This window comes from Amblyomma mixtum, chromosome 3 (genome assembly GCF_055824585.1).
Source record: "Amblyomma mixtum isolate Tamu chromosome 3, ASM5582458v1, whole genome shotgun sequence".
Classification (NCBI taxonomy): domain Eukaryota; kingdom Metazoa; phylum Arthropoda; class Arachnida; order Ixodida; family Ixodidae; genus Amblyomma; species Amblyomma mixtum.
The window spans coordinates 88,501,977-88,574,065 of NC_143014.1; the positions used below are offsets into that span (position 1 = coordinate 88,501,977).

The 72,089-nt window shown below is 49.6% G+C and overlaps 1 pseudogene; it reads left to right on the forward strand.

Moving 5' to 3' along the window:
• The first annotated feature begins 43,179 nt into the window (after window positions 1–43,179).
• On the forward strand, window positions 43,180–45,912 carry LOC149350859 (uncharacterized; annotated as a pseudogene).
• The last annotated feature ends 26,177 nt before the right edge of the window (window positions 45,913–72,089 follow it).

The following is a 72,089-nucleotide window of genomic DNA, read 5'->3' on the forward strand; positions in this document are numbered from 1 at the left end:
CGGCGTCAGTGCACGTTAAAGATCTCAAGGTGATAGAAATTTTTCTGGAGCCCTCCACCACGCCACCTCTTTGTCTTTCTCCTTTCACTGCCTCCTTCCTCCCTTCCCTCACGATGCGGTTGAGGCGTCCACCGAGAAGTGAGACAGTTATTATGCCTTCCACTTCCTCAGACACAATTTCTTCGCCGCTGCTGACTGCTTCTGCCGAGGCAGGGGCGAGAAGGTCACGTGGCACGCGCGGCGCAGAGTGGCGTTCACTGGCGGACGTCGCTTTGTGCGCAACGCGGGCGCGCGACTTTCGAACTCCGAGAGAAATAGACAATTTTTTTTTGAGCTACAGCGCCAAGGGTAATCGTATTTTAGAAATTATAACAACACATATCGCTATTACTAACGGGCTTCTACAAATCTCTTAACTGCAGCCAGGTGCCTACTATCTCTAATAGTTAAAAAGTTAACTATTAGAATTTAGTCAACCGGCTTACTAGTTAACGTGATTCACGTGTTTTCTGACATCCGCCAACACTGGTAGCCAAAAAGCCATCTTTTTACCTCCAAAAGCCCCTGCTTGAAAATTAGTGCCGAGGTTCCGTGAAATACACCTGGCATGACGATATGTTATTGAGCTCTGGTGGTTTGCGTAAGCTGAACATTCTAAAAGAACGTGTTACACACTATCAACCGAACCACACTTGTCGCAGGGTGGACTGATCGTTTGGCCTAAGCGCGGAATTCAGTCCAAGACGATGCTAGACAGATTCCAGGTGGCGAGGCAATCTTTGCGTCAGTCTAGTTTTTGAAGTATGGACCAAGGGAATGAAGACATGCATAAGGAGCATCACATAGAGCCTCTAGTGGAAGTTACAGTAACAAATAACCGTGTTTTAGGCCCCTCTCCCTGACCTGCGCAGCAGCGCCATGTCTTGAAATTATTTCGCTTCTTTGATGCACATTGGACAAATTGACTAGCTTTGAAACCTTTTTGCGCACCCCTTGGTGCACATTTGCCGTACGTTGAATTTTTATTCTAACTACCGGCAGGACGTTGAACTTGCTCTATAAATCTAAAACTGTCTGTCTGTCTCTATGCTGTAGTGGTTTACTCATTCTCCGGCTGGCTGGTGGTTGTATTATCGCTACCCATATAGGGTGTATAAAAAGCACTTACAGTCGAGCCTACTTATAACGGCAGGAGCTATAGGGAATGCTCGCTCATTACGAACCAGGTTGCTGCTACCACCAAATTGTGGGATCGGCAGCGGCGGTAGCATAGTGCTCTCGTGTAGTGGCTAGCGAAGCTGATCTGTTCGCGCCGACTCGGGTTCGAAGCCCACTCCCGGCAATATTTATTCTATTTCTGCCGGTATCTGAGAGGCTTCAGGCAAGCCTCGCCTTTTTCAGGATTGCTAGTGAAACAAAGCTTTCGCGCTAAAAAAAAAAAAAAAAATGGTGTTACGCCTAAATCGCTACATGAACGTCATATCACAGTGCAGAATTCTCAAAGCCAAATGCGAGTGGAATTAATTTTGAGAGAAGTGTTCAGTGCCGGAGACATGCTTAGAGAAAAAGAAGAAAAAAAAAACACTCCTGTATTACCATAGTTCTGTTGTCATCGGCGGATGCAACGTTATAGTGGAATGCCGGACTAAGAGCATCTTACGTATATTCGTGTGCGAGGAGATATTGAAACGTAAGTCTTCGAGTCAAAGTTCTACGAAAGATTTTTTGCACTTAGCCCGCTGAACTGAGTTTCCAAGAGGACGGAAGTTCCTCCCTGTGCTTCAGCGTAGTTTTCTTCAGATCTTCGCCACCAAGTAAGCGAACAAATCGCCGCGCATGGTGCGCGAAGCCCAAATGTCAGACACAGGTCTCGCTGCGTGCGCCTGCGCCCGGCAGCAGTAGCAAGACCCCCGGGTAGCAGCGCGCCGCTGATGGAGGCTCCCGGGGCGGATCCGGAGAGCGCGCCGAGCAGCTGCCGCGTCCCTCGCGAGGTAGACAAATTCCCGAAACGGCTCGGCGGCAGGCGCTGAGCCCACGCATCGCCGGGTGACACATGCGCCCGGGCTTGCGCGATAATACGGGACGAGTTGACTGGGCGCTCCTGCAAAATGCAATCGGTCCCGGAACGTGCGCTGCAGCGGCGTCGCGAACGGCTTCTCCTCCCTCCCACTTCGCTCGGGGAGGCGTCGCATATGCGCGCATCATGGAAATCGGCGTCTTCGGCGGCGCTCCCCAATATGCCCGGGGCGCGTGCATCCGTCTAAATAAAAACAAATGCGCAGCGTGCCTACGCGGGCCCAGACATAAAGCCCGCCCGATAGCGTTTCTTTCGCTCGTCGCTGTTTGCATGACCATTTTGCCTCTGTTGCCGGCTCGACTTGTTGTTGCGTCTCCTCCGCTCTCGGCGTCCCACCCCTCGGCAAAAGAGGCACGCCTGGCAACGCCGTGCGCCGGCTATGGATTGCGCTCCCCCGAGAAACAACGCGGCGGCGAAACACGGGCACTGCCGAGGCCCGCCTGAGAGCTCAGCTTTTATGCATGCACCGTAACGTGAGATTGATGCCGCGAGACGCACATCCCGGCAAATGGGAGCCCCCCCCCCCCACCGACCACTTCGACGGCGGAGGCGATGCGTGCCAGCCTAACGCGCTCTTCATGGCTGGCGGAGGAGGGAAGGACGTGCGCTGGGACCGCTTCGCCGTCGGAATAGGCAAGCAGCCCACGATGACCAAGATTGTGCCGAAAGGAGTTGAAATGCAGCCACTGGCGACCCAAATGATGCGTGAGCGGAGCATGGAAGAGAATCACGCTGAGCTCGACCGCCTGGCGTCGCTCGGCGCCGCGAGTGACCGGCTCCATCGTTTCGCGCTCCAACGCAACTACGCCGCCAGCGAGAGCTCTCGAATAACCAGGCGCTCTCGGCCATACAGCCTGCGCCACGCGCTCAGCCTTCGCGCCAGCTGCTCGCCACAGAGAAGAGCGCGAAGCGAGGGTTCGTTGTCGTTTGAGGGCGGACTTTGCGTGATGTTCAGCCGAAGCAGAGTGCCACCACTTCACGGTCGAGCAACGAACCATCCATTCGTTGCATTGACGTGTGCACGTGACGTACACGACAGTTAAGGTCATCCAGTGGCTCGGTGGTCATGGCGTTCGGCTGCTGCGCACACGAGCTCATGCGTTCGAGCCCGGTCGAGGCGTTGGCGTTGTGATACAGGCAAAATATGAATACAGCCCTGCAATGCCAATATTTAGATAAGAAACCCCAAAATTAAACAGACGACAGACAACAGTGGATACCCCCATTTGTGTGCGTGTGTATGTCATGAAAAACTTTATGGGACACGAGCTCCGCATCCCGGGGTACTTCTTGCGTATCACTTCGCAGACACGGATACTTTTCTGTCTTTCACAAACGCATAAGCTTAGCCTACCCTTAAGGGTACAATTTGATAGTATTAGAGATATCTGTCGCGCAACCATCTTTCTCTGTCGCTTAGGTTCTGCCTTCATGTGCATATATGCGGAATTGGTCAGTCTCTACTTTATTTTTATGGATCGCTGGGAATCCACATGCCATTACTGGCGCAGTGGTGCAGCGATTAAGCGATGCGCCGCTGCCCCGACAAACACAGCTATCGGTGGGGCTTGTGAGGTCGAGGCTGCTTTTCCCGAGCAACTTCTCGATTCCAATCATTAATTTAACTGCCGCCTGCCACGGTTTGCAGTTAATTCACAATTCAGTGGGAAGGTTGTCATCTGCCATGGTTTGCAGGTTGTGATGACGTAACAAGGTCACGTGACCTAGCTGGCAGGTTCGCCACCTTCTTTTCCGCTCACAAGGCCGACGATGACGCCACCGACGACGCCGTTTTTTTTTCTCTAGCAGAACGGGAGCCTTAAAGCTATCGCGTTAATAGGTGGCGAAACATTCTTTGAGGCCATTCGAAGCGCTGATATCTACTCGCGTTCGGTCACACACGAGTGAATGGCGCGTGCAGATAGATGGGTAATCGAAAATTTTACCTTGAGAGCCAGTGCTCTTAAACCGTATCTTTAGCATCGTTTAAACAATAAAGAGACAAAAACTTTCTTCTTTATTCATGAGTTCAATAATGTGCACTCATGGTGTCACAGCAATGTTGAAGTATGGTATAGAAATCCTGAAAAGCGGAGTTCTTGCCTGCACGTTCAAAATTGAAACTTTCTGCCATTTCTTTTCCGCTCAATGGTTCGTCCCTTCAATAATTCCTAGATTGTTCGCAGAAAATAATCTTACTTGGGGCTTGTACGTGGCGCAGGTTGTGTGTATTTTATGTATGCATATAAATTGCGCCCTTCGCTTTACATGCACTTCCGCACTGCGCCTCTCCACGCCGCTGCTCCTCCGTTGCGCAGGACTCAGAAATTGGCGCACATTGTAATAGTTAAGCACCGCGAAACATCGAGAAGCTTGGGCCCCTGGGGACATGGGGCAAGTTCGACAATGAGCACGCGACACCGGATACGCCAGGGCTTCTCTTTCGACGGCGTGTCCAGCAGCAGAGAGCTTGCAACCCCGAGCGGCCGTCCCCACCCCGCAGGCGCGCCGTTCTCCCTTAAGAGCGGCGCTAATCAAATAGCAGCCCCGAATATGGGCCGCAGTAATTCAGAGAAAACTACGCAGACTCAGAGTGTGACGAGAGCATCGTGCACCCCTCGAGTGTATACAGGCTGCAACAAAAGCGCTCCGTGTCAAAATTAAATGTGGACGGCTATGCTCCGCGACAGCGCCTGAATGGCCATCTCTCCCCCGGCGTGCCAGCGTCGCACGCTGCGTGGGCGCCAAATATAATTACCAGAGCGCGGACGAGCTCGGCACCCCCGGTCGCAGGTCACAAATCAAGGACGGCTGTTTTGAGCCGCTGGGGAATAGCGCGGCGTTCCGCGCCAGTGGCCGGGGAGGGCCGGCGTTAAACGGGCGCGCTCTTAAAGGGCCGAGATCTATTGAATTCCCATTGAATAAAGTGAATTAACGACGTTTTCCCCTGATTGTGAGTCTCTCCAGGAGCGCCATGCTTCGTTACGTCGTTACGGCGTGACGTTTGCGAGACAGTTACTGCAATTTGTGACGGTTTTACAGCATCCGATCATAAAGGATGCTTCATCCGTCTTGTCAAGGGCACTGTGCTCGCTGTAAAGTTTCTGTCAGTTTAGCGCGATAGCCGAGTGACCCTACTCCTCACAGAACCACTCTAAAGAAACTCGAGTGTCACGCATCACTACACGCGCAGTTAACGCAATCGTAAGTGTCTGTATAAGCGGATAGATGGAGGCATCACAGTCGTCGATATAAGGGATGTGGAGATCGCGCGGTGGGTCTGTGCCGCCATGCATTGCAGTGCGCCATTTGATGTTTTGATTCTAATATGGTCTAGAGTATAAGATTTCAAACTTAAAACATGACCGCAGCCGCTGTAACCAACGCCATGCGCCTTATACGCTACGAATAGGCCCTAGGCCCGTTTTAAGTGATGATTTTAAACTTCTTTTAACGCTTGTTATGCAAGACGCAGCTTAATTTGAGCATAAGTTCGAAAAGCATGTTTTAGAAGCGAGAGGCCAAAACACTGGTGGTAGTCCCCCAGCAAAATGTAACCAAACTTTTAAAAAAGACAGAGTGCCCTAGTCCAGTGAAACCAACTGAGGATTTTTAAGAGTAGCGTGGCCTAGTCTGCCCTACTTTTTCGTTCGTCACAGTTAATTAATTAGTAAAGTTTAAATAACTAACTTTTGTATATGTATTATTAGACTCATTGCATTAGCGCTGCCAGCACTGTTGGCATGCTGTTCAGCTCTTGTGTGTTTAAAATGGTCGCTGTGATGCCGAATGAATGTTTTCCCGGCCTACAAACAAAGGTAGGCAGGTCTCTCACAGGTGCGAAAGGCCTTCAGATGATTATGTACACGACGGAACAATAGCAATAAATGTGGCAGAAAAAAAGGAAATTCTGATTTGGTAAACAGTATTTTAGTGCATCCTGTAACTTCCATATTGTTTATGAAAAAAATAAGAAAAAACATTTTATATCCCGCGCAAACTCAATTGCTTAGATTAAATTGTCATTTGCTGCAAAAAATACCCCCCAAACCACCACCACCCGACTTATGTAACTTTTTCCTGAATAACCCGACTTATACCTCAATTTAAGTTAAAAAACTAAAGCCCGATGAAAACCCAAAAAAGAACCTACCTACGCATAGCCCGTCAAATACAGAGCATGCAGTTGTGTATAAAGCGGTAGCGGGTCGCTAAAGCGATTGACTGCATAGCTCATACAAAACAATACACACCATATAGGAGCAGCTATAGGACGAAAGCGCTCTATCGTAGCGAAGCGTACCCGTAACGGAATTGCTGGACGGAGAAGTTGGTATATTGCTCTAGACCCTTTTGTGAAAGGGAGTACCCTAGATGGCAGCTTACTCCTCTTTGCACCTTTCTGTTTACATTGGGATCCACGGTGAAACACTGAGTGTAACACAAAGGACGCATACAGGGGAGTACGCAGACGCAATTTGCTCCCCTGCGCGTAACCGTTTTGTTGTGCGCAGCATTTCACTACTTCATGGAAGCGTACCGGCATTTCTTTTTCGCAGTGCGATTTTTCAGCAACGGTTTTAGGAATTAACCCGCGAAAGGCGCATTTGAAGCGCGTGAATTTTCAGACACTTTACAGTAAAGGATAACGGACAAAGTTTTGCGCTAAAAATTACACTGCATGTTCATCTGCATGTGCCACAAGGGCAAACATTTCAACAAGTATGTATTATTACTTAGCGCTCCTCACTAAAGTGGGCATTTCGTTCTTTCATCGGAGTGAAGGTGGAGGGCGTTTGATTTAATTAAGTGGCGCTTTATTCAGGGCTTTGCTTCTGGGCAATGTTGCATGGCGCGCTTGCAATTACCTCGAAGGTGAGAGGAACCATGGCCCTCACCCCAACAAAAGTTTGGACTTCCACAGATGTTACAAGAGCCTCATTAGACGGCTTATAAGCAGACCCCTTGAGCTCTTTACTTTTTAAAAAGAGTGTACAGTAATTTTGTTTCAGAGTAATTAATAAATTCACGGCACAACATTTTACACAGTCGAATTAGATGGTGCAGTGGAACGAAAACCAGGACCAATAGCTGATTTTCAATTGGTCGCCGAGGAAGGGGGGAAAACATCGCGCTATCATGCCATAAACTATTCCAATCACTCACTGTAAAAGGGATAACGCACTGCACAAGTGTTGCGATTTGGGCTTGTTGATTACCGATCATATTCGGAAGAGCGCAAGGACGGGATGCAGCAAGGAGATACCACGAGCGCTGTCACAAGCAGCTTAGTACACAGTGTTGGGCTGTTCACTACCCTGCATTGTGCACTACGCTGCTTTGCTTGTGTCAGCTCTCGTCTCCTTACTGTGTCCCATCCTTGCGCTGTGCCAAATATGATCGCTAAGGCCCTGGCACATACTAGAGCACATAGGATTGAGTTTTTTTTAGGGATCGATAACATTTGTACAACAAAAATACGTGGTCGAGCTTTTACGCGGGTTGCACATTCGTGGACAGACTAAAATGAACAGCACTTCGGCGGTCGAGCTCTTCTCACGCGTTAGCTAGAGAAAATTTATGGGTGTTTGATACCGAAGCAAGTAAATGCCACTTGTGCGATTACGCATAAAGGCGCATAAAGGCAGCAAAACCTTTCTATTTCGGTCACTCAACGCGACGGAAGAGATTGGAAGACCGAAGCGTGGCCTGTTATTCAAATGTTAAATTAAAAGCGCAATTCAATATGCCAAGAAAAAACCGTTACGACGATGCAACAGTCACCTCCGCGTTCTCCGCGTTGCCTCAAGAACGTTCAAGAGCGAAGCAATGGTTGTCAATCTCAGCACGCGCACGGTGTTTGCTGCTGGTCTAATGGGGCGTTCAGCGTATCCGGTCAAAGGCGCGAGCAACGCCGATGGACTGGCGCAGCGCAGCCGCGCGGAAGCCGAGGCAGTTGGCAGGGTCGGCCTCAGACACGTGTCGGGTACGCGCTACGGCCGTTTAAAAAACGATCTCGCCCACCGCGGTCCCTGTCAGCGGCGGCACGTGGCACAACGACCAGAACGCCCCGCCGGACGGGCGCAACTCGAGCCGAAATAAAGAACTGATCGGAAAAGATAGAAGAGTGGGGTGTCAGAGGGGAAACGAAACGCCGCAGGGCGTCGTCGCAAAGTAGAGGGAGGACGCGTAAGCCCGCTGCTCGAAATCGCATTACGGGGCCTCGATAATCCTAGGGTGCCCTCCCCGCAGCGCCGCCCAGCAGGATCCAGCTGAGCGGCCGCAGATCTACGGGACTTCCGTTGCAGCGCTGCCATCCACTCCTCGATTTGGCTAATCTCGGCCGACTGACGACGCGCAGATCTCGCCCGGTGATACGGGCGCCGTCCCGCTTACAGGGCCGCCGCTCTCGTGGCTGTCGCGCTATGCTAATTCCTTTTCTTTGTTCCCCGGCAGCAACACTCCAGCGCTGAAGGGGAAGGCCTCGCTTGCCTTGGCTTTTGTGGAGCGCACCGCGGAGCTGCCCCGTCTGTGCAGAAAGTCTGGGCTGAGTCGAGTTTGCACACAGCGCTGCTGTCTTCATCCAGCGCGTGTTGAGGGCGCCACATTTAAGTCCCTGACGGACAGCCATTTGTTATTGTCGAACGAGCACTAGCAGAAGCTTGACACATGCCATTCTAATAAGCTCGGTCCTATATGATGTCAGTTGAAGGCTTCGCCTTAGTGGCAGCAGCTGTAGTGACAGGCGCTTAAATGACAGTGGTGCCACTCGAACCATCTTGGGAACCCCGAACCGCAACAAGCACGTAAACAAAGTAAAAAGGTCCCCGTCAGTTTTTTTTCAGCAACGCTGAGTGCACACCTCTACGAGGAAGGAGTATTACAAGTTGCGTTGTAATATTCCGGTTCAGAAAGAGAAAGATTGAAGTGAACTGTGAATACGGCCAACGTGGCAAGTTTTCAATCTTTTTTTTCTTCATGGCAATTCTCTGTAGAAAGTAGGAGGGTAGGTGTAATTGATTGAATATCTCTAAATCGCGTACTCAACCGACTTCATTTGCAAACTCCCAAGGGCCACGTCACAGCAGCGCTGGAGCTTGACGGCGGGAAACGCTCTACTCGCTGACGGTGCTCCGCTTGATCGTCTTTCCATGGCCAGAAAAGGCGCCCAATCAGACCGTCTGGCCCTAAATCAGCGCCTTGGTAGCGCTAGCGCGCGCAGAATCCGAGCCCAGGCCACGCGCGGAGAGGATGAAAAGGGAGAGGAGGGCGGAGAGCGAACAAGAGCGAAAACAACGCGCATCGGCTGGGAGTCATCTCGTAAGATCAATGGTACCTACATGTAGGAACTCCATCGCTTATAAGTCGCACTTTATACCGGGAGAGGAGGCGTGCAGCTCGCCTAAGAGAGGCGAACCAAGACAAATTGGGCCCCGGCGAATGGAACGCGAGAGGTCTGCCCCGCACAGCGAGCGTGCGGTTTTCCCCAAATGAAGACAAACAGAGCCCTGCCCAGACAATGCAATATGGGCCGAGCAGTATCGAAAAAGCAATCCAGGGCCCACGCGGAACCGCAAGGCGGCGCCCCTATTTGGACTGCGGCCCGCTTGGGCGAGGGACGCGCGCAACTGCGAGACGCTTAATCAGGAGCCCCAAAAAGTGCTCGGCTGGCTCTTAGGCGCCCATCACGGGACGCAATAATTATTCACTGCCGCCAGAGCTGCTGCGCTGTGCGCGTCGATCGATGGCGCGCGCTACTCTAACCCCTCGTTTTCGCAACGATTTCAAGCTCGCCCAATCAGTGCAGTCATCTTCTGCCCGGTAGCTCTCCTGCGCGTGGGCGACAAAATGAAAAAGCGGAGGCCATTTCAGCGGCGGTTAGTCGGCTGCGAACGAGGGCTCCTACCTCATGCGGCCAGCTGCTGACGCTGGACGGAGACAAAGTTTACAGGACTATGATGCAACTAATTGCCGGTGGTCCGTACGCGCTCTTAGCGTTGGCATGGGGGTGGCCAGACGCGCTCTGGTTCGTAGAATTTTTCAGATTTTTGAAATCTGGAACCAACATCTACTTTAGAAAACAAAAAAAGCGCTGTTATTCACTAAAAGCAGAAACAGAGTAATCTATCAAAGTTTTTAGTCAGCCACTGTGGGCCAATATAGAACCGAAGCGGGAGCGGGATACGCATACAAATGACCTGCGTTACAGAATGCGAACGAAAGTAAACTACAGCCGTACACAATGGGAGAGAAGTAAAAGCATGCACAGCAGGAAAGCAAAAAAAAAAAAATGTCAGAGAAAGCCGTTATATATTAAAAGAAATGTTTAGTTATTGGAAACACTTTTTCAGCCTCAAATACCGTATTTACTTTCGTAATGAACACGCCCGCATAATGAATGCAGCCCCTACTTTGGCTGTCAAAATGTGCTGCCAGCGTGAAATGAAATGCGAGCAACAGAATTGAAGCGCAAACTGCAAAACTGGTAGATATTACACTAGGGAGGCAGAATATTATTTATTTATTTATTTATTTATTTATTTATTTATTTATTTATTCCTTCATTCAAATACCTCACGGGCTCCGACTGAAGTATTATGTGAGGGCGGTAACATAACTGGGGGGCAAAACAGAAGGAAATAGAAGATGGTTATTTTAACGTCGTTATACAATAGTAAGCAACCAACCAGAAAATAGAACTAAATTGAAAAACACATTTCAGAACACACTTAAGAAAAAAACACACTTCAGAACAAAATGCTGCTTATATTTGCTTTGAAAATGACATTCTGAGATGTGAACAATGTTGTCAGGAAGACTATTCCAATAAATGATTGCACGAGGCAGGGCTGATGAGTTGAATGCGGTGGTCCTTCCCGAAAGGCGTTTAAAACTGAGGTGATTATGCAATCGGTGAGATGTGTGGGCCGGTTTTGTAAGAGGTAGTGTGAAGGAATGATGGCTGAAAGCAATTTTATGGAAGCGGCAGATAAGTGCTATTATTCTGCGAGATTTCAAGGATGGACGGGACAACGATGCCTTAATGTTAGTTATGCTGGAAAGTCCGCAATAGTTGCGAGGAATAAAGCGAGCGGCGCGATTTTGTACGCGCTGTAGGGAATGAATTAAGTATTGTTGTTGGGGTGACCAAATGGAAGATGCGTATTCAAGTCGAGGGCGGACAAAATGTTCGATATGCGAGCTGCCGCTTGGAAGAAGGTGCACCAGTGAGGTTACGTTTTAAATAACCTAATGTACGGTTAGCTTTGGCAGTAATTTTTTCTATGTGGGTTTTCGATGAGAGATTAGGTAAAAAATGGACGCCAAGGTACTTGTATGATGACGCAAGAGTGACTGGTCAGTGATTAAGCGAGTAAGTGAAAAGGTAATTAAACCGTTTACGGCTAAATGTCATTAATTGGCATTTATCAGTGTTAAGAGACATTTGCCATGATGCGAACCAGTTATTAACGCGGTGTAGGTCTTCTTGAAGAGCGATGTGCTCATTAACAGAGCGGATTTTGCGATAAATAACGCAATCGTCAGCAAACAATCTGAGTGGCGAGGTAATGCCTAACGGTAGGTCATTGACGTAAATCAGAAACAGTAACGGACCGATTACACTACCTTGGGGTACGCCTGATGTTGCATCAATGAAGGGGGATGAATGGTTCTCAATAAAAGTGAATTGTTTACTAAATGATAAAAAGTTTTTTTTGTCCAAGAAATTGTTGAAGAATCGAGGCGCAAGGATGAGAGCTTTGCTATTAAATGACAGTTTGGAACGCGGTTGAAGGCTTTAGATTAGTCGAGGAATTTACACTCGATTTGAAGATTTTCGTCAGAACCGTGAAGCAGCTCATTAGTAAACTCTAGTAGTTGTGTTTTACATGACAACTTTTTTCTGAACCCGTGTTGTTTTGAAAAGAAGAAACCGCTGTCTTCTAAATGTAGTGCCGTGTTAGATGCAATGTTGCGTTCGAGAAGTTTTCAAGATATACATGTCAGCGGTACTTGGCGATAGTTAGCAACGTCAGTTCGGTCCCCGGATTTGAAAATTGGAATAACTTTTCCAATTTTCCACTCGTATGGTATCTGTCCTGTTGAAAGTGATTGCGACATGAGTGATTGCGATATGAGTGAGTATGACGCTGGAATGAGCCACGGTATGTTTCAAAGTTTTGAATTAATCCCATCAACACCATATGAAGTAGTTAAATCTAGATTATTAATCAAGGACGCGACGCCATCAACAGTAACGTCTATTGGACTCATGTAGTCATAGTCATAATCTGGCGCCGATGGAATATTAGAATAGTCTTCCTTCGTGAACATATTGGTGAAAAAGCTATTGAAAGTCTGAGGGCGTTCGTCTTGAGCAATGGGATCTCCAGCCTCACCAGTCAACGTAAAATCCGAAGAAGTTTCGGAAGGTGATAATGTTTACCAAAATTTTTTTTTTGATTCTGCTTAAGGAGGGATTGCAGTATATGCCTAACTTTACGTATGGCCGCACAGTGTTCTTTATCAGCGTTTTATGTTTTTCCCGCGATACGGGTGTTCTAAGTCGTTTATTTGTTTTAAAAGTCTTTTTTTTTGTTCATCAGCGTAAGAAGGTTCCTGTGGTACCAAGGTTTAGATGAGTTAGCACGGAAAGATACGCAGGGTATACGTGGGTTCATTAACTGCGTTAATTTATCTTTGAACAGAACCCAGTTTTCGGTAACAGATCAGTTAGGAAAGGATTGCAGAAAGAAATCGCAGAAGGTTTGTAAGCCGAGGTTAATGGCATCGTAGTTTGCTCTGTTATAATAAAAGATGTATTTCCGAGGTGGGCTGCGTTGACGTGACGTCATTTTCAGAGTGAAATGGAGAAGTTGGTTATCACTGAAACCATCCGTGCGGGATACCGGGCTTACATTGTCTGGAGCCGATGTGAGAACAAGGTCTAATATATTAAGGCCGCACGTAGGTTGACAAACTAGTTGAGTGAAAGAAAAGTCTAACGTTAGTTCAACGAAATTAACCGAATCCTGTGCCGTTGCAGTTAAGGTACTCCAGGTGATATTCGGATAATTAAAATCATCGAATAAATAAATGTCGGCCTCTGGGAAGTTGCTTCTGATATCTGAGAGGTTGGCATGCAAATTTGTTACGAAAGTGTCTGAACTATCTGGTGGTCGGTAACATATACCAAGAGGAGACTTAAGAGATGAGGAGGACGTGATCTGGTGGTCGGTAACATATACCACGAAGAGACTTAAGAGATGAGGAGGACGTGATGCAAACCCATAAGATTTCTAGAGGGGACAAAGTGTTGACACTAAAGGAACGAGTGTATTTTGATTTTCGAGGGGTTGATTGTCGAGAGTGGTTGATTTTCGTAACGAAGGCGTAAAGATCGCTTTGTGGAGGAGTTAATAGGCCACGCGGCCGCCGCGGTAGCTCAGGGGTTATGGCGCTCGGCTGCTGAACCGTAAGACGCGGGTTCGATCCCGGCCGCGGCGGTTGAATTTCGGTGGAGGCGAAATTGTAGAGGGCCGTGTACTGCGCGATGTCGGTGCACGTTAAAAAACCCCAGGTGGTCGAAATTTCTGGGGCCTTAACTACGGCGTCCCTCATAGCTTGAGTCGCTTTGGGACGTTAAACCATCATAAACTAAACTAAATTAAGCATTTATTTCCTCTTCACGTAATAAACGCCACGCTTTATTTTGGAGGGCGGTCTGTTGGTAATGATATTGAAAGATAGCAGGCGCTTTTTTTTTTAACGCCGAAACGACTACGTCACGGTGCACTACGCGTGCTATAAGGTACCATCTGTCGGATGCCAACGCTAGTATCTCCCTACGGGACGAAGAGCTAATAAGAATGTTTTGCGAGGAATCCGAGAAACTATAGAAATTCTGCCTGGTCATAAAGGGTGTCTCAGTGCGATCTGTCATATTAAGGACTGCAGCAACTTGATGTGGTTGGGCTTCCCGCTTTATGCTGTGAGTTGGGTCTTAGTGAGCTCTAGCTGGGATCTCTTCGGACAGCATTATGGGTCGCTACGTGAGTTGGACGTGCGGGTTTAAGATCAAGGAGGAGAAGGAGAAGAAGGAAAGACGGAGAGGTTGACCAGAAGAATAAATCGGTTTGCTACGCTGCGCAGGGGGAAAGGGCTGAGGGGAATAAGCTTAAGGAGAGAACAGAATAGCAGGAAAATGAAGTCAGTACGCAAAGCCAGCAAGCGTTCGGTAAAGTCACAGCCTATCGTGCAGGCCAGAAGTTTTCAAGAAGCGAAGCAGTGCCTTGGAGGTCTTCACCGCCGACGATCGCCACGGCCAGTAGCCGAGAATCTTCATTTCCGTCAGTGGGCGTTGATCTAGACGTTCTAGCGCACGGAAGAGAGGCTGCCCTTCGGCAAAGTAGGCAGGACGTTCACAAAGAATGTGGGATATAGTCTCGTCGGACTTGCGGATGGCACATGTAAGCTTATTAACCATGCTGATAACAAAGGAGTAATGGTTCATGAAAGCTACACCAAGCCACAGGCGACATATAGCAAAGTTGCTTCACGTCGTGGTAGGCTGCAGGAGGAAGCCGGAGCTTCAGATCAGGGGCCAGTGATTTTTTAAACATGAATTCTAAACTTGGCCAGAATTCCACGCGGGAAGCTTGATTGCCCGCGCAAGTGCGCGAAGCTTGCCCGATGCATCTGCTCTCGAAATGGCGATCGACACACAGTCTCCGTCGTGGTGAGCAGTTCGCGCGGCCTCGTCCGCGCGGTGATTGCCTACTATGCTTGGTTGTTGTTTGTTGACTACGCTCTCGAGCACGGAAACCGTGCTTAAGAGGGCATTGGGTTTATTTATAAGGCGAGTCGTATCGGATGTTTTTCACTAGTTCAGCTGGATAAATAAGCCGCTACTAGTGATTATAAAACAAACTGCAAGTCTTTGTCGTTCAAGTTTCTTAATATCTTTCTTAGTAAAACAATACCAAACTTCGCGAGCTTTTCCCAAAACAGATCTGATTAGTGCGTTACAAGCCGACAGTATAACGACAGAAGGAGAGGACTTGAGTCTCGTGCCTTATTAGACCGAGCTTTGTTTGCCCGATGCAGATATTTTTTCAACCTGGGTCGACCATCTCAAGTGGTTAGTGGTTGTTACGCCAAAGTATGGGTGTCTGTCTGAGATATCGGGCAGTGCTTACAGTGTACTGATCGGGAAAGGGAGTTTTTATTATTATTTATGTGCATAAGGACAGTTTTATAATGAATACTTTCACGTCTTACAGATTCAAAACAGCATCAAGGCTCTCATTAAGTGCGCTTGGTCATCGGTACAGAGTTATGGTATGGTATGGTATGGTATGGTATGGTATGGTATGGTATGGTATGGTATGGTATGGTATGGTATTGGTATGCGGGACTTAGCGTCCCGAAGTGATATGGGCCATGAGGGACGCTGTAGTGGAAGGCTGCGGGATAATTTCGGCCACCTGAGATTCTGTAACGTTCACTGACATCGCACAGTACACTTACCTTACATTTTGCCTCCATCGAAACGCAGCCGTCGCGGCCGGGGTCGAACCCGCGTCCTTGGGCTCAGCAGTCCAGCGCCGTAACCCCTGAGCCACCACAGCAGAACTGGTACAGAATGAATGCCCTTGAACAGATTGTAGTCGTTTCCACATAAGCATATACTGACATTTTCATCAATACAGGTGTTTAGATCACTAATATAATAAAAGGACCAAACATTATAGAGCGTTCTTTGTGCGGCAGCGAAAATGAAATGACGGCCGTCTAAACCAACTAACTGGTGACGCATGTGCAAATATGGCATACAGCTGAATATACTATGCGAGGAATGTTTGTGTGGTGTTATACGAACAGTAAAACAATGTGAGACCATTTCAAATGCCTTGCTGAAATTTAGAAAGATTACATCTATTACACCAGAGTTATCCAGGGCTGAAGAAAAGCGATGAAATGAAGAGGTTAACGACAAAATACCGATGATTGGGGGCGAGTTGGTACGACATCTTGAATTACACAGCGCTAAAGAGAAAATTTTTGGGACGAAGGGCACAGAACAAACAGGACGAGTTGCCTCTGCGAAAACTGGGCTGAAATGGTGAAACAATACTATGCCTATTTGTGAAATGAGATATGGGTATAGGTAGAAATAATATGTTCAGTTTACTCCTATGAGGTGCTATACTGATATGAATGACATATATCAATGCCGAACGATCACCTTTTTGTTATACAGGAGCACAACACATATAGGCTTTCCAACCAGTCATAGGGTATACAATGCCGCTTGAAAACGATAAATGAGGTATCACACGAAAAAAAAGGAAGAAACGCGCAAGAGGTGATTCGGTGTAACGACGAGGAAAACTGTTTCGAATGTTATAATGACTGCAGGATCATTTGGTCTTGGAAGTGAGTTGTATAAAAAAAAAAAAAACACGTTGGTGCATAAGCTATGAAATCTGGGGACCTCGGTAGCTCTGCCTCAGTAGCTCTGTTGTACAAAGTCTGATTTTCTTCCTTACGTAACGGATGATGTGAACGCACTTTTTTTGAATGTTCAGAGCTATGCGGCTCATGGTGGCAGCCAAAGGAGCCAGAAGCGCTTGTCACCTAATTCCTCGTAATGAGTGACAAAAGATACCGAAAACGGCGCAATCTTCGTTGCTGCATACCGTGTATGTGTTTTCCGCGTTGTGAACAAAGCCGGCGAGAATCTATCTATGTTCGAGAGCACAGATTTCAATAATTTCATATCGGGTCTCGCAGCACTTTGGACTCAATTTTTGTGCAGCTGCAGTGGTTATCAGCCGCTGAAGCAGCCGTAGTCTCGTCTCCCGCCTGGTTTTGTATCGTTCCTCCACGCGTCTCACACGTTTAGAATTGCCACGCGCGTGGAAGGCATTTTCACGCGCGAAAAAGCATTGTAACGTTGCGTATTGAACAATGTTACAATGCTTTGTCATCAACTGCAACGGTAGATATTGCGCGTGACTGCAGTTGGTGTTTTTTTTTTTTTTTTCACCCAACTGTAGTCTAAGGCGGGCTTGTGTCAGTGTTGTCGGCGAGTGAATGGCGTACGTTATTTCATGTTGCGACAGCGTCTAGATTCGACAGCCTCAGGCGCACTTCTTAACATATGGCAAGTTCTAACATAACTTCAGCACACATCCGGGACACCAGCACTACCAAGCCTGCGGTGGATTCCCAGGAAACTGAATACGCGTATCTGGTAGTTTCCTGCAGTGCCACCGAATCCCCTCACTTTCACTTGAATACCTTACCCATATCTCAATACATGGCGGAATTGGAGCAGTTCGCAAAACCTCGCTGGGGCTCTTTCTTCCTGGATGCATCCATGTAATCTCACATACTCCGTGACTGCGTCGCAAAGGAAACCATTGACGTCGAATACGCTGAAGACGCGTACGCGACTCGCATATGAGCCGCAAAAATAAAAGTTTTCTCTTCCTCTCCACACCCTTTACGTTGTGCACACATGCAGGTTGCAATTGTGCAGTTTGAAGCGCGGTCTGAAAAATCAGGTAAATTAATGAGCTTTTCCTTATATATACTCACCAGGAAGACAAAGAATGATGCGACGCAGGAGCTCCAGATGGAAAGCTGCGTCTGTTCAGATTATTAGCAAATGAGTTTCGTTGAGGCCACTTATTTATATCACCCCATGCATCACCGGTGAACAGCACTGCACTTTGTCCGGTTCACGATAGTATAGAGAGGAAGAAAGATGGTTTTTATAAAGCGCAGAGAATTGAACACGGGGAGCGAGCAATGCCTAGAATTCCGCTTAACAAAGTTTCGACAAAATGAGTTATCTTTGTCTCGAACCAGACGAAGTGATTTTATTCAAAGCATTGTTAAACGGACTGAGGCTTCCCTCGTTCCTCTTGCTCAAGTTGGCGCGCGTTGGCAGAGTAAAGTAATGCGCACGCATTGCACGCCCGCCTTTGGCAACAGGGATTCTGTAGTGCGGCAAAAGTGAGTGTTCGCAAGTTTTCCCATGATTTTGCTGCAACTTTTATTGAGCGATTACAGCTGTCATATGATATAGCACAGAGTCAAAACGACGTGACGCACAGTCGAGTATACGAGGCCGTACAACATAGAGGGATGCTTCTAGCCCGCACGTACCTTACGCAGGTGGTTTGTGAATACAGGCGTCTTTATTTTGGCTCACCAAAGAAGGTGGTTATGACAGATGAAAAAGTGTGTACCGTCCGTTGCACCAAGTTTACTATCAATATCAGAATTCCACTTTTAAAAAATGCGTGTCAACAAACTAGTTGCTCTTGTGTTTCCCCTCGCCCCACCACCCCTCTATTTTTTTGTTTATTTCTTCAACATCGCGTCCTGCCTCAAATTATGTAGGGAAGTCGGCATAACGTGTCGAAACCACCAGCACCAGCTGTACGACCAAAGAGGTTATAGAGGTAACGTCACAACCGTTTCGCAGATTCGCAGATCTCTTGGCGTCCAGCTATATGCTGCCGGCGTCCGACTGCAGGTGGTGACCTCTCCGGTGGCCATTTCGCGCAGTTTAACGACCTTGCATGCGGGTGCAAGCGGTGCTCCAAGCCCGGTGTGCCTGTCAAGAGAGCCGCCGCCACCGGAGCGCACGCGCGATGTAAAGCTAGCCGCTCGTTTGCCGCTCTGTCAGCTGGGTCCCGGGAGGCCCCAGAGCGGCGCTCAGCTGCAGCAGCGCTAAAGCAGCGCGGGGGCACCGTCCCTGTGCCTCCGCAGCGGCCGGCCCTCGCCTCGGGATTTTCCGTTATAATATGGCTGCCCGGGCGTATAATAATAAGGGAGCGTATAATTCATTAGGCGCCGTCTAGGCCTGCAGAGTGTTAACTTTTAGATTAACCTTCGCGCCGGAGCGTTTTAATCTTCATAAGCAGAAGTAAATATGCGACGGCTGACTGAGCCGCTGGCAAAACTTTGCGGCGCGCTGCTCTCGCGAAGCAGCCGGACTGGGAGAAGACGGGAGGGGGCGCTGCGAAACGACCTCCCTGGAGGCAACAGCGCGCACGCACTCGCCGCCGACCATGGGGCTTGCGAATCGCGTTTCTTTTAAAGCCGGGCGCAAGAAGGGGAATTTAATTGCATTCGCTCACTCAGGGCTTTGTTTTGAAGAGGCTCGTCCGCTGTCCGCGGGCCGAGAGGAGCCAAGGGAAAGCGGCGGGCCAGGAGGCATAATTAACGGATGAGCTCGCGCTCTAAGGTTATTCGGGGATCTCGGGAGCGGGCCGGATATTGCCCGCGAATAATGCCGCATGGAACAAAGTTTCAACCTTACGCTAATTCTCTTGCTTCGCCATTTCAGCGGCGCTGTGCGGGCAACATTCTGGGCTGCGTCGCTATAGCGCAGTGGACGTGAAGGGCGTTATATTGGCTCCACATATACACCGCAAACGCGATATGTACACCATCATGACAGCGGAGCGCACTGTACGTGTAAAATGCAAAGCGAGAAAAGCTAAGGGCTGCCGGGCATACCCTCTGTACCTTCGTGAACTGATTGGCGCTGCCCGACTTCTCCGCCAGGGGCTGCGGCCAAGGTGTAATGTTGGATGGCTGAGCCCGTGCTGATGTCTCAGCGCCGGTTCGCACGAGGCACCAAGAGGCACCAAGAGGCACCAAAGACAGCGATATTTTCGCCTCATGGCTTCTGTGCTTTGTGCAATCGAATAGTGCTTGTATATTCCTTCGCGATTATTTTATGTAATTATTTCCTTAGTACTGCTTCTCTGCTCATTGCACATAGCGTTTTAACGAACACGATGTGCGCGTAATGGTAGTTCGTTCTCAGTATGCCTGCGGGAACGCGTCTCGAACTGGCATGCTTGTCTTCCTTTCCTTTAAATCGCTCTCACTAGTTCGCCCACGCACTACCAAGCTATCGCTGCAAGAATACGCACGCACAGCATGAGCCTGTGCACACGCCAGCAACGTCCCCCCCCCCCCCCCCCCCCCCCTTCCTTTCGAATATTCCGCAACAAAGACCTTAGTTACCATTTCCGATTATTCCTTGAGTAGTGATCAAGAGATCAATGTCGTTCCCAAAATACCGAGCTGTGGGAAGATACGTTGGCTAAGCATTTAGTTCGGCCGGCAACGGGACAAAAGGCGGAGAGGCAGGCAGCGGCGAGAAGCCGTGTCCAAGTAGACGCAGCTCCCCCCCACCCCAACATCAATGTGCGCCTTCTCAGAGAGCCTTGGCTGCAGGGAGAAGAACGGAGAAGTGTACCGCGATGGCGCGTGCGCGTGAGTCATTCAAAGGGGTCCCATAAACTGCGGGGCCGAGCCCCAGGGCGGAAACTGAATGCGACCATTCGGCTAACAGCTCCGACGAGAAGAGATCGGCCGGCCTCCTCCCCGCGTGGGAAGGGGGGAGCTGCCCACGAAACGCTCCTCCTCCGCGTGGAGGGCCGCGGGAAGGCGGCGACCGTGCATTAGAGAGATTATTTGAAGCTCGAGGCCCCGTAATTTGATCACCATGCAACGAAACATACGACGTCCGCGGGTTTCCGCGCTTAGCCGCTGCCCACGAGAGCCTCGGACCGGCCGGCTCATTCTTTCCTATTGCATCTAATTTATTCGCTCTCCAGCGTAGTCGGCGGACGGCGCCAACAGCGGGCTGTGTGGTAACTACGCCGAGTTCACTGGCAATTCGACCGCGCTCTCCCCTCTTCTCGTGCTGTTTTCTTTTTGTGTTTGTTGTTCTTGTGCGCCTCACGGGGGAGCCAAAAGTTGCCCTGTTGCGAAAGAATGAATGCGTCCCCGCCGTCCTATCCTCATCATTTCCCCACCCACTCGTTGGTACGTCGCTTTAAAGCGCGGCGTCTTTCGACACAGTAGTAGTAATTGTGCGCTAATTCACTCGTTCTCCAGTTGCGTCATATTGATACTTTTCGTTCCCTGGCTGTTTGCAACTCAGTTCAACCCTTGAACGCTGCTGCCCGCGGTCCCGAAAGAGATCGTCACCGGAAGGAAATGTTAAAAAGAGGAAGAGTTGCTTTGTACCCCGTCCTTTTGTTTAATTTCAAGGTTTTGTATACTCGTCTTGACGTTGAAACAAAGAGGCCTCTTGCTCAATCATCATATGCTTCGTAATGAGTTCCGTACTTTCTTTGTGTTTCTATATTCTGGCTTCACATATATGCTAATGTGGAACGATATGATAATTTCTGCGTGGTTGCTTCTGAGGGCGAGTCATACTGGTTCAGTGTGCCATCGAAGATTCGTTGCCAGTAAATATATGATGCAGGCTTTGCCATACATGATGACCATCATTAACTGATAGCTTTTAAACGACCATGAATCTACGCCTTGCTTGCAATTTTCGTATACTTTTAGACACAACTGCAGAGCTGTTTAACTGTATTGGTAGTTTATATTTAAATCTTCCACACGTGTTAAACAGGAATGAAAAACCGTAAGAAGTGTCCCATGTTGCTTGGTGTGTACACTCCCTCCTGTCGTCACGACACTTGCATAAGAACATCAATTAATGTTAACGTAGCCGCTGACGACAACCACTTTTTTTTCCACTGAAAAACAGTTTGTTTTTTCGAATATCATAGTCTGAAAAAAAAAAAGAGGAAAAATGCAGCCTTATATATCAAGGTCTCCAAGCTGCTGGGCACTGCACCCGATGCGACACGAAAGAGTTGGGAATAAGTTGCTGTTTCCGTGACACGAGCTCTTCAAAGAGGTGGCGGTGCAGCACCAGAAAATATAAGAGAATCAAACGCGATAGCAGAGCGGCCCGGTGACGCTATTATTTTAAAGCAGCATCTTCGTACGTTCAAACGCCAAAATGAACATCGGGACAGAGAGCACGCTCAGCCCGCTGACCAATGTTTCGACAGGAGGACTTGCGTTCATATTCCTCCGCTCTTCTACTTCGCTACATATGTTATAGACTGATAAGAATTTTTGTGCGCGAGAAACCACAAATTGGGTTTTATTTTTATTATTCACACCCGCTCCCTCGACAGTTATGGGTCATCAAAGAAGCAAGTAGAGGGTAAAGTGTTATAGAAGCTAAGAAGAAAAAAAATCAAAAGATCAGAGCTGCGTGCCTCTAAAGAATTAGAGGAGAAGCTCGAGTGCAAAGCAAACAACAAGAAAAAACGCTCGCGGTAAGTAAAAACAGAAGAGTGGAGGATCCCTCCAGAGAGTCTTTAATTAAAACTCTTAACAAGATGCAAAACGTTATATGAAAGCGTCTTCATTGTTGCCTGTGTTCGGTTTAATTAGTGGCGCAGCAGTTACCGATTATACGGGCGATCGTTAATGCTCTGCCTATGAACAATAATTCACCCCACGCCGCGATCGGTGGTGCGTTCAATACCGGCTGGCTTCTGTGCGGAAAAGGCTCGTGGCAGCCTGACCCAACCGCCTCCCTCCCTTTCCACCCCCTCTCTTTACAGGTTGCAGCGAATATTTCAAAGGCCGGTGCTCTTCGTGGAAAAACGCAGCCCTGTCTCGCTATAGCGTGCGCGTGTTTGATTTCTGATGCACGAGAATCAGCTTGCTTTTTCCGAGCAATTTCCCACTCGATATGCTCCCTTTCATTCGCTCTTCTTTTTTTTCCAAGATTTTTTGCATGGCGCGCTGCTTATTGCTGTTGTGCGTCTGAGGCCGTACTCGCAATGCTCATGTCAAGTGAGAGAGCGTGGTTTGTATGGTCTGCGCATCAGACACTGAACGATCGCGAGAAGCATTTCGAGACAACGGCCCAATCACGATGACCAGCGATCAAACTGCTGGCCACTCACGAATATATCTTAGGTGAGAAGAAAAGTTTTGCAAATCTAGTCCCTACTCTTTCGGCACAAATACGAGCGTGGATTTACGCCAAGTAGTGCCGATATTACATGCACGCAAATGCGTCGAAATAGTGTTCGGGTGTCGAATAACACGGTTAGGCTGCTGCCCTCAACCAGGGTTGCCGTTGGACACACTTAAGCAGCTTTAACATTTACTCATTAAACATTACACATTGGAACACCAATTGAACAGCTTCGCTGGTTTTGCTGCTGAAGCTTTGACAGGGACCACAGTGTTGTGCAAAAATTTGAAAGTGTCCGCGAGCGAAATTTTTCAGAAACACCTTTTCGTTACACTCGACATAATCAGGTATAGTCGGACGACTATGAGAATGTAAAAATTTACCTTTCTCCAGAGTGATTCTTACTGATCAATGCTTTCTCCAGGAAAACATTCACGGAATAAGATTATATAGCAGCTTTGAGCTTTGATGGAAGCTTGTTTCAACATTTTTGTTTTATTTAAGTGAAAGACATATAGATCGCGCTTTTCTTTAAAATAAATTGGCGCCACTTTTAAATGACTTCTGATGCGCACCTCAGTATTCTACATGGGAGAGACATTTTCCAAGAATGGTGACATATTTTGGCATTCAAATTGGAAAATGTAATTTTTGGTCGATTTTACTCTCCATCCCTTCTTAAAGAGGGGAACTTTTAAACCCGGTTTTCAAGATGGTAGGTAAGTCCTCTGCCGACTCTTTTCCGTGCTGTTTTAGCGGGTATATTATTTCTCAAAGATCAGGTTAGAAAGCTGATAGAGGACGCTACTCTATCCGTCAACCTTCTTGTGCGTCCAAGCTGTGCGCGGCGATCGCATCTGGTATCGACGGGACGGCGGCGTAAGCTTATCAGAACTTGTTCTAGCGTTTCTTTGTTCTAAAGGTTCAAACCTTTATTTAAAGCGCGTGAAGAGACAAAAACGATCATTTACAGATGTGTCAATGGAGGACTCAGCCACGTCACCCGAGTGCCTCGCATGCCACTCGTATGCCTTGATCATGCAGTGGCAGAGTGACTGCAGATATATATGATACACAAGTCAGCACAATCCCCGAAACAGCACTGGAGAACGGAGTGCCAGACAGGATAACCTTCCATAACCTTCCCGGTCGTCAGCGAGTGAAACACGATAATGCATGCGCGTAGCCTTCAATAAATTACGCGCATTGGTAAAACGCACATGCTTCTTGTGACATTCATAAAAGCGCGTGAAGCATGATCACTCTCGCAGCTTCAAAAATAAAGCCTTTTTTTCAATGCAAACCTTCGTTGCAGGTGTCACAGTGGCAAACACTTATAGTCCAGCGCTCGCACCAATGCAATTTACCATTTGAAGACCACGCAACAATGAAAGAAACATGTTGCATCATGAGCCTAAACTGGAAGAAAGAAAAAGGAACGCAGAGAGGGACATGTAGAAAACTGGCTCAACTATGGACACCACCATAATCGAAGCGCGACGCCGCTGCAGGCTATAGCACGCGCGCCCCCTCGCTCGCCGCGATGTGTTTCGTTGCTTGTGCTTCGAATGCGACCGTGATAATGATTCAGTTTTGCTTACCTGACATTTTGCCGCTGCTGTCTTCGTCATTCATAACTTCCCAGTGACGAACAACGTAGAAGCAAACGCGAAACTACTCGGCGAGGCGAAAGGATCCGAAGCGTTCCGCTCGGTGGTCCTTACCGTCACATCACGCCGGCTGACCACGAGAGGGCGCTACTCATATTTCTCATAGCTAATAGAGGCACAGGAATGCCGGGAAGATAACGTTTCGTATGTGGCTTGGCTATTGTTAGGCATGGAATCTGAATTCAGCCATAACAATACGTCTCTTCGCACGGTAAACCTCCAAGAAATGCTGTGAAAGTTTCCACACCAGCTTAATACTTGGATTAAAGTTATCAGAAAGCTTTGTCTTCCCGTAATTCCCGAGGTGGCTTAAGAGCTCTTAAAGAAAATCGCATAGACGGGGGTGCCAGCTTTCCCTCTAGATAATATTTTGAAATTCTATGGCTTTGAGCGTGTTAGAAATCGCAGGAGGAGAAGGAAAAGTGCGAAGAGGGCAATAGCTCAGCTCCCCCAAAAAATGGATTGGAAAAAATCTTGCTGATGGACATTCAAGAAGCAGTGTCAGTGAACATGGAATGCATAGCGCGACCTTCTTTTTTTAATATCTTTTATGGTCTCTCAGGCCGCCGCCAAAAATAAGGCCTACATTTCCACCCATCACATAGAAAACTAAGTTCTCCAGAAAAGCAAGGAACTCACTAAAAGGACAAATAAAATCGTGAAAGTAATACAAAAGTATGCTTACGTTGGGAAATGTTTGCTGCGCGCAGCGTATATATGATGCATTCGCAAGCAACATTTTCCTTTCTTGTGTGTGATAAATCGCCTCGTCAGTTATCTTGGCTTCATGCTTAAAATTCTTATTTAGACAGCTGAAATTTACTCGCTATCTCCGTTTGCATATACTTACCAAGTTTCAGTACGCGTTATCAGCCCAAGAGACGAAATGGAAGTCCGCAGTTCAGTAAAATCAGTCTTAAAGGGGCTGCGAAACACTGCTTGGGGAGATACCGGCTATACTTCAGGTGGGTTCTTTATGTCACACAGATGCTGACATAAAAAGAATTACAGGAATCGGTGCAGAGGAACGGGAGTTATTCAATGAAGAAATTTCAAAATACAAGCAAGCAAAACGCTGCCCTCAACTCGATTTTGGCGGGGCTTCTCCATAGAGTTTCTTACTATTACCTAGAGGGAAAGCTGGCGGCGCTGCACTTCAGCCACCATGGACGCTCAAAGCATCATGGGGCGGTGAGCTACTTGTTGCGAGGCAGTCGTAGTTTTTCGGGAACACGGAGTGGCACTACTCAGACGTTTCATTCTGAAAACGCTGTTCGTGTGTGCGCAGACGACTTTCGCGCGAATGCAGTGTCTAAAAACCATAGTGGTGAAACCGCAACGACACACAACGCCAATAAAAGGTTTCACTTTTCCAAAACGCTATTAAAAAACCTTTTGAAGTACTTAAGCAACTAAATTTTTTTTGAAAACATATTTCCTTTTAAAAGCGCGCCTGTTGAGCACGAAATATTAGTTTTTATGATGTTCAATACTTGGCCAATAGGAGAGCGAGTCGTCTCTTATTTTGGGCAAACTTTGCACTTAAAGGCTTTTCTGCTCGTTTGTTGCAGTTTACAGACAGGATATTGAATGTTAGTACATTCGTATTTATCGAACAGCTTTATTTTAGCATTATTTTTTGGCCAAATGTTGTAGTTCTGCAGTCGGTAGCTCACCGCCCCATGATGCTTTGAGCGCCCATGGTGGCTGAAGTGGTCACGAGGGGCCTCTATGCAAACTCCCATAGACGGCTCGCCAGCTTTCCCTCTAGGTAATAGTAAGAAACTGTATGGGCTTCTCACTCCTATTTCGCTCTCCCAATGACGGCACCTGGCGCAACCAATCAAAACAGCCTGCCAGAGCACGTCGCGGAAGTTTGCACTCCATGGTTGCCTGCTCTCCGTAACTCGTTCTTGCTGAGACTGGCAGCATCGTTTCCATGCCAGAGCGCCCCTGGTGGTGTATTTTTATTTTACTTGCTTTGCAGGGCTTTTATCTATGACAAACAAGTTGTTTTTGTTGAACTAATATAAAACGAAGACAGGTGACAAAATATGTCTATTTATTCACACAATTTGCAGTATATTTACTGTTTGTCCGATCATCAAGCTCGCGCCAGGTGATGTCATATCCGCTGCTAAAACCCGCCACTGTGTGGCGACACCATCAGAGCCATGAAGTTGTTTTCGGGAGGACATTAAAATATTAAAAAACGGAATATACGCGGTATTACCGACGCTATTAGCACAATTATAACTCAATGTATGTGATCAACAGGCAAAACAGTCAACTAAGATTGTGTTTCTGGGCCCCTTTAAGTGTCTCGTACTATAGGCGGAGAATATGACACCGCAAACGTGTCAAAGATAGCTAGCCAGCACCTGAAAACAGATAAGCATGTGCAGTGACCGGCTGATTTTACTCTGGGTTACTATAGGACAGAATACTCTACTTACTCTTCACGCTTGCGCTGCCGATATATGCACTGACAGTCCTTCCAAACTCAGGCATGCTGAGCAGGGACATACCCAAGCCAGAAGAAAGCCAGAATTACCAACCATGAAAACGCGACCCAAGTTCGCTATTAAGCCTGGTGTCCCAACAGGGATGTTTTGTCGTGGTATGAAATAAAAGAACGACACACTGCTGGACGAATTTCTTTTCTCTCCTTGTGTCGCCGAAAAGTGTTCGGAGACTTTTCACTTAGAAGCACCCGACAATTCCAACGCTGGCAGCACGCGAGTCCGGCAGCGCGTGGGATTCCCGGTTCAGCCGCGCAGTGCGCTGAAAGCGCGGGTTCACACGCCAGCAGCCACGCTTTTCTTCCAAGTCGAATCGTTCATCTCTGCGGAGCGCGCGAGACGAGAGATGGCTACAGAACACGCAGATGCACTGAGAGTGCAGTGCAGAAAAAAGGACAAAAAGAATAGGAATAGTAAAAGCATTCAGCCGCCCTTGGGTTCGTTGTAATTTTTTTGCTGCCAGCCTCGTTGGAAGGCGAGGAGAGCATGACAAGATCAGCAGCCCAGGGCTCTTAAGCGCGCGCTGCTATTTCCTTTTGTTGCAGTTGTTTCTGCATTATGTGAGCCCGTTATAAAAGGCATAAATGGGAACGGGGAAGGAGTGCGCGCGGCCTGAGCTGCGCTCGAGAAGCGAGCACAAAGCAAACGCCAGCTGGTGCCGAGCGAAAGGCGTCAGGGATTCGCATTATTATGCCTCCCGTTTTTTCTCTGGCCCGTTTGTGTTTAGCTTCCCCGACAGCGCGCGGGCGATCTCTCTTTGCCAGGCGTCGGCCCTCGCAGCCCCGGCGTGTGCACCGGCGGCCGCTGCTCGGCGTGATCTGCGCACGCTAAAAGCCTGGCCGCCGTTTTGTCATCTGTCACAGCTACAGCGCGCTATGATTTGCTGTCGCCCCCGGCAGCAAGAGTCAAGGGGTAAATGCATCCGCCACCCTTTTCCGGGGCTTGATGGCGTTTAAACCCCATCCAGAGTGGAGTTAAAATGTTCTCTCGCGCCAGTGGCATGCGGACGCTCACGCTCGGCTGGATCGCCGAGAAATGGCCACCGCCGGGAGTGACTGCCATGCATGCCGATGCGCCCCCCGCTCCTCCTCGCGTTCTAGGCCCCGCTCCAGCGCTCCGCGACAAAGCCACTGACCGAAACAACACTTTCTGTGGCACCGCGCGCGCGTTGCTCGTGCTGCAAGGGGAGACATTTCCGGGCCGCTATGCCCGCCATTAGAGGGCACCGCTTCCATCCAGCGGCCCTTTGCCGAACGTGCTCCTGGAGCGGTTGCGTCGTCCTGCCCCCCCTTTTTCTTTTCTTTTTTTTTTTCACCGCTTCTTTGTTTTGCTTTTCTCGTTGAGAAAAAGTGCCCGGCAAAAGCCAGATTTCTTGCACGCTAGCAACAATGGCTGGGGTTGCGTTCAGGTGGCATAAGGTTAATTTTCCTGACCCCGAGCCAGTGTTGCACCACTAGGCACTCTACTACATTACATATAATTTTTTTCCTTGCACTCTGATCTGAAAAAATAATAGCAGATTCAAAGCGGGAACGTCAGCCCTTAAAATCTGCAAGAGGCATCAAGAAATAAATAATTGTCACAACAACAAATCGCGGCGACTGTTAGCAGTCTAGTAACGTTTCTCTTCTGCATTAAAACTAAAATAGCACAATAAAAACGAAGGCTAACAAAAATATAACAATAACCCGCATTAAGAGTTGTCCCAAGCAAAAAATGAGCCAATCATGAAAGAAACATCGAATTTTCAATTAAAAGTAACCACATTAGGGTTTCTCACTGCCTACTAGACTCACACGTAACTAGCTAAAATCTAGCCACGTTGCTTTCCACTATTTCCTCCTTTATAATGCTTAATACTGCGTGAGGCATCGCTGCAACCCTGCCATGTTTACTTTCTACCGCAAGTATAGCTCTCTGCGTATGTAGCGCTTATGGAACCTCGAAAAGAATCTGGGAAGTCAGACCAATCAGGCTCTTGTAACGCAGAATTTCATTTCCATTGATTTCCATTCCCAGCTGCCGCGGCGGCTCAGTGGTCAATTTGCTCGGCTGCTGGCCCGAGAGACGCGGGTTCGATCCCGGCCGCGAAGGTCGCATTTCGATGGGACGAAATGCTAAAGGCCCGTGTAGTGAGCGATGTCAGTGCGCGTTAAAGAACCCCAAGTGGTCGAAATTATCTGGAGCCCTCCACTACGGCGTCTCTCATAGCCTGAGTCGCTTTGGGAGGCGAAACCCCCATAACCCAACCAACCATCGACTGCCAATGGAAGCCCACGAATTTATCCGACGTTATCTTCTTGCTCCTTGCCTACTACTTTTTCTTCTTCATCCTTCTAATATTCTGCTGAGCTCACCATGATAACTTGAGTAGCAATCATACTGCCAGCGTGGCCATGCCTGCCGTGCATACGCCGTAAAGTAAAGGCTTTCGGAGGCATGTGTAGCTTTAATTGACATGCAGATGAGCTTGGACCTGGATTATTATCCAGGTCTAAGCTCTGGAGTGCAGAAGCAGAAACGCTGCCGCGAAGTGTGGACACAAAAGTGGATGGAAATCTATAGGGTCCTAATACCACAATGCATTTCTGCACATATAAAGAAAATTACCTCCATGGCTGGGCAAAAGTAAGTGCAAATCTGGGGTCTCAATACCGGAATGCATTTCTGAATATATCTATAAAAATTTGACTCGATGGCTCGGCAATGTAACGCAAAATTCAGCGACAGCCTGGAGGCTTCGAAGACTTCACGCTCGCTATCGCCGGCTTTCATATCCAAACAGCGCGTTTACTTCTGAGTGTTGGCGTCATTCACTACGCAAAGTACGATGACGGTAATGAGCATCCTTCACTTTCCAAAACCAACCGCAGCTGGCTTTCGCACTTGTCATCTCTCTCTCTTTCCACATATCACGCCTGTCGCCCCACGCTCTCCGCTCTCGGTTTCCACATGTGTTGTTCCTCTCTCCACGTATAGAACATGCGCAACACCGCCTATAGAACACAGAGAAGGCCGGTGCCCGACGTTCTCTCTCAGGCACCTAGGTATCACTGACTGCTATGTCTCGATAACGTCCAGTGGGAAGCCTTCAGGCCGTGAAAAGAGGCCGCACGCTGGCCTTCCCATGTGTGCGTCTGCCATCACAGGTTCGCGCGATGCAGCCATTTCTGCTACCGAGATATCCCTGTTTGAGTCACTGCCAGCGTCGTTGCTTCATGAAAAGAAGCGCCAAACTACATCACCATGCTAATCAGTTCGCGCGGAAAGGAACGTATGTTTTTATTTTTTACCTATTTAAGTTCCTTGATTGAAATCACATCTTCATGAATGTTCATACGTGCGTATACAACCGCTGCTGATTATAAAAAGTATTCCGGCCATGCGTGCAAGTGGCGTTCACTCCTGGTTTGCCATGCCTCCATGGTAAGTCAGCGCTCGGGCTGTAAAACGAGAATTAGCAATTGTCGACTGACCGAGCGGAAGAGGCGGTAGGACACGCGCGAATTCTCTGCGCGACGAAAAAAAAAAAACTGCCGGAAAGCAGGACGGACGGCAAAACAACGCGAACAAGGAAAGCGGTGGGGACGGAATCGGGCGCGGTGAGTGCCGGAGCAAATAGCCGCAGGCAGCCGAGGTGCGAACACGGAGCCCATTGTATTTTACAGCCGCAGGAGCGCCAGGTGCGTCTCGGATCAATCCTGTCGCGACACGATATTGCTGGTCAGCGAACGCGCCCTTTACGAGCAGCGTGGGAGCCAGCGCGCGGTCCCCCCGCCTATGCAGCGGCCCGTCGAACCCGCCGCGCGTTTACGGCGTCGTGAGAATGGTCGCCTCTTTTGGGTTTCGCGTGCTCGCTGTTTACGCGCAAGTCGCCAGGCTGGCCAAGCTCCGCTGTCGCTTCGCAAAGACGCGGTGGATCTATGGGCGCGCAATAACGAACCAAGCCTGGACATGTTTAGCGCGGCCAGGCCGCGTTTCTCCCAAGCACGACCAGAGATCGTCGCTCAGACTGCGAAAAGGTAGAAAAGTAGGCGCAGGCTACCCTGTTTACGCGAGCAAAAATAAGCGTGAAATAGCTGGAGACGCATTCGCCGCCATGAATCGAAGCCTCATATAATCACATCCGTACTGCAGAGGGTCGCCATACTTTGTGCTTACGCATTTATTGCTCATCGAAACCTGCTGCGCCGAAGTTTCCGCGGAGAGCATACAATGCTGAAAGACAGAGCATAGAAAGAAGCCTTGATCTGTGCGCGATATGTTTTCATGACGCCACAGCCAGAACGTATTTCGAGTGACCAGCGTGCGTCTGCATGACGTGGCGTCAAAGCGTGAGACGAACGGGTGCATGCTCGTGCTCGGTAGAATATTTTTTTTTTATGTAGCCTTCCGGGGGAGTCTGCAGTCCAGGACTCCTCTGGCCTACCCTTCCAGCCTATAGCCCTCTCGATCAGTTTAAGCTGTTCAAAGGCGCCTGTGGCCAGTGGCTGTGGACTCTGGACGTCGGCGATTCGACTCTTGTCTCTACAATACATGTTTTTCTTGCATTACAACTTGGCGACTGACGGCAGAACCTTCGGAGTATGCGCTGTCTTGGAGACTTCCACCTGCGGTGAGAGGAACTCCGTTGTGGTCGGTGAGTTGCAGCGATCATTATGTGAGCCAGTATGTGCAGCATTGCATGGTCGCTACATCTTACCTTGCTTAGCACTTCTACGTCCCGCTTGAGGGCGGGATGAACGAGTATTATGAAGCCTATGTTATTTTTAGTTTACAATTTTGGTTCCTTCATGGTGATGCCTGCGGCTCTCTCATTTGCGGAACAAAGAATGCCTAATTCGTAAATTACTTCATTTCTTAAATTCTACTGATAGCCCTCTACTGCTTCTTAGAACATGTGCCATATGTTCCCTACTGCCTGGCCCCCCTGCCTGTTTCTTTGCGTGTACGTGCACGTGCGTGTGTGTGTGTGTAGGGAGAAGGGGAGTGGTAGCAGTGGCAGGTGCCACCATGCTCGGTATTTCTTCTTGCGTATATTTCTCTAAATAACCTGTCAAATATACCGGTATAGCGTCGCAGATGCTGGCGCCGACTATGGCCAAAGCAGCAAGCTATTCGCAACGCTCTGCAACTGCTTGAAGAGCTTGGGGCAGTTCATATAAATGCCACTGGCGTAACAATCCGCTAACCTACAGTTTACATGGGCTCTATGGTGACTTTCGCTGCTAAAATGATTACAGAGCTTCCAGCCCCGCGGGCGGTTTGTAGCGGTCTGAATATGCTCCCAGTAATCGGGCCTTTCCGCGCATTTTAGCGAACCCGGCAATACTCAAACATTTCGATCCTTCCTTCTCTGGCCTCTGCTCTTTCTGTGGGGAGCTGGCTGACACCTTACACATGATGTGGGCATGCCAGCAAAATCCTTCTCTTCCACCCCTAACTCATTATTCTACTCGAGAGGACTGGGAGGCGGCCCTGCTCGGCTGCCTTCACCAAACGGCCCAACAAGCCCTGGTTCGGCGAGCTCGTGTTGCTGTACGGACCAATGGGGTCCCTGAATAAGGGACTCCACATAGTATTGTAAGGGGAGCGGCCCACTCAAGGCTGTTTCCCTGGCAGCCTCTCTGTAGATATTATTAAATGCTTTTGATCATCATCCAATCCTCTGTTCTGTTCCTGAAGAACGCCGGACGTGTATGGCACCCCCTCGGCGTTGTGGCGAGCATGCGAACGCCAGCGAACAGGCTCATGCACGATGACTGCCGCACTGAGCAAGGCGCTGCGCTTTTACATGAAGCGGTGCAGCGATTCAGTGCGCAACCAAAAGCCATCGCCGGCAAGAAATTTGGTTGCGACAAAAGCATGACCACATTTCGAACTATGGGAGACGCGCGCCTGGCGGTTCTATAGAGTTCCTCGTTTCGATGGTATACCTACAACGTCTCATCAGTCATACGCGCGCTACAAGTGCTTCGTAAGAGCGCGGACGCTCGTACTTTGAGATATACTTCGGCACTGCCGTTCTGACAGCACAGCAAATCGTAAAATGCTGCTCGAGCAAGCGAAGACGACAGCGCCGAAGTCCCATCCATGTCTATGCTCTATCTCCGTTAACCTGCAGGTCCGCTAGCATATATTCGCTTGCCGTGGGTTTTCTAAAACGCAAGGGACTCATTCTGTTCTTTTATGGCACGATAGCATGGTTCCAGTTGCCTACGGATTGCTCAATAGGTAGAAGTTTTCACCTCAGCCTGGTGGTGGGCTTTCCAAGGGCGGGGGGATTGCATGGGAGGAGATCGTATGGATACCAGTCCCGTCCCTCTACGAGCTGCAGACTGGCAAAAAAAAAAAAACCCACAATGGGGCATCACCGCACTGGTGCATTTAAGTTCGATGGCGAACGAATCACAGACATATGCGCATGCGCATACGCGAGGAGCGAGTGTGAGACAGTTACTGCGCAATTTCCTTTCCTAAAATACAATTTTCATTTTCTTTATTACAGCCCATATTTCTCTTTCTTCTTTCACTCCCACTTCCTCCCTTCCTCTAGAAATGGATGACGGGTGTCCACCGAGGTATGTGAGACAGTTACTGGGCAATTTCCTTTCCTCAAATACAATTTTCATTTTCTTCATTACAGCCCATCTTTCTCTTTCTTCTTTCACTCCCATTTCCTCCCTTCCTATAGAAATGGATGGCGGGTGTCCACCGAGATATGTGAGACAGTTACTGCGCAATTTCCTTTCCTCAAATACAATTTTCATTTTCTTCATTACAGCCCATCTTTCTCTTTCTTCTTTCACTCCCATTTCCTCCCTTCCTATAGAAATGGATGGCGGGTGTCCACCGAGATATGTGAGACAGTTACTGCGCAATTTCCTTTCCTCAAATACAATTTTCATTTTCTTCATTACAGCCCATCTTTCTCTTTCTTCTTTCACTCCCATTTCCTCCCTTCCTATAGAAATGGATGGCGGGTGTCCACCGAGATATGTGAGACAGTTACTGCGCAATTTCCTTTCCTCAAATACAATTTTCATTTTCTTCATTACAGCCCATCTTTCTCTTTCTTCTTTCACTCCCATTTCCTCCCTTCCTATAGAAATGGATGGCGGGTGTCCACCGAGATATGTGAGACAGTTACTGCGCAATTTCCTTTCCTCAAATACAATTTTCATTTTCTTCATTACAGCCCATCTTTCTCTTTCTTCTTTCACTCCCATTTCCTCCCTTCCTATAGAAATGGATGGCGGGTGTCCACCGAGATATGTGAGACAGTTACTGCGCAATTTCCTTTCCTCAAATACAATTTTCATTTTCTTCATTACAGCCCATCTTTCTCTTTCTTCTTTCACTCCCATTTCCTCCCTTCCTATAGAAATGGATGGCGGGTGTCCACCGAGATATGTGAGACAGTTACTGCGCAATTTCCTTTCCTCAAATACAATTTTCATTTTCTTCATTACAGCCCATCTTTCTCTTTCTTCTTTCACTCCCATTTCCTCCCTTCCTATAGAAATGGATGGCGGGTGTCCACCGAGATATGTGAGACAGTTACTGCGCAATTTCCTTTCCTCAAATACAATTTTCATTTTCTTCATTACAGCCCATCTTTCTCTTTCTTCTTTCACTCCCATTTCCTCCCTTCCTATAGAAATGGATGGCGGGTGTCCACCGAGATATGTGAGACAGTTACTGCGCAATTTCCTTTCCTCAAATACAATTTTCATTTTCTTCATTACAGCCCATCTTTCTCTTTCTTCTTTCACTCCCATTTCCTCCCTTCCTATAGAAATGGATGGCGGGTGTCCACCGAGATATGTGAGACAGTTACTGCGCAATTTCCTTTCCTCAAATACAATTTTCATTTTCTTCATTACAGCCCATCTTTCTCTTTCTTCTTTCACTCCCATTTCCTCCCTTCCTATAGAAATGGATGGCGGGTGTCCACCGAGATATGTGAGACAGTTACTGCGCAATTTCCTTTCCTCAAATACAATTTTCATTTTCTTTATTACGGCCCCTCTTTCTCTTTCTTCTTTAACTCCCACTTCCTTCCTTCCTCTAGAAATGGATGGCGGGTGTCCACCGAGATATGTGAGACAGTTACTGCGCAATTTCCTTTCCTCAAATACAATCTTCATTTTCTTCATTACGGCCCATCTTTCTCTTTCTTCTTTCACTCCCATTTCCTCCCTTCCTATAGAAATGGATGGCGGGTGTCCACCGAGATATGTGAGACAGTTACTGCGCAATTTCCTTTCCTCAAATACAATTTTCATTTTCTTCATTACAGCCCATCTTTCTCTTTCTTCTTTCACTCCCATTTCCTCCCTTCCTATAGAAATGGATGGCGGGTGTCCACCGAGATATGTGAGACAGTTACTGCGCAATTTCCTTTCCTCAAATACAATTTTCATTTTCTTTATTACGGCCCCTCTTTCTCTTTCTTCTTTAACTCCCACTTCCTTCCTTCCTCTAGAAATGGATGGCGGGTGTCCACCGAGATATGTGAGACAGTTACTGCGCAATTTCCTTTCCTCAAATACAATTTTCATTTTCTTTATTACGGCCCCTCTTTCTCTTTCTTCTTTAACTCCCACTTCCTTCCTTCCTCTAGAAATGGATGACGGGTGTCCACCGAGATATGTGAGACAGTTACTGCGCAATTTCCTTTCCTCAAATACAATCTTCATTTTCTTCATTACGGCCCATCTTTCTCTTTCTTCTTTCACTCCCACTTCCTGCCTTCCTCTAGAAATGGCTGACGGGTGTCCACCGAGATATGTGAGACAGTTACTGCGCAATTTCCTTCCCTCAAATACAATTTTCATTTTCTTCATTACAGCCCATCTTTCTCTTTCTTCTTTCACTCCCATTTCCTCCCTTCCTATAGAAATGGATGGCGGGTGTCCACCGAGATATGTGAGACAGTTACTGCGCAATTTCCTTTCCTCAAATACAATTTTCATTTTCTTTATTACGGCCCCTCTTTCTCTTTCTTCTTTAACTCCCACTTCCTTCCTTCCTCTAGAAATGGATGACGGGTGTCCACCGAGATATGTGAGACAGTTACTGCGCAATTTCCTTTCCTCAAATACAATCTTCATTTTCTTCATTACGGCCCATCTTTCTCTTTCTTCTTTCACTCCCACTTCCTGCCTTCCTCTAGAAATGGCTGACGGGTGTCCACCGAGATATGTGAGACAGTTACTGCGCAATTTCCTTTCCTCAAATACAATTTTCATTTTCTTCATTACGACCCCTCTTTCTCTTTCTTCTTTCACTCCCACTTCCTCCCTTCATGTACGGTGCGGTTCGGGTGTCCACCGAGATGACAGAGAATTACTGCGCCATTTCCTTTCCTCAGAAAGCGTTGCGTTCAAAGGGCAAGGCATCGCGCCAAACGGGCGGTGGCGTTCCGTGGACTCCCTGGCAGCACTACAACACACTGTCGCGTTCCACTCCTAAAGGCGAAGCTTAAGCGTCATTACTTAGCTGTAAATCAGTGTTTAGTCATTAATCAGTGTTTAGTCATTAATTAGTAATATTCTTTACTTAGTAATTAGTACTTAATTATGTGCGACGTCATCCAACGGTGACGTCACCACGGCCACAGAGGCAGTCAAAGTGGTGACGAAAACGCTTTCGCCTCTGAGCACTTCAGACAGTCAAAGTGCCCCCTGAGATGCCGTCGCCGCTGCGATTTCCGCGCCGTTGCTTCCCCAATTCTTCTACTCGTGATGGCCATTGGTCAAACCACAGCCGATTTAGCCACAAAGTGAAGGCCGTTGCCTAACAGGCAGAGCCATCTGGAATGTGCTGAACATGAAACGAGCACAACTGTGTCCTTGCAGCTGGAGGGACAGGGTAGTATATGGACAACTCCCACGATGGGGACTGTGTGGTAGTGAGAATGAGAGTATCAGATCCCCGGGATAGCCAGCACAATATTCTCCCACTTTAAGACTGCTAGGAGAAGTGGGAGGTGCCCAAACAGTGGAAAATCGCTAAGGTAGTTTTCATACCTAAGCCAGGGAAGCCGCTCACCCTAGAAAATCTAAGGTCTACATACCTCACTTCTTGCCTCGGAAAACTGATGGAACATGTGATGCAAACGCAATTAAATGATTTCAAGGAAGACAACGACTTGTACCCTCATTCGATGATAGGTATTAGATCACATTTGTCCATGCAGGATGTCGTGATGCAACTCAAACATGACGTATTAGACACTAAGTCGATCGTTGCGAAAGTTGTAGTGGGGCTTAACCTGACCAAAGCTTTCGATTATGTAAAACTCGACGCGATACTAGAAAACCTGGCTCTCTTAAACGTCGGGGAACGCACCTACAACAACATCGCAAATTTCCCCTCTGGCAGGATAACGCGCATCCAGTTTGGTAAAAGTCAGTCTCAATACATATACTTTAGCAGCATAGGCACCCCGAAGGGTTCTGTACTTTCCTCCCTTCTCTTCAACGTGGTCGTGATACGACTACCGCTGAGGCTGGAGGGGATGGATGGCTTGAACTGCTGCATGCATGCATGCGGACGACATCACCATGTGGATGACCCGTGGAAGCGACGCGCACATCGAAAGTACGCTGCCATAAATGAGGTCGAAAAATATGTCAGACGCAGGGGCTTGCAATTGTTGTTGTTGCCTTAGTGGCATGGCACATACCCACGACGGGGGATAGGCCAGGGTTCAGTGAGGAGAGCCAAAGAAGGTAAATTGGTGCCAAGCTAATGGTTTAACTTAGATTGTCAAGCTAATGATTTAACTTTGGGTAATAATTCAGAGGAATTAAAGATGGAATTATAAATTAAAATAAAAATAAAAAATAAGATAAAAATGAATTGGAAAAAATAAACGGGCGAAAAGATTAGAGAATATAATACAAGAAAAACTGCTGAGAGATTTCGCAATGCCTAAATTTTGGATACCATTAGCAAGGGAACCTGCCGGTAGCAATTATGTAATTGTGGAGGTAATCGGAAACTTGATGCATTGCAAAACCTCTAGCGCTAGCACCGAAGGAGAAAAGAAGCGTAACTGACTGAGTCCCATTCGAGTAATCGGAATTTCTAGATATGTCCTTCTCTGATGTGCAAACTTCCGGCATTAAAGTAGGAAATGCTCCAACTTCTTTTTTATCGACCTCTGCATAAGAGACAAACCAGAACCATCGTATGGCTACCATTTCCAACACTCTAGAGCTGCAAAGCGGTAAAAAAAAAATGAGGGCCACAATGGGGCACCACGGCACAAGGTGCATATAAGTTGCTCGAAGGAGAACCAACGAATCACACAGACGGTTGTTCGAGGAGCCTTTTTTCCCAAGCATTTTCCCCCACTAAAGCCGAGCACCAGGCCGAAGGGATGCTTGTACCCATTGACAAACCTGTGAGCACCCGGCGGCGCTGAGGATCGAACCAAGCACCTCCCGCATGCGAGGCGTGTGCACTAACCACAGGGCCATCGCTGCGGTGGTGATTTGCTCCTAATAAGGCAGCAAAAGCAATTTAAAGGTTTGAAAACGTGAAACTCTCATGCCGTACTGTCAGCAGCGTGGCGGAGCAACGGAAAACTGCATTCCAGTGCCATCTGCCGCCTCCAAGCATGTTTTTCGAGGCTCACGGAAATAGCGTTTGAAGCACGCTTTGTGCATGCCTATCCTTTCTTCGCTATCAAGCATGCCTTGACGCTTGCTTCACCGTGATGGTGGTGGTGGCGTAAAAACACTTATTTACACTATGTACAAGCATGGTATTGCTTGGACCGTGCCTGAAGGGCCCGGCCCTCACAATCACTAGGAGGGATCCCTAGTCAGGGACCGCTGTGGCCTCCGCGGCGGCCCGGGCTCTTGCCACCAGGGCTCGTTGGTCCTGGAGAGTTGAGCAGCCGAGCAGGGCCGCCTCCCAGTCCTCTCGGGTAGGGTGGGGGTGGGATGGGAAAGCAGGATTGGCAGGGCATGCCCACACCATGTGATACGTGCCCGCAAACACTTCCCCAAAGTGTGGACACTTGCCCGAAAAATCCGAATTGAAATTTTTAAGCACTGCCGGGCACAGTACCGTGTTGGTGTAGAGGCAAAGAAGCCAACGCTTCCAAGAGGTGGGTATCGGCCGTGAGCGGTTTGTTACAGGAGAAAGATCTGCCGAAAAGTAATAGCCGGATTAAAATCAGTAGCCATATCAGGCGGTGAGGGAGGCGATGCGCGCGGGTGGTAGCGTCCGCCTTATTTCCCTCTATCCCCGCATGTGCTGGGGCCCAGATGATGGTGCGCCGGGTTGGGAAAATCCTGGTACTCACGTCTATGTAAAATTTGGAAGGCACGATCTGGAATTTGTCCCTGTTCAATATTGCGGCAAGCTCCCCTTGAGTCGGCGATTATGACGGGACGCTGGATCCGCGGCTGCCAGTGCGATAGCAACTTCCTCCGCGAATTTAATGTTGGGGGCACGGAAGGTGAGGCTCTGAACCGGGTTGTTTTGGTGGACAACGGCAGCCGTGTACCAACCCCCATGGTGTGGACCGGCTGCGTCCATGTAAAATACGCCTGGTCGAGCACCATTCTGCTCGGAAATGGCCTCCGCTCGTGCGAGGCGGCGGCCATCATGGGCATCCTTTGTCATGTTATTGGGGAGGGGGCGAACCTGCAGTGCGAAGCGCCAGGCCTCGGGCATGGATACCCGCGTCTCCTTTTGGGTTGTGTAATTGATGTGGAGGCGGGTCAGGAGGCGGCTACCCGCACGTGTTTTGCTTAACCGCAAGAATTGATTGCTGAGATGAGTCTCGCGCAGCTCTCCAAAGGTGTTCGCCATCCCCAGGCCGAGGAGACATTGGTTGGATATTGCAATTGGAAGGTCGAGAGCTCTCTTATAGATTTTGCGGAGAATTGCTTCGAGAGCGTTCTCATCGCATTTGCGCATGTGGAGGTACGGTGCCGAATACAGAATTCGGCTGGTTACGAATGCATTGGCCAGCCGCAGGGCGTCTTTGCATCGCAACTCCCCTCGTTTATTTGATACCCGGCGGACCATACGGCCCACCTGATCCGCCACCTTGCGGAGATTCTTCAGCGTGGTGCCAATATTGCGGTTCGTTTGTATGTAGAGTCCCAATACTCTGATTTTTGGTTGTGCAACTTGGATTGGAACGTATGTGCACGAATTCCGATTTGCTCGGGGAGCACTCAAGGCCGCAGCGGTGTGCATAATTGTCCACAATAGCCGCCGCTTGCTGCAGGTTGGCCTCGATTTCGCGAACCGACCCGTGTGTTGCTCAGAGGGTGATGTCGTCCGCGTGCAGGGCATGCTGCACACCCGGGACCTCACCCAGCAGGGTAGGGAGCTTCATCATGGCCAGATTGAAGAAAAGAGGCGAGAGGACTGCTCCCTGTGGAGTCCCTCGCGTACCAAGTTGGTACGGGCCATGTTCACTGTCTTGGAGTCGGATATACGATTGCCGATCTGTGAGGAATTGCTTAATGTATTGAAATGTGTTGTGCCCACAGTTCACTTGGGACAGGTGGGAGAGGTTGATATTATGCGTCACATTGTCGAAAGCACCCCGCAAGTCCAATGCGAGGACCACCTTGTCGTCGCTAGGGTGCTCGACGGGATCAATACTCTATGAAGTTCCAGCAGCACATCTTGTGCGGACCGGTGTGGGCGGAACCCGTACATGGTGTCTGCAAAGGCGTTGTGCGTTTCTAGGACCCCTATAGCGGATCAAGGTTACACTACCTGGTCACAACACCTCATCTGCCAGCTCAAAGATACCGAACAGCATGTTCAGCTCTCAGAGGCGAACCCGGCGGTAAACAAACACCTCCTTCACCTCTGGGAGGCCCGGCACAGCCTCATCCGCCGATGGCGCCGGCAGAGGCATAATCGGCAACTCAAAATCCGCATTGCGGAACTCACCCAACAAGCGGCAGAGTATGCTTCCCCATGACGGGCTTATCAGACTCATGGAAGCCGCTGAGGCGCTGTGTGACGTTCGCAGCGAGTCCTACTTAGGCTCGCGCGAGGGATCGGAGCACTATTCATCATCGCGGTAGCCGAAATAGAAAGGCTTTCGCCTTGCGCGTTTCAGATCGTCAAAGTGCCCCCTGAATTTTTCGTGCATGTGAAAAATGATAGCAGTTCTCGGTCTATAAGCTTGGAGAAGGCAGTTCTACTGAAAGAGCAAAAAGACAGGCGTGTGCTGAACAGCAACGATGTACAAGAGGGACGGCTGGTGGGTGAGAACATTGTAAATATGAAAAATATTTCAAAACTGACGTTAAAAAGCACCTTTTGTGACGTAATTTGCTACGTGCATGCGGTACAATTAATTTGACCCTAGTTCACCAGGGCCGCTGCTGCAACCCATGTCATGGCCCCCTTTGCTGCCGAATATGGACGTGTGCGATCTCATTCTTGTACAATTCTTCGGGCTTCGTCCTTGACGCACTCGCAAGGCTATTCACCTACGTGGTTGAGGGTGCTGGTTGCACCCTCACCCGCTGCACCCGCTGGTTGCACCCTATCTGGTTGAGAGCGCTGGGTACGCTTTTCATGTACCCATGTATCAATGCACCCTACAAGCTGTGGATCAAGTCCAGGACGCACCCCCAAGGTGAAGACGCCGGTTCATCAGGCCAGTCGCCGACTTAAAGACCTGCCTCCCGATTTCGGACCTCTTCCTGAACGCAAGAAAACAAGAAGCGCAGGCGTTGACACAATGAATCTGTCAGCATTAACAGGGCCAGTTTTACTACACCATACGCGGTAACCAACTCGTTTCCACGGCCTTCCCCGTGAAGATGCCGAGGACTGGCTAGAGCAGTTCGACCGGGTGGCCGTCTTCAATGCCTGCGACGCTGAGTATAAGCTGCGCATTGTTTACTTTGCACCTGAAGACTCTGCGAAGACATGGATTGAAAACCGTGAATCCAGCCTCCGCACATGGGACACATTCAAGGCGGAATTACTGCGTACTTTCACCAACACATTTCGCACTGAAAGGGCTGAACTGTTTCTACAGAACCGCATCCAGCATCCAAACGAGAGCGTAATGTTGCCGCAGAATGAAAGGCAGTCTGCATTGTTTTCGCATTGCATACATGGCGAGAAAGTTGCTGAGAATGGCTGTAATCGTTTGTTTCTCGGCTGCGAAGGATCTTCCACAGCGTGTGTAGGTTTTTGGAAAGGCAGTTTTTTTTATTCCTTTGAAGTGGACTATATAACTAAATTAAATTGACTTATTTTAAATTTTGTGGGATTACAATAACAACCAATTAATAACACGGGGACAAGATTAAAAGAAATAAAAAAAAAACCCTCTATATCCAAGCGACAAGATTACAGGCGTCTTCTTTCGACGACTCTTCTCGCATTGATTCCGTGGAATGTCCTTTCACAATTCTCGCTGTCCACCGCAGCTTTTTCGTCCCCCTTGCACGTGCGTATGGCTGCCTGGACGCGTCTTCACCCCCACACGTGCGCCGCGGCCGGCTCCAGCGGGTCGGAAGGAAGTCCGCTCGGGTGCGCGAAGTAGGCTGCTCTGTGTCAACCCTGCGGCTCCGAGATGTGTCACTGCTCACTATGGCCGTTTTTTCGCTGTGCCTTCTTGTGAAGCCACTCCTCTTCCCCAAGAGGGCCCTTGCTTCCGTTGCCGTTTCTTGAGTTATTCCCTTTGCCCCGAATTCAAACCGCGGCTTTTGCTCCCTGTTTGTTTGTATTGTCACGGAGAACCGGTAGAACGTTTGAGGAAGAGCTTTAGAAGACACACAAGCACTAGCGAGGCTGGCACAGTTCAGCCAACGGATGCGCGAGCGGGCCGAAAGACGAGGAAGAGAGACGGGCACCAGTGAACCTGCTCCAACCGCGTGGCGGTGCCAATAATACCCTAGTTACACGACCGACTTAACCATGGTTAAGTTTGCCTAAGTTAATATTAACCACAGTTGTGCGCTGTTAGATGGAGAGCCTAACCGCAGTTATGCCGCTAACCATGGTTATCGGTAACTGAGATTGGCTACCTCAGTCAAGCGGTCAACTGACAAAATGGCTGCCACCATGTCGGCTGAGCCCGCGATGCCCGCTGCCACATCAAGTGAACAGAAGCGTGTCAGCTGGTCTGTCCCCACAACAGAAGCATTGATACGCATCTGGGAGGACAATCTCTCGGCTCTGCGGTCAAATACGCTCAATGCGAGGATATACAGCGCCATGGCGTACTCCCTGAACGCAGGCCTGCCGGCACGCGAAGGGCCGTATTCAGCGAAGCAAATCTGGCAGAAGCTGGAAAACCTCAATAAGCACTACCGGTAAGTACAAAAGCCATTTCATATAATGGTGTAGTTTACAAGCTATTTTAGTGCTTTTTAAGTACTTGGTATCCGGTGCGCTGCACGTACGCGCAAACATTCGCCGTGCTGCACGGTGCTTCGTCTGGCATGACAACTACTTCGCTGTAAATAGAACACATTACTGTTTTTCTGGCTGACCTGTGATGTGCGCGGATCGTTATTGCCCTGAACTCGGCTCGCTTGAACTGACCACTTGCACGTCTACTCACGGTAACCGCGTCAAGTGCAGTATTTTTCGGCAGCGTCTCCTGAATTGACTCGTATATCGTCCAAAGTGATGTGCGCCAGCAGCACGCAGGTCTGTTTCGTTCTTGATGCTCTATGGAGCGCATAGCATCGCATGCATCCGCCTGGCAGTGCGAACGTCGCTGACGTAGTTTTCACGCGCCGTATGACGACGATAATCCTGGTTAATGGTGATTGGTTTGGTTTGAGTACGCGCCGCAGTAGAAGGTCCTGCCTCGAGCTAGCATAGCTTGCTACGTTTTTCGCAGCCTGTCGGCGGTCACGGTCGGCGGTCGTGCGCTATTAGTAAATGCCCGGGGCTGTACAGAACTGGTATTCACTTTACATTTTCCGTCCCCAAATTAACCGTAGCAACAGCAAAGGGATCTCAATGTGAAATCAGATACCTGCGCTAGCACGGTTGACGCTTGAGATGTACTACTTTATCTGCTGAATGTGCTGACCGGCATGAATGTCCTCTAACTCTGCACCCTTTCAGTCTATACAAGGACAGGCGCGATATGTACTTCTTTCATATGGTTAGCCGGTTCTTTCTGATTTGTTTATTTATTATTAAAAGAAACACTCCCCGCCTATAGATTTTTTCTGATGCAAAGTTTCATGGAATAAAACTGCCTTTGTTTTTAGGAGGCTGAGGAGATCTGGTTCAAGCACTGGATCGAAAGTCATTGAGTGGCCATTTTACTGGCTGCTTCACTCTTTTCTTGGAGCGCTGCCAGTCAATGACAGTAGCCTGATGCAAGAAAGTGTGGAGGTGATCTAGTTTCACTGGTTCAGAAAAACTCAATATTACAGTGCCTGCAAACATGTATCTTTTCTTCACAAGTATTGTAATCCATCTTGACTTGCAATGCTGCAAGAAGAAAATGTTTTTTTTGTCTCTGCAAGATGATGTATTATAGCCATCACAGTTATGTAGTTCGAAAACACTACACAACACAAAGCAAGTGACTAAAACTTTGAAAAGACACGTCTCATTCACTTTCTGTTTTATTACAGACAACAGAATAAACTCATCTGAATATATATCCACTTTGCTCCAAAGCAGGCAGTGAAAAGAGAACATGAAAGAATTTGAACGTATTCATGAGACAGGAGGAGGAGGAGATATAAAAGAGAAAAGGCAGGGAGGTTAACCCAAAGAATAATCGGTTTGCTACCCTACACGGAGGGAAGGGGGTGAGGGGATAATTAATTCATGAGACAGCAAGCAAAGCAAACCTGTGGGAAACGACAAGGTGAACAAGATGAGGTGATGCATAGCTCTGTGAAGTGTTTCCAATAATCTGCACATGAATTGGTTGTGTTTTTTTAATGTCATCACACATAACACAATAACAACACACTGCACTGTGCGCTGTAAGAGGTCTTTGCTATCAGACTACTGATAAGCTCCAAGACGAACGAATTGCGGTACAAGCAATGCATTGCACAATGGGACTGCACAACACTTTCTGCACCCCAGATAATCGTACATCTGCCCTTGTGTCCGCTGTTTGCTGCCACTGGCCGCAGTTGAAGAAATAGGTTGCGAGTATTTGTATTTTCCAAAACATGGGGCAACCTTATTATATTACTTCTAAGGTGTTCCTTAATAGGAATTAAGTCTAATCAAGTATAAGGTCAAATATTTCACAAAAGGAAGAATCTACACAGCATTTCCCATCATAAAATGGCTTGTGAGTTGGAATTAGTGTTTTCTACCTTTTTATCCTGCTCATTTCTCTGAGCTTTCCTGATTTGTTATAAAAACTCTGTATTTGGGGCCTTTCCCAGCAGCTAGGTTTCACATTCTTCAGCTATGTAGCATACATGTTTATAGTTTCTTACGTTTTCTTGGTATTGGAAGGTGCCAGAGGCTCCTGAAGATGGAGTTGGAGAGGTTCTTGCAACCTTTACACTTGAACGTGACCAAGATACAGCTGAAGACACTATGGCCAGTAACCAGCCCAGAGAAAGCAGCGACAGCATCATAAGACGCTGAAAAAGGCCTGCGAGCTCCCTTTTGCAGGAGCTGCTGACAATGCAGCAGCAAGCCGATGGCCGTGCATCCAAGGCCGCCAGAGAAAGTAGCGAGCTGAGAAAGCAGCTCTTGGAACTGCAGAAGAAAAGCAACGAAATTCAAAGAGGAATGCTTGATGTCTTGAAGTCGTACTTCACACCAAATAAAAATCGGGAATGAAATAATTTGTCCCGTCTGAAATAAGTGATGTTTTACCAACTGCGACAGACAGTGCAGCAAGGTCAAATGCTTAAGCCGAAACTTGTTTAACTACTACCGTATACTTTGTACACATCAATAACGATGCCGCATCACTTAAATATTTTAAAGTTACGACTATGGACTATGTTATTGCACTATGTTCTTGCACTGCACGATGTTCTTGCACTGCACTATGTTCTTGAGTGCCACCGACATGCACAGCTTTATAAACTTCTGAATCTGCTACTCCCTCAGAAAAACTCACACATCAAAAGTGCACCTGTTAGAAAGTCCTGCAAGACACTTTGGACCATGCAAGACCGTTCACTGTGAAGCAAGATGCTTTGCCAGGGCATTTCTCACTGCCACCCCCGAAGGCTCCTCTTGACTGCTTGTGCAGAAGGGCTGTGGTAGTCATCCATTCTCTAGACGGACTACATTCAGCCAGTTGGCGTTGCATCTGTCCGCCATTTCCTCACAAATATTGTGGAGAACGCAGCAGCAGCGAATGTCTTTGTTCACATTGACAATGTTGTATTCAAGGCCCTTAAGCAGAATGCGAAAACATGCCTTGAGCTGCCCGAAGGCATTTTCTACCACACGCCTGGCACTTGAAAGATGAAATTTAAATGCCTGCGCAGCAGAATCAGTAGTGCCAAAATGCGGGTATGGCTTCATGATATTTTTTCGGAGTGGGAAGGCTTGATCAGCCAGCAGCAGGGGTTAAACGTGTCCACTTTCGATGGTTTTGGCTTCCATCTTAAACAATTCACTTGCTCAGAATCTTTTGCAGCTTCGATTCCTCAAACACACCTGCGTCATGGTTCCTCCCGGGAGATCCGCTGTTTGTGTAAAGGAATTTGTATCTGTGGTCAGCAACAGCCAAAAGTATTACACAATGCCACCACTTATAGTTATGGTAGTCCACTGCATGCTCGGAAGGTGGACAGAATTCGATGTGGCAGCCATCTAGTGCTTCAATACCTTGAGGGAAGCCTGCAACTGCAGAAAACTGTCGCAGGTGTTCGGCCATTTCGTGCGTCCTCGGCATTCTCACGTACCGTGGTTGGAGTAGTCGCACAACAACATCGCAGAACTCCTTAGCAATGATGTTAACTGAGGAGTGACTGGCTCAAAACACGTTTGCCACAGTTCTTTCTTCCGCCTAAGTCGCAAGGCGATATATGACAACTGCCACACGTTTATGCGGCGGTATTGCTTTCCGCATATTTGTGTCCAGCATTCTCATGTAGTCACACACATTTAAAATGTATTTAAATGTGCCTCTTGTCATTCTAAAGTTCTCCCTAAATTCAGCCTCTGGCAAGTGCGGAAGCGTGGCTTCATACCATGAAGATTCGCGCGGATGCGCCCGCACACTCCGCTCGCGAGAGCAGAGCCTTGCAGCCAGACTTGAAGGCGCCGGCACGTATGTTCGGCTCGTTCTTGTGCGGCTTGCTTGTCTCCAAGTTCGCCAAGAATGGCGAGTTGCCGCAGGCGTAGCAGCTGAATTTCTACTTGATGATGATGTCCTCAGGCTTAATGAATAAGCGGCGAACACAGCGAGGAACTTGCTCTCTTCCTCGCCTTCAGGCATCGGCTTGCTCAGTCATCGCTATGAACGACTTCCCGCCGACGCACAGCACTTACAACACTTCATGTAGAAATATACACTTCAAATATGAAAAAAATGATGGAATAGAATTTAAAATAAACTTAAGACAGCAAAATGCACTTATTATGACACGAGAAGAAATATTAAATGGAATAAAACGAAAACGGCGAGAAGAAAACGAAACAGCTCAAGGCGACGACGCGAAAGCAAGCAGCGAAGGTGGATTGCCTTGGCTCTAGCATCGGCTACAGACGCTACGGTGTCCACCGCCCTATGTTGAAAGACTACCTTCATGCTTTGTCTGAATTCGAACAACCTCGGCCAACAAGTTTAGATGTACAGGCGATACCAAGCTTAGTTCACCAAAAGAACTTCTTATCATAGTGCTTTGTTGAATGCTTTGCATATTACGGGCATAAAATGGGCCTTATAATTGTGTCTAGAGCTGCAGTCACGTGACTAGCGCCGCAACATACCCCTAGGACAGGTTTCCGCGTGTAACACCACCAAACTGAGGTTAGCGATAACCAAGGTTAACTCCGCCTAACCATGGTTACGGTTAACCGCGGTTAAGTCGGCCGTGTAACTAGGATATAAGTGGCCAACTGTGTGGCATTTCCCCTCCCCGTCAAAAAGACAACGACCCGGTGTCGCAGAGTGAGGTAAGGAGATTGGCGGCGGACTTGGCTGAAGAAGTGCCAGTGGGCGTCGTAGGGCTTGGTTCTGGCGAAGTGGACGATTTCGGATGTCGCTTGCCTCTGGACGAGCGAACAGTTTTGCGGGAGCACTTCGTACTTGGTTGGTTTGCTTATGGGGGCTTAACGCCCCAAAGCGACTCACGCTATGAGGGACGCCGTAGCGAAAGGCTCCGGAAATTTCGACCACCTAGGGTTCTTTAAGTGCACTGACATCGCACAGTGCGCGGGCCTCTAGAATTTCGCCTCCATCGAAAGGAGACCATTGTGGCCGGGATCGAACCTGCGCCTTTCGGGTCAGCAGCCGAGCACCATAGCCACTGAGCCACCACGGCGGCGTACTTTGTACTTCCCGTCACTTAGTTAGCGCAGTAGTATTTGCAGAAGTATATTGTCATGCCGGGAAACCCGCCCGGATTCCAATTCTGCCGGCCGCTAACTTTCTCCTACGAGCGTCCCTTTTGACAAGCCCTGGTGCTGCGCCGCAAGGCACGCGCCCTAACGCTCCCTGACAAGCCACGATGCTGCGCCGTACGGCAGCGTAGTCCTAAGGAGAAGCATCTGCAAGCAACACGCCTGGACCCGTCGCAAGAGGCCAGACAGCGAGGCGCCAGATTCCTTCTCTCCCGGATGCCACCGCTGCGCGGCAAAATTTGAAGCGGTTGGCCCGCGCGATCGCTGATTGGTCCTTTCGGACTGCCGTCGAGTGCTGCCTTTGGATTGGCCAGTTCTGAAGGGCCACCGTTCCTCAGGCTATATAAGCCCCAACGCTGCAGCTTGGAAGTGTGTGACTGAGTGACCGAGTGACCGACCCACCGTGAGTCGAGTGCTGCTCACGAGTGGAGTCGGATGGTGTGACGTGCTGGTGTCTCGCTGATCGTCGCTGTGCGAGAACAGTCGCGTTGGGTAGCTCTCGGCCCCCGTGCCGATGTTGAAGTATATTATGTCCTGTACATAGTGTATAAAGCGTTTTCTTAGTCTCACCGACGCCTGACTCGGAGTCTTCGCTACCGCTGAGTTGGCAACGCTCAGTCACGAAACGGGTGGCGAGCGCAGCGGGACCACCTCTATGGCACAACATTGGTGGCAGCGGTGGGATCGACCGACATCAGCTACCTCGGCGCGGTGAGTGCCTGAAGTTTTCCTCAGACGCCAGACTTTCTCTAACACAGGTTATAGTAGCTTAGAGAAAGAATTGGTGTAGCATTGTGTTAACCTTGTGTGTTTCAAGCCTAGGAAGAGTGTTTTGAAAACCAAGGGATGCTGAAGGGGTAAACAAGGCAGTGTGTGAAATTCTTGCGCGTACCGAACTAGTAGCGATATAGTAGTGTACGGCAAGTAGTTTCTAAAAGGGCAAACAGCAAGAGGCAGTGTGAACGATGGAGAGTTACAAGGTTAAAGAACTTCTCCAAATTTGTGAGGAGTTGGGCATTGATTTGGGCTCAACAAAAAGAAAGAATGCGATCCTTGAAGTCATGAGGACTGCGGACGTGACGGCTGAGGAAGCCGAAGAGGCCTGGGCTGATATCAGTGAAAGGCGTGAACGGGAGGAAAAGAGAGAAAGGGAACGTCGCGAGGAGGAAATGAAAGAAAAGGAGATGCGAGAGCGCCAGGCGCTTAGAGAGCACGAGGTTAAAATGAAAGAGCTGGAGCTCCGAAAAACCTCGCCAGCGCCTAGTCTTGCTTCGACGACGGTTCCCTCTAACGCTCCAAAAATACGCGACCAACTGCTGCCCTTTGTAGTCGGCGAGGATATGGCTAAATACCTCGTTAAATTTGAGCATGTGTGCGAACGGAATGACATTGAGCGATCCTTCTGGGCACAGAATCTGTTAGCCTTGCTTCCCGGGGAGGCATCTGACGTGATAACTTGCTTATCGAAAGAGGCGTTTGAGAGCTACAGTGATGTGAAGGAGGCGCTATTGCGAAAGTACAAACTGTCGCCCGAAGCTTTCCGGCAGAGGTTCCGGTATGCACAGAAGGGCAGGGAGTCACATGTTGACTTCGCGTTTCGTCTAAAAGCCGACCTGGTTGAATGGCTGAAAGGCGAAGAGGTTTACGACGACCGCGATAAAGTCGTCGAATGCATCGCGTTAGAACAGTTCTACCGTTGCATTGATGAGGATGTCAAGCTCTGGCTGCAAGATAGGCTAAAGGAGGTTAAGCTAGACAAGGCAGCAGAATTAGCTGGAGAGTATTACCTCCGCCGCAGCTTGCACATCAGGGCAGTGCGTGTAGAAAAAGCAGATAAGAGAGACGGGTTTTCAGGGAAGCCCGACGAACGGAAGCAAATCAAGCGTCGCGAGTTTCGGAAAGACGAGTCCCTTACCATAGAAACTGTGAAGGAAGGGCAGAATGCATCTCAGAATGCTAGCGATGGTCCCAAGCAGCGAAACGATGCGACGCGTTCTTTTGAAAAACGGAAGCCGTTAATCTGCTACAACTGCAAAAAGCAAGGGCACATCGCGGCGAACTGCCAAGAGAAAGTTGCTTTTGCAACGATACGGGAAACAAATAAAAACATGCGACTGTTGGAGCCATACATGCAGGAAATTAAAGTAAACGTCAAGAAGTGCAGAGCACTTCGGGACTCGGCAGCAACTATGGACGTCGTCCACCCGTCTTTCGTCTCCTCTAGTGACTTTACAGGAGAATGCGCTTGGATACGGCAAGTGGCCGAGGATGAGAGTGTCTGCTTACCGATCGCAGCGGTCATCATTGAAGGAGAGTTTGGAAAACTTAACACAGAAGCCGCTGTGTCTGCCGCCCTTCCGGAGCACTTTCCCTACCTGTTCTCAAATAGCTCGGAGCAGATGCTGAAGGATCAGGGCAAATCATTCTTTGCCGACGTGGCGTACATGGCCCTCACGCGATCCAAAGCGCGCCAACTGTCGAGGGAACTGGACTTTGAGTCGGTGAACGAACAGCCGTGCGGCACGCGGAGCGATCAAGGTAACTTGAGTGGCGGGCAGACACGGGAGATGCAGAGCTCGGAGACTGGCTTGGGAGAGCGCGGTTTGGACGAGACTGAGAGTGATACGTGCACTGCTAGCCGCGATCTAGACACGACGCCGCAGTTAGGCGACGCGGGCTCCATACTCGCTCCGGTTTCCGCCAGCTGGCAGGAGCTGGCCGCAGTTGAAAAGGAAACGCTCATTCGCGAGCAGCAGCAAGACTGCTCAATAGCCGATCTGATGAAGAGCGTCAGACTGGGAGTGGAGAAAAAGAGGGTTTCATTTTACGAGAGATCTGGCTTATTGTATCGCTGCTACACCGATAAGCAGGGTCGCAAATATGAGCAGATTTTGATCCCTCGAAAATATCGCTGTCAGTTACTGGAACTCGCGCACGAAAATGCGTGGGCAGGGCATCTTGGCTTAAAAAAAGACCAAGGCTAGATTGGCTCAGGAGTTTTATTGGCCGTATTGTTGGAAGGATGTCGAACAATTCGTGCGATCTTGCGAAACCTGCCAGAGAGTGGGCAAATCCACTGACAAGTGGAAGGCGCCGATGAAGTTAGTGCCAGTCATAACAGAACCTTTTCGGCGACTGGTAATTGAAATTGTAGGTCCTTTGCCAGAATCAACGAACGGGTGTAGGTATGTTCTGACGGCCCTGTGCGTCGCGACCAAGTTCCCGGAGGCGGTACCACTTAAGGAGCTAAATTCTTCCCAGGTCGTGGACGCTCTGCTCTCAATGTTCGCACGCGTCGGGTTCCCTTCTGAGATCCAGTGCGACAATGGCAGCGTCTTCACCAGCTGCCTAACTTCTACCTTTTTGGAAAGATGCGGCATTAAAGTGGTGCACAGTTCTATCCATCACTCGCAATCTAATCCAGTAGAGCGAATGCATTCGGTGCTTAAGCGCATATTGAGAGCCGTGTGCTTTGAGCGTCACTGTGACTGGGAGGCCTGCATTCCCGCCGCTATGTTCGCCTTGAGGTCTGCTCCCCATGAGAGCACAGGCTTTAGCCCCGCGGAGCTCGTGTATGGCCGAAGCCTTAGAACTCCGCTGCGCATGTTGCGAGAGTCTTGGGAAGGCAGTGATGACGACCCAAATGTAGTCTCCTACGTCCTCGACCTTCTTCAGAGGCTCGGGAAAATAAAAGATATTGTAGAGAGGCACATGAAGGCGGCGCAAATCTTGTCAAAGGGATATTACGACAAGTCAGCAAAAAAACGCACCTTCGAAGTAGGTAGTCAAGTGATGTTGCTGCGTCCGTCGAAGAAAAACAAGCTCGAGGTTCACTGGGAAGGACCCGCGAAGGTTGTATCGAAGCTTTCCGATACCAACTACGAAGTGAAATTAGGGAGACGGCCCAATAAAATTTATCACAACAACTTGTTGAAGCCCTACATTCAGCGTCACGCGATTGTAAGCATGACGATAAATGCTGCCGATGAGGAGGGGCGGAAATCCTGACGACAGCTGACATGAAAGATTGTGGTTTAGAGCTAATGTTGGAACAGCTGACTTTGGACGCGCGTCTAAGTACCACCCAAAAGGAGGATTTAAAGGGAATAGTTTCCGAGTTTAAGGAGGTTTTTTCGAACCGTCCCGGAAAGACCACGGTCTTAGAGCACGACATCGAGCTAACATCTGAGCAACCGATCCGCAGTAAACCGTATCGTTGTTCACCCGTGCAGAAAAAAATCATGGCTGAGGAGATTCAGCGCATGCGTGACTTGGGGGTTATAGTGCCAAGTGAGAGCGACTACACATCGCCCCTGATACTTGTCCAGGTTCCGGGAAAGGATCCGAGGCCATGCGTCGATTATCGGCGTCTGAACGCGATCACCCGAGATCAGACATATCCGATACCGAACCTAGAAGAAAGAGTGGAGACGGTGTCGAAGTCAAATTATATATCTACGCTGGACCTCGTGCGAGGCTATTGGCAAGTACCCCTTACGGAACGGGCTAGCCGTTGCGCCGCGTTCGTTTCCCCGTTCGGAACCTTCCGCCCACTCATGCTGAGCTTCGGACTTAAAAACGCGCCGTATTGTTTCTCTAGCCTGATGGACAGAGTGCTTCATGGTTTGGGCGAGTTTGCATTGCCATACCTCGACGATGTTGCCATCTTTTCGGACACTTGGGAAGAACATCTGGAGCACTTGCGAGTTGTATTGTGCAGGTTGAAAGAGGCAGGCCTCACTGTGAAACCAGCTAAATGTCACCTAGGTTGCGGTGAGGTGACTTATTTGGGCCATGTGGTGGGGCGTGGCCGGCGTAGACCTTCCGACATCAAGGTAGCCGCTATTGTAAACTATCCCCGGCCAACCACTAAGACGGATATAAGGGCTTTTTTAGGTTTAGCTGGATATTACCAACACTATGTGAGAGACTACTCTGACCTTGCCAGCCCGCTAACAGACGCGCTTCGAAAATCGGAGCCCGTTAAGGTGACGTGGGACTCGAAGAAAGAAAATGCGTTCCAAATGTTGAAACAAGCATTGAGCCATAAGCCGGTTCTAACGGCGCCAGACTTTTCGAAAGGTTTCATCATTCAATGTGACGCGAGTGATCGCGGAATGGGAGCGGTGCTATGCCAAGAAGATGCTAGTGGTCATGAACGACCAATTTTGTATTTGAGTCGAAAACTAAGTTGTAGGGAAGAGGCATACAGCACCTCTGAAAAAGAGTGCGCCTGCCTCTTGTGGGCAGTTCAGAAGCTGGCTTGTTATGTCTCCGGTTCTAAGTTTGTTGTGGAAACGGACCATTGCCCCCTAACCTGGTTAAGTAACATGTCGTCTAAAAGCGGCTGTTTGCTGAGGTGGAGCATGACCCTCCAGCAGCACAATCTGGTTGTCCGCTATAAGAAGGGAAGGTTGAACGCGAACGCCGATGCTCTAAGTCGTGCATTCTAGGCCTCGCTTCTTTCAGTGACCTCCTCGTTACTTACCTTCTCTCGCTTTGCAACAAACTATCATGTTCGAAGGAAGAAAGGGGCAAAAATGAATGACCTCATTTGCTTCCTCAGTAGTGTGTTTTCAGTCCAAATGATTTCAAGGGGACCAATCTGATTTTCATTATTATTGTTGATTATTAAGTGCTACTGCTATTTTGATGTGTTGATACTTTGCAAAATGGTTGTTTGAACGTTGTGTACCAGATCGTACACATGCCTCTTGTTGCAGCGGGAATAAATGGGGACATCAATTTAGTTAGGTTAATTTGGATTATGGCTTCGTCTGGTGTTTGATGGGAGACAGAGGGCACTTGCTTGTGTTGGGTGTTGCCTTTTGCCGGTCGGTTTTGTAGTCTGCAGAACGACCAACCATGACCAGTGGCGAGAAGCAAGGGGATCGGAACGACCTCAGCGAAGCTGGTCGAGGTGCCTTGGCGACAACGAGGTCAACAGAGCTCCTGGCCTGCGAGTGGGACCTGGTGCTCGTGAAGTTACCTGGACTGGACGTGAACTTGGAAGAGCCTGACGAAGATGCGCGCCTGGCATCCGAGCCACGTGGAAGCAGCTCGTCTTCCCGGCGCCTTATCTGATGGCGGGGATGCTGTCATGCCGGGAAACCCGCCCGGATTCCAATTCTGCCGGCCGCTAACTTTCTCCTACGAGCGTCCCTTTTGACAAGCCCTGGTGCTGCGCCGCAAGGCACGCGCCCTAACGCTCCCTGACAAGCCACGATGCTGCGCCGTACGGCAGCGTAGTCCTAAGGAGAAACATCTGCAAGCAACACGCCTGGACCTGTCGCAAGAGGCCAGACAGCGAGGCGCCAGATTCCTTCTCTCCCGGATGCCACCGCGCGCGGCAAAATTTGAAGCGGTTGGCCCGCGCGATCGCTGATTGGTCCTTTCGGACTGCCGTCGAGTGCTGCCTTTGGATTGGCCAGTTCTGAGGGGCCACCGTTCCTCAGGCTATATAAGCCCCAACGCTGCAGCTTGGAAGTGTGTGACTGAGTGACCGAGTGACCGACCCACCGTGAGTCGAGTGCTGCTCACGAGTGGAGTCGGATGGTGTGACGTGCTGGTGTCTCGCTGATCGTCGCTGTGCGAGAACAGTCGCGTTGGGTAGCTCTCGGCCCCCGTGCCGATGTTGAAGTATATTATGTCCTGTACATAGTGTATAAAGCGTTTTCTTAGTCTCACCGATGCCTGACTCGGAGTCTTCGCTACCGCTGAGTTGGCAACGCTCAGTCACGAAACGGGTGGCGAGCGCAGCGGGACCACCTCTATGGTACAACAATATATAGCGATGCAGAAGCTTCTCGGAGAGAATGCGTAGAGGCGGATTGGACTCCAAACCCCAGGCTGGTAAAATACCTCCCTGTGACGAAGGCGGTAGAGCTGGTGGTGGTGAACTCTTTTATTACGCCCCAAAACAAGAGACCAGTCCAAGGACCGGTTGCGCTGGCTTAGAGGAGGTCGGCGGGGATCCCTTGGATGTCGCGGACTCCACCGCGCGCGGGATAAGCCGGCGTTGGTCTGCTGGCTCGGAAGTACGCAGGAGAGACTCCCACGTCTCTGGGTTGCTTGAGTTGTTTGTGTTGTAGTGTGTACAAGTTTACGCCATGTGTATGAGAGTGGGCGGAGTTGAGCAATGTTTGCAAATGGGGTCTATCTGTGGCGGAAAGATCGTGCTGTATTAGGGGGGGGGGGGGTTTAGAAAAATGCCAGTTTGTAGTTTGTGCCATTGGACGGCCTCGCGTCTTGTTAGATCACGGTTTGCGGAAGGATAGAGACATCTTTCGAGCCGGTAGTGCTGGAGTATACCGGTGTAAGTGGTGAGTAAAGAAGCACGTGAGTTATTACTGTCAGAGGAAACAGGGAGGCTGATCATACACTCGGCTCGGCAGCTGAGATCTCGGGTGAGAGTGTGCGCTGGGGCGTTTCCGCTGAGCGACTCGAGGGCTGGAGCCCAAAGAAGTAAGCGAGAGGTGGAAGAGGGTGCAGCAGAAAGTAGAATGTGCAACGCCTGGCAAGGGATACGGCCAACATCGTAGTTGCGGATAGCCTGTTGAGAATCACTGATGACGATTTTGGTATTAGGGTCAGCTAGCGCTAGCGCAATGGCAACCTCCTCTGCTGCGGTGACTGTTTCTGCATTGAGAATGCTGCAGGCTGTGTACCAGCTGTGGTGAGGGGCGAGAGCTACCGCTACCGTCGCTGGCTTCGAGGGATGGTAAGAGGCGTCCGTATACGGGACGTCCGGACGTCCGCTGAAGCGTTTCTCGAATTGCCGTGCACGGTCGGCCCGTCTCTGGGCATGGTGTTCCGGGTGCATCCGTTTGGGAATGGGAGGGATGCGGAGATTTAGGCGATATTCCGGGGTAAGTTCAGCATAACTTGGGGTCGCTCTCGGCGGGGAGATCCCAACTTGCTGCAGTACCGCTCGGCCCGCGTGTGTGAGGGAGAGCCGCTCGTATTGAGCAGTGAAGGTTGCTTCGATAAGTTCTCTCACGGTATTGGAGATTCCGAGAGCCATGAGCTTATGGGTAGCTGTGGACATGGGAAGACCCAGGGCCGTCTTGTACGCTTTTCGGATTGACGCCTCTAGCCGTTCGCTTTCAGCACGAGTGAGACGTAGGTAGGGTGCAGAGTAGGTGATGCGGGAGCAGATGAAGGCTTGAACGAGGCGCAGGAGGTTGGACTCTCGCATACCATATGCTTGTTGGAAACTCGCTTAAAGGAGGCGTCTGATCTTTACCACCGAGTGCTTGATGCGTTGGAACGTGGTGTTGTTGCTACCATTGGCCTGTAGATGTAAGCCCAAGATCCTGATGTGATCTGTACGAGGGATCGGGCTGCCTTGCACCTGGAGGTTGATCTCAGGATGTATCTTTGGAGGGCGTCGTCCAGGGGACGGGATGATGATATACTCTGACTTTGTCGCCGAGCAGGTGAGGCCGACTGTTCCGAGGTAATCTCCGATCCGTTTGATTGCGGTCTGGGGAGTCTCTTCTATCTGGCCGTCACTGCCATGCGTGATCCAAAGTGTGAGGTCGTCAGCATAAATGCTGTGATGCAGGTGAGGGATGTCGGCGAGTAGCTTGGGAAGGCCTATTAGTGAAACGTTAAAAAGCATCGGCGAAAGCACGGAGCCCTGGGGCCTGCCACGGTTTCCCGGAGAGATGATGGAAGGATCTCCCGTGCCGGCGTTAAGCTGTACTGTGCGGTCGGAGAGGAAATCTCGGACGTTCGCAACGTGTGATGTCCGACAACGAGAGCCTTAAGTTGTTCATCGCTTCATGGAGGACGTTGTCGAATGCCTTGGCAACATCGAGGCCGACGGTGACTTTCGTGTCTAATGTACTTCTCATGACTACCTGATGATGGAGAAGAAGCATAATGTCCGTAGCCGATAAATGAGGGCGGAAGCCGAACATTGTGTCTGGTAGTGGATGGTTGGTGTGGATAACGTGTTCCATCAGCTTCCCAACGCAGGACGTGAGAGAGACCGGCCGCCGAAGTCGTCTTGAGGCGATTGAGTTCTGCTCGGATCTCCGCAAGGGTGATGGAGCGTTTAGACCGGGATTGTCCGCGCCCTGATAGAAGTGGAGGTTGGTTGCTGGTTCGGCGCGGATGTAAGTATTTATAAGCTCTTGTTTGAGCTCATCTGGCGTGCCAGAACACTGGTGGAAGATTCGCTCGAGCTGTTGGCGTGTTTGGAGCATCGGTTTCTTGCTGGGCGCAGGTTGGCTGTCTAGCCAACTGGCGAGCCGAACGAAAGGTTCAGCGCCAGCGACGGAGGGCTGTGCAGCGTTTGGCAGTAACATTGCGTCCATCACTGTCACTGCTTCGCGACCGCGTGCCAAACGGAATGCCGTGAAGCTGGTTGCCTCTGGAAGCGCAGTGTTATAAGAAAACGTTACTTAAGGCAGTACCTGGCCTCAGTTCTTATGACCGGCTTCGACGCCCATAAAATTCTTATCGGCGATGGTCTCATTCAGCCTCTCTGTGAGTACATTTGCTTGAGGATGGTACGCATTGGTTTTGCGGTTTCTGGCGCATCTGAGACGCATGACTTCCTGGGTAAGTGCAGACGTAAATGCCGCTTCTCTTGAGTTAAAACGAAGGCAGGAGCACCGTGACGCAGGACTATGCCAAATATGAAGTTAGAAATTCCAGCAGCGGTGCCGCTGAGAAGAGCTTTCGCCTCAGAACACCAGGTGACAAGAGAATGGAAAGAGGTGCTAGTTATGATATACAGAACGGAAGCCAACAGTCACCGAAAGCCAAACAGCTTAGGTGATTTTTCTAAGGCGAAAGCCTTTAATGTCTCATCGTTGTAAGCAGCAGTTGTCGACAGAAATGTCACGCTTTTCAGTTGGTCGAAACGGTCGTGACGTCACAGTGAGCCAATTTCAAACGGGGCCAATTGTACTTTGGCTAGTAACCATGCAACCAATTGAAGGGATCATATAGTGATGCGCCAAGTAAGTGGGACTGAGCTTAGTTAACTGCTTAATTACCTAATTAGCGTAATTAACTTTTCTAGTCAGGCCATATAAATAAATAAAACCGAGTAGGAAATTGGTCGAGCTCGGGAATCGAACCCCGGTCTTCGGAGTGCGAGACGAGCATGCTATCCACTCCGCCATGCCAGCTCGATGGTTTGGAATGAACAAAGGCGCGTCTAGTGAATACGGTGTCTTCGCTCACTGCCATCCTCCTCCCTTCCCTTCCGGCGAGGTTTAGGTGTCCACTTAGATATGAGAGACAGATACATTTCCTTTCCTCAAAAACCAATTTACCGACGAGCGAGGCGTAGAACCGAATGGGCGATGGCGTTCTATGGACTCCCTGGCAGCGTTGCAAGACGCTGTCGCGTTCCACTCAGAGGCGAAGCTTAACATCTTAACCATACATCAGTGACCGCACTTTAGGTCAAAAAAGTGCACCCCACCCACCCCACCCCTGAATTTTGACGGGTGTCCACCGAGATATGTGAGACAGTTACTGCGTAATTGCCTTTCCTCAAATACAATTTTAATTTTCTTCATTACGAGCCAAATTTGTCTTTCTTCTTTCACTCCCACTTCCTCCCTTCCTCTACGGTGCGGTTCAGGTGTCCACCGAGATGACAGAGAATTACTGCGCCATTTCCTTTCCTCAAAAACCGTTGCGTTCAAAGGGCACGGCGTCGCGCCGAACGGGTGTTGGCCTTCCGTGGACTCCCTGGCAGCGCTACAACACGCTGTCGCGTTCCACTCCTAAAGGCGAAGCTTAAGCATCATTAATTAGCAGTTAATTAGTATTCAGGCATTAATCAGTAATTAACCATTCATTAGTGATTTGTCATCACTTAGTAATTAGTACTCAATTACATGTGACGCCACCAGTGCCACAGAAGCAGTCAAAGTGGTGCGGAAAACGCTTTCGCCTCTACGCACTTTAGAGAAAAAATATGTTGGGGCTTGTGAAAAGGACTTAAAAATAATATGCCCCTGCCCGTGACGCACTTTAGACAGACAGAAAGTAGATTGAGGTTGAAAGTGACCTCGCCCGCTCCACTGAAGTACCGTGGTCCCTGAATTTTTTAATTTGGGGTTTTCATCAAATGGAGGTTAATAAAAGCAGAAGAAAAAATGAAGCACATGTCGCCGGTGGGATCCGAACCCACGACCTCCGAATTTCGCAGAGGTGTGGTGTATTGTAGGTAGTCGGTGGCAACTGCGCTGTACCTGCTACCCAAAGATTTCGTCGGCAACGGGCCAAGCAAGTCCACGCCGACCTGATGTAAAGGGACTCGAGGCGGATCAGCGGGCTCCAGCAGTTCAGCTGGATTGATTGGTGGTGTCTCACGACGTTGGCACAAGCGGCCAGTTTAACATAGCGCTACAAAACCAGAGCAAGCCTGGACCAGTAGTACTTCTGACGTACCCGTGCAAAACGTTCGAGAAAAAGTCTATGTGTCCGGAAGGAAGCTCGTCGAGGCATGCGTGCAGAACCTCGTCGCGAAGCAGAGTCGGGACTACTAGCAGATGCATGCTGTCAGTGGGACCGTAGTTACGCTAGTAGAGGACGCCATCCCGCAGACAAGACGACGACAGTTCACACGTAAGGAGACGAGGCGGCGACAAGGCACAACCTTCGAGGTACTCTGTGAGGGGCGCCGCTGATCTATGTCGTCTCTCTGTTGTTGAGCGAGAACGGTTGTGCTGAGAGGGCCAAGAAAAGTGGGATGGTCTTCTATATCAGCGCAGGTGGATGAAACAGGACCACAGGACATGCAGTCATCATCGCTGCGTTTCTTGCGTGACTTGTAAAGAATGGTGACATAGAATTCCTGTAGTCGAAGGCTCCAACAAGCTAGCCGTCCTGAGGGGCCTTTAAGGTTCGTTAGGAAAGGGTCGCAGAGTGGTCACTTACGACCCTAAACGGGCGACTACAGAGGTTAGGATCGAAATCTCATTACCATCCGCCCAACAAGGCACTACTTTTCTGTGGTAGAATAATTCGCCTCGGATCGGAGCAGGGTGCGGCTTGCATGAGCAAACACGCGCTGAACGCCATCTTGCCACTGAACGAGGACATCGCCGCGGCCGATGTTGCTGGCATCGATGTGGAGTTCCGTGTAAGCCGTTTTGTCAAAGTCGCCAAGTATGGGCGTAGTTAAGAGGTGTTTTCTGAGCTCCTCGAAGGTGCCTGCTGTTCTTGGGCCCAGATAGAAGGTTGGTCGTCCCTTGTCAAACGCATTAGAGGCCGGCTAACCGGGAAAAGTCTTCAACCAAACGGTGGTGATAAGCATAGAGACGCAAAAAACGGCGCAAAGCTCACTTACCGGTGGGGGTCCGGAACGAAGCTGCGGCAGCCGTCTTGTTGGGGTCAGCTGCAGGGCTTGTACCCGCAGCACTTAGGACGTGGCCCAGAAATTTCAACCGCTGGTACGCCGAGTGACATTTTTCTGGTTTGAGGGAGAGACTGGCCGCATGGATGACCTCCAGCACGACACTAAAGCTCTTGAGATGCTGTTCGTAGGGAACAGAGAAAATGACAACGTTATGAGAGTAGACGAGAAACGACTGCCATTTGAGGCCAACAAAGACGGTGTCTACCATTCTTTGAAAGGTGGCAGGAGCGGAAGATAAAGCGAAGGGGAGCACCTTGAACTCGTACAGTCTTCCGGTAGTAATGAACGCACTCTTCTCGCGGTCAAGTTCATCCACCTCACCCTGTCAGTACTCACTGCGGACATCAATGAATGAAAAGTAATGGACTTGACGAAGCCAGTCGAATGAGCTATCGATTCAAAACAGCGGGTAGACGTCCTTTTTTTGTAATCTTGTTGAACCGTCTATAGTAGACTCAAAATCCATCCTTCTTGACGACCAGCGCAACTGGCGAAGCCCCTGGGCTTCTTGAAGGTTGAATTCTTCATCCCGGAACATTTTGTAAACCTGGAACCGAATCATTCTTTCGCCGACACTCGATAGGGTTGTTGACGGATAGGATTTTCAACTATCATACGATGTTTCGCCTAAGAAGTCTGCCACACATTAGAGGTGGCCCCAAAGCACTTGCGGAAGGAGTCAAGGATGGCTTGCAGGCGTCATTTCTGATCTGAGGTTCAGTTAGGATTCACGGCAGTTTTAACTGTCTCACTGGTGCTCTCTGGAGGAGTGTAGTCGAACGCTGTTAACGCGCAGTGGGCGATGGGCTCGCGAACTTCACCGAAGTAGGCGATGGCTGCTGTTTTCGGCAAATGGCGGTATTCGGTGCTGGATTTCGTTACCAGAAGCAGAGTTCTCTTGTTATGCAGGTCAAGGGCTCCCTGAACGACGCAGACTTGCTGGCTCAGCAGTAACGACATGTTACCTTCCGCTTTGCGATGGGGGAGCATGGAGAGTCTCACTCCACCGTAATAAACAAGCTGGTGCGCGATGGCAGCGTGGCGTGGTCGTCGCGCGCTCGAAAAACAGGTCTACCCGGATCCCTGTTGTTGGATATGGCGCACTGAGTGGAAAATGTGACAATAAGAACATGGAGGTCGATCAAGAATCAGGTCCTAAGAGCAGTGAGACAGTACACCGAAGCAGCCAGTGAAGGTTACACCACAAATCTCCATGCGAGCACTGCAGACTTTCAGCGGCATCACTACGTGGCGTTCAGATGTCCTCATTCGCGTTACGGGCCAAGATGTCAAAACATTTCGCAGGGCAGTTGCAAGACCACTACTCATGACTGAAAAATCAGCGCCGGTATCGACGAGGGCGGTCACGCGGTGGTTGTCAGCCACGACTGGGGTTTAAGCGGAAACCAGCTCGCTTTCAGAAAAGCGCATTGAGGAAAGGGTCAAAAGTGTGGGGTCAGGGGTTTTGTCGATGTGAGACGTCGAGCAAAGGCTCCTCTAGGGTCGTCGGTAGGCGGTCGCAGTGTGGGTTCGAAGGTCTGGTCGTGGGATCAAGTGTGCGAGCGGAGGATGTTCAAATGCTGAGCGACGATGGTCCTACCCCCGGAGGGTGCCATCCTAAGTTTTTCTTGCGCAGACTAAAGGACTGCCCGAAGAGCAAGACACAACGTGGGGAAGAAAACAGTCCGGACGATGGCGACCTGGACTAGCGTCGGGGTGAGGGCACAGGTGGGTCGTAGGCCGTCAGGTACTGGTTGATGGCCCGGAGTCATTCACCTCAGCGTGTCCGGGGTGCAGCTCATAAAAACACTCGCAGGCCCATCCGGCGGTATGGACAGTGGCGGGATATGGGCCGGCCTCGCCGCAATGAGAGCACAGGGTCCGGTTGTCCGACGGACGCCACACGTGGGCTTTCCTGACGGATGGTCGTGCATCCAGCAGAGCAGCCGAATTCGGGAAGTACTAAGACAGCGCGTTAGGAGCAGGGCATCCTAGCATCAGATGCCGTACCTTCTTCGCTTCTAGGTGACACAGCTCCGCATCAGATATCTCGCGGAGTACCTCAGGGGGGTATACTAAGTGCCACCCTTTTCAATCTCTCACTTGTTGGCTTGAAAAAATGCTTGCCACCGACAGTTGAAATCTCCCTTTATGCAGATGACATCTGTATATTGCCACGTATCATTGTAGCGTCCGTTCGTTCGCGCAAGGCCGCAGAAAAGGGGTGTTATCATCGTTGTTCGTGACGCGTGAAGCGACCGGACTTATCTCGATTGTTCACAGCCATGAACAGCTGCATCTACGTGTTTCTAGATTACTCTAGATGATCTCGACCTGTTATCTCCAAGTTTCCTTGCCGGCTTTAAATTGAACGATGCCGCGAGCAGCGGGCATTCGTAGTTCGACGATTGACGAGCACGCTTGTTGCTTACGCCGCCACCGAGTGAGTCAGTTCTTTTGCGGGCGCAAGTCAGCCCAAATAAAGAGCTCCGTTTGCAAGTCTTCCTGGTGTCTTCCTGACTGCTGGACTGCCGTCACTACAACGTGACATCTGGTGGAGGTGCGGGGTAGCCTTCCAGGTACCGGACAACCCCAGCAAGTCGCGACGCCAGCCCTTCGAGTCATTCACCGCAGGACCTGAGTCCAGTCCACCGCGCAAGCCGACGTCTGCTAGGAGACGCACCTGAGTTCGGGATTCTGCCTGACCCTACCCGGAAACGAAAGCCAGCAGGAACGCCCACCATGAGCTTGCCCCAGGCGACGGCTCCAATCATTCTTCACCAGCCCCGGGTGCCACCAACCTTCGACGCTTCGCCTGGCGCCGACCCCGAAGAATGGCTGGAACAGTTCGACCGTGTGGCTGCCTTCAACAACTGGGATGATGCTACGAAGCTTAGGTACGTCTTCTTCGCCTTGGAGGGACCAGCAAAAGTCTGGTTTGAGAATGAGGAAGCTAACCTCACGAACTGGGAAACCTTCAAGGAGCAGCTTCTAAAGACCTTCACGAGCGTTGTACGAAAGGAGAGAGCCCAGCAGCTGCTACAGTCTCGCATACAACACCCAAACGAGACCGTTGCTGTGTACACTGAGGAAATGAAGCGTCTCTTCCGGCGTGCCGACGCAAACATGAAGGAAGAAGAAAAAGTAAGGTTGCTCATGCGAGGAGTTAAAGAGCAACTCTTTGCCGGCCTCGTCCGCAACCCACCGAAAACTGTCGCGGAATTTGTAGAAGAGGCATCCACGATGGAAAAAACTCTGGATGCCCGAGCCCGCCAGCATGACCGCCAGCAGCGCATTTTCTCAGCAAGCTGCCTGGACACCGCTAACAGCAATGACCTGCGAGATGTTATACGTCAAGTTGTGCGAGAGGAGCTCCGACGATTGCTGCCAACGGGAACGCAGCCGCAAATTTCATCGCTCACTGACGTCATCCGGGACGAGGTTCAACAGGCCTTGGGTGTGACGCCGACACCCACGCAGCCTCTGCAGCCCCCAGCCATGACTTACGCCGCAGCTGTGCGCCGTCCTGCACCTCGACGACGGGACCCAAGCCCCTATCACCCTCAGCCAGCTGCGTTGGACCGCCGCCCACTCGCCCCAACCCGCCCGTCCTACGAGCGACGCGCGCAGCCGAGGAAATGCGACGAGTGGAGAACTCCCGACCAGCGCCGCCCACTATGCTTCCACTGTGGCGAAGCCGGTCACGTCCTCCGGCACTGCCCATACAGAAGACTGGGCATCCGAGGGTTCTCTTACGACGCTCCACGACCCCAACCCGGCCAGCGACCAGCCGAAATCGAGGAGTTTTTGCGTCGGGAAGAATACTCATCGCCGAGCCGCCTATCACGTTCCCCGTCGCCATCGTCCCCGCGCTTTGTTTCTCCTAGCCGAGGTTACGCCGTGCGTGGACGCTCCCCCAGCCCCCGAAGGTTAAACTAAATAAAGCAGCCTCTGGAGGTGAGGTTGCTTCTAAGCGCAAGAACTAAGATCCTCCATCGACGAAAGCAGAAGACCATGCGCCGTTCGACGACGACGAACCCTACGACAACGACGACCCCTACGACGACGACGATCCCTACGACGACAAATACGACGACAAAAACTACGACAACACCGACAACACCGACGACGACGACGACACGGCCAGACTTGAAGCTTTTACCGCTGCCCTTACACCTTATTAGGAACGCTAAAGGACTCTAAGTTCTCGAAGCATTCTCCGTGTTTAATTTCATTTTAAAGCATCGAGACGATGCTTCTTTGGGAGGGGGGTAATGCCACGTATCATTGTAGCGTCCGTTCGTTCGCGCAAGGCCGCAGAAAAGGGGTATTATCATTTTTGTTCGTGACGCGTGAAGCGACCGGACTTATATCGATTGTTCACAGCCATGAACAGCTGCATCTACGTGTTTCTAGATTACTCTAGATGATCTCGACCTGTTATCTCCAAGTTTCCTTGCCGGCTTTAAATTGAACGATGCCGCGAGCAGCGGGCATTCGTAGTTCGACGATTGACGAGCACGCTTGTTGCTTACGCCGCCACCGAGTGAGTCAGTTCTTTTGCGGGCGCAAGTCAGCCCAAATAAAGAGCTCCGTTTGCAAGTCTTCCTGGTGTCTTCCTGACCGCTGGACTGCCGTCACTACAACGTGACAATATGGTGTTCCGGACGCAATAGGCGCATTGTGCATGTCCGTCTGCAGATGGCAATAGGCTCCATTGAATCAATCTTAAGCAAGCGCGGTCTCGCCATCTCGTCCGATAAAAGCTCAGCAATTGCATTTTCAAGGCGTGATCTTTCGCGCTACGGGCTGAAAGTTGCTGGTACTCCAATACCGTACGTTACAACCCATAAATTTCTGGGGGTAACGTTTGACAGGTCACTGTCATGGTCCCCACATGTGCAACAGATGAAAGTCAAGCTCTGCTCTTATGCCTCTATTTTTCGTATGCTCTCCACCAGCAGAACAGGCTGTTCTACACCATCATTACTTCGACTGTATGGAGCCCTCTGTGAAGGCCTTCTGCGCTACAGTCTCCCAGCTCTGGAGGGTATTTCGCAAACTAATATTAAAATCCTTGAAGCCATGCAAGCTAAAGCCTTGCGAATCTATCTCGGCCTTCCCAAAAACACCTCCACAATGGGTACTCTAGCTGAGAGCAGACGTCTATCGGCATCAGTGCTTTTAACCCAGGAGCTCCTTCGTGCCCAGGTGCGGTTTGTGGCTCGTGTACCAAACCACCCACTCGCTGAGTACTGCATGGAGGAAATTTCTAACATTCTCCCATCACAGTGCCAGCGTCCTGTCACAACCTCCACCGCACCTTGGAGGTATGCAGCATGGCGAATTAAGATCACAATCCCTGGCATTAAAAGAAAAACAAACACCCCCAATCCTGCACTTAAATACTTTGCGCTTGAGCACATTCATAGTTACTACAATGCGTACCGTCACATCTACACTGATGGCTCTGTCACGTCCTTGTCATCTGCGATTGGCGTCTGGATTCCGTCAACATGCACCACAATTTCAGCGATACTCAGTCACCGCACCTCGACTACTGCTACCGAGCTGGCTGCTCTGCGTGTTGCATTTACTTACATCCTTCAACAACCGCCAACAGCGTGGGTTGTCTTCAGTGACTCTCGCGCTGCACTACAGGCGATAAATTCACCAGGAAGCCTTCAAGAGCAGATCGTCGATGACTTGAATAGGTTACACACCGAGGCCTGTGAGTTACGTCATCGTGTTGTGCTTCAGTGGTTACCCGCTCACTGTGGCCTCGCAGGCAATGATCGTGCTGACGGTGCAGCAAGATCGGCGCATGGCGACACCTCCTTGGTTCTACTGATACCCTTTTCTCGTAGTGATGGCGCGAGACTTCTCGCTACTAAAGCCTGGCAGACGCAACACTCTTTGTGGTGTGATCCGCGGCGTCAATACAGACCCTCTTTCGCATTGACCCCGTTTGTGAATTCCGCATGCCCCGGAATTTAAATAGACGTGACTGTAATTGCCTGCACCGAATTCGTCTGGACGTTGCCTTTTCTAAATTCTATCTTCATAAAATTGGTGTATCAAGTAGCCCTCTGTGCCCGACATGTGGTGTGCGCGAAGATATTGAACACTTGATGTGCCACTGCCAAATCTTTAATACTCATTGCAAGGCACTGTTAGGTGCTTTAGGACTTCGTCAGGACGACCCCGTGCACCTGGAGCATGTCCTTGGACCCTGGACTGATGCAACTTCGGCTGAGCGAGGGACAAAAGCTTTCTTAGTTTTTCTAAGGGACACGGGTTTAGTGGACATACTTTGATAGTCATCTAAGGGACACGGTTTTAGTGGACATACTTTGATAGTCATCTAAGGGACACGGTTTTAGTGGACATACTTTGATAATCATTGTGTGTGTGAGAGTGCGTGAGTGTTGAGTATGTTTGATGTCACTTTTTTTTTTCACCCTCTTCTTTCATCCTCACCTGGAGTAGCATGCCAGGCCTATAACCAGGCAGACCTCTCCATTATCCATTAAAGTCTTTCCTTCCTTCCTTCCACGCGGCTGAAGAGCCGCGTCATGTACTCGGAGATCATGGCCACTGCATCCGGGTTTGCAAGACAAGTTCAGCCCTAGCCTTCCATTCGTTGCTGCCGAAGGTTTCGAGCAACTGCCTCCGGAAATCTTTCGAGGTGGTGATTGTGGACGTGTGGTTTTCAAACCACGATGAAATAACAGCGCAAGGAACGGGACGAAAACACGAAGGAAGAAGACACAGACACGGTCTGGATTACCAACTAGCCCGGCATCTTGCACTTCTGAATTTCAAACCACGTCTGTGTGGTGTCTGGTTCAGACCAGACGCATGACACGGGACCACGCAAGCGCAGTATGCAGAAACACTCCTTTATTCGTCACAGTGAAGCCACTTATATAGGAAATCATATTGAATGACGATGACGATATGTACACTGAAAGAAACGAAACTGAAACAAGAAAGAATACAACATCGCCTCCCGCTTGAAAATACAACATAGTAATTTACAACAACCAAAATAACACGAACTAAACACTTATTGTTCAGGTAAAGAAAACCCAATTTCTACAGGTCGGCGTACCCTAGTGCTTCGACGCAAAGGTTGCTCCACCGAATCCTCTAAAGGAGCAACCACTTCTTCAGTAGCTCCAGCCCTTGTTTCCGGCAATCGCAACAATTCACCCTGTTCAGCGCCTGCGCGGCTTTCAGGCCCAGCGGTACCCGAGTAGTGATGAGGCAATTCCCATGCCCATTGTTCTATTGTCTGCGATTGATTGCAGGGAACCCGAACTAGTTTAGACGCGTTCCAGCAACGACCGTCGCTCATCAAAAAGCTATTTTTGCCTTTTCTGCCGACAATCTTGAAAGGTCCCATGTAATTTACCGACGCTTTCCCACCGCCTGCTGGCTTGCGTAGACGAACGAAGTCCCCTACTCTAAAGGCTGGTCTTTTCGCACCTCGCCTCCTGTCCGTATACTGTTTTGCATACATCTGCTTCGCCTTAACCCTAGCAGGAACATTCGAACCGGCATGGACACCCTCTCTTGTCGGCAAACCCACTGTATTGAGTCTTGTCCTTGGCTGACGCCCGTGGAGAAACTTAGCTGGCGACACACCCGTTGTCGCATGCGGCGTGGACCTATATATGCCGAGATAGTCAACCACAGCAGCCTGGAGGGGCCGTTGTTCCAATCGGGCAACCTGCATGAAATCTTTCAGCACGCGATTAAAACGTTCAATCGCGCCGTTTCCCTGTGGATAGTACAGAGAAGAACAACGATGCGCAATACCCCTCTCTCTCTCTCAAGAATGTTTTAAACATTTGCGATCTAAACTGAGGCCCATTATCTGACAATTTCTTCCGGATAGCCTTCTCGGCTGAACACAGTCTGCAAAAAATCGACCACACTCTGTGACGTTACTGTAGATGAAAAGGCAACCTCAGGCCACTTGGAATGATAATCGATCAGCGATATCATATACCTACAGTTTGAAGGGGCCCAGTCAATCGGTCCCACTATATCCATTGCTAACTTCTGCCATGGTAGCGCTGTAAACGTCACCGGCTGCAGCGGTGCAAACGACGGTTTAGCGGACTTTTCCGCGGCCTGGAAGATATGACAAAAATGAATTGCTTCTTCTACCTGTTTATTCAAACGCGGCCACCAGTAAAGATCACGTAGTCTCTGCTTCGTCCTCACAATTCCTGGGTGACCTTCGTGCGAAAAACCAACCAGGAGCGAGGTTAATTCACTCGGAAGAACTACCTTCTCGCCGCGCATCAAAAGGCCATCAACGAAAGAAAGCTCTTCCCGCACGTTAAAGTACGGCATTACTTCTGCTTGCAAAGCTTTTCTAGGCGCCCAACCATGTACCACGTGCACAACAACCTGTTGCAGTGTGCTGTCTGCAGCAGTGGCCACCTGCAGCCGTTCCTTTGTTAGGCACTCTGATACAACGGACACAATTTCTTCCTGCATCGTCTGCTGCGAATCACAGTCAAGAGGTAGGCGTGAAAGCGCATCGGCCACGACATTTTGCGATCCCTTTTGGTACTCTACGTCGAAGTTATAATACAAAAGTCGAGCTGACCATCTGGATATACGCAAAGGTCGGCGTCTGTACCGGCAGCTGAAAGTAACGTCACCAGTGCCTGGTGGTCCGTACGTAACAAAAATTTTCTACCCCACAAGTAGACGTGCCAGCGCTCGCACGCGAAGAGACAAGCAAGGGCCTCCCGTTCCCCAGCGGAGTACTTCCGCTCAGCAGGAGTCAGGGCACGTGATGCGAAGGCCACCGTGCGTACGCTGTCACCATCGCGTTGCTGAAGAACGGCTCCCAGACCCTTATCAGAAGCATCTGTCGTAACAATTACATCAAGGTCTGGGTTAAACATTTGTATGACTGGGCTTGAAGACAAAGCTGTCTTAACAAGCTGGAAGCTACGCTCAGCCTCATCATCCCATGTGAACTGTTGACCAGACCGCAGGAGCCTTCTAAGCGGCTCGACGAGATCAGCAAATCGCGGCTCAAACCGAGCATAGTAACCAGCGAGACCCAAAAATGACCTCAAAGTGGCAACATCGTGAGGAGCAGGCACTTTGACAATAGCGTCAACCTTAGACTGCAATGGTGTGAGCCCCTTTTGAGCTCACCGTATGCCCTAGAAAGGATAGTTCTGAAACAGCAAATGGGCATTTCTGGTTGAGCTTCAAACCTGAATCACCAATGCGTTTTAGCACCTGGTGTAGATTCTTGTGGTGCTCCTCACGTGTCTTGCCCCACACAATCACATCATCAATGTAACAAAGTACGCCTTTACAATCTTTCAAAATATGCTGCATCATTCTCTGAAAGGCTGAAGGGGCAGATGCAAGGCCAAAACACACTCTCTTAAAACGAAACAATCCTTCGTGTGTGATAAAGGTGGTTAGTCCCCGACTTTCCGGAGTCAGTTCTAGCTGGTGGTATGCCGACGCTAAGTCGAGCTTTGAGAAGCACGTTCCTCCAGCTAGTTCATGAAGTAATTCCTCTGTATGCGGAAGAGGAAAAGCATCGGCAATTACTGCCTTGTTCACTTCACGTAGGTCCACACACAACCTAATTGAGCCGTCCTTCTTCCTCACGACGACGATCGGTGAAATCCACTCCGATGCGTCGACAGGTTCAATTATATCTTCGGCCAGCAGGCGTTGTATCTCTACCGATACCTGTTGCCGTAGCGTGAGCGGCAGGCGTCGGAGTTTCGCAACGACTGGTTTCACAGATGAACGGCAGTTAACATGGTGAACAAAGCCTTTCACATGCCCTAACTGTTCCGTGAACAAGTGCGCAAACTGGTGCGTAAATTCTGAAGGCAGTGAATCAGGGCATGTCACCTGGCAGCAATTCAAGGTAGAGCCGTTGATAGTGATTCCCAGGCTCCGAACGGCATCAAGCCCCAGCAGCGAAGTGCCCTTGGTTGTGACATGAAAAAGCACACTGGCTCTGTTTCCCTTGTAAGATACTTCAGCAAGAAAGCAACCGCTTAACTTGATTTGTTCTCCGGAATAGTTGCACAAATTGGCAGTCGGCGGTCGTAATGAGTACGTGTCGGCTAGATATTTGTGGTAGTGCTCTTCACTGAGCAAAGAAACCGTAGCGCCTGTGTCGACAATCAACGACAATCTTATCTTCCCGATAGAAATGTTGGCTCGAATATCTTTCGCCGACGCATTGCGGTCACCGATTTGAAGTACCGTGACGGCGTTGGCCTTCTCGGGCTTTCGAACGGCATATTTCTTTTTCTTCGATTTGCACATGCTTGAAAAGTGACCAATTTTTCCACAAGAGTGGCAACGCTTGTTCCTCGCCGGACATGCAGTCGAGTTAGCCATATGCGATGACGAGCCGCACCTGTAGCAACTTCCTTGCTCAGCGTCTGGCCTTTTTCGCACATCTTGAATCTTGTTCACAGTGCTATGCGCGAATTCCCCGAGCTCTTGTTGTGTTTGCTCAATTTGCTTCCCGATGTCAACAGCACGCTGCAATGTAAGCGAAGACCTTTCATAAAGCAAGCGTTCACGTGTTGTTCGTGACGAAGTGCCTTCCAATAATTGGTCTCGAATCATGCTATCGGTAGCACTGCCGAAATTGCAAGTAGACGCAAGGTCCCGAAGACTGTTTGTAAATGCTTGAAATGTCTCACCAGGCAGTTGTCTTTGGCGAAACCGGCGCCGCTCCACCAAATCATTCGTAGCGCTCGCGAAATGCGTATCCAGTGCAGCAAGCGCGTCCTTGAACTGGTCCGCCTCTTCCTCCTTGTCCCTCTTGTCCTCGGCCTTGGCGTCCGCAGTCACGTCTGCTCCTTGTGCAAGGATGCTGTAGAATATTCGCTGGCCTTCAACCCCGAGCGAGTTTAGCAGAATTGCCTTGCAACGCTTCGGCTTCAGTTCATCGCCGCCAATGGCCTCCAGGAAATTCAGGAATACGCGTTTCCACTGTTGCCAAGGCACAGCCGGGTCACAG